At 45.5% G+C, this 58,984-nt stretch overlaps 3 protein-coding genes, 1 non-coding gene and 1 pseudogene across 10 annotated transcripts; 3 read left to right on the forward strand and 2 right to left on the reverse strand.

Annotated features, from left to right (window-relative positions):
* The first annotated feature begins 5,794 nt into the window (after positions 1–5,794).
* On the forward strand, positions 5,795–9,175 carry LOC120652210 (annotated as a pseudogene). The gene is made up of 10 exons (XR_005666480.1): positions 5,795–6,203; positions 6,286–6,614; positions 6,759–6,857; positions 7,028–7,280; positions 7,516–7,626; positions 7,733–7,869; positions 7,981–8,094; positions 8,184–8,383; positions 8,485–8,682; positions 8,820–9,175. The product of XR_005666480.1 is annotated as a probable glucomannan 4-beta-mannosyltransferase 5 (transcript).
* A 1,027-nt stretch (positions 9,176–10,202) lies between these two features.
* LOC120652212 (expansin-A21-like) lies at positions 10,203–11,675 on the reverse strand. The gene is made up of 2 exons (XM_039929973.1): positions 11,289–11,675; positions 10,203–11,162 (listed from the first exon to the last, which is right to left on the reverse strand). The coding sequence occupies exons 1-2, from the start codon at positions 11,428–11,430 to the stop codon at positions 10,525–10,527; spliced, it is 780 nt and encodes a 259-aa protein (XP_039785907.1). The 5' UTR covers positions 11,431–11,675; the 3' UTR covers positions 10,203–10,524.
* Positions 11,676–15,412: 3,737 nt separating this feature from the next.
* LOC120652211 (polypyrimidine tract-binding protein homolog 1-like) lies at positions 15,413–21,195 on the reverse strand. Of its 4 annotated transcripts, none has more exons than XM_039929970.1 (10): positions 20,808–21,195; positions 19,328–19,537; positions 18,504–18,566; positions 18,340–18,413; positions 18,150–18,245; positions 17,010–17,067; positions 16,802–16,906; positions 16,620–16,701; positions 16,248–16,313; positions 15,413–16,055 (listed from the first exon to the last, which is right to left on the reverse strand). In XM_039929970.1, exons 1-10 carry the CDS (start codon positions 20,997–20,999, stop codon positions 16,045–16,047), a joined length of 957 nt encoding a protein of 318 aa, XP_039785904.1. In that variant the 5' UTR covers positions 21,000–21,195; the 3' UTR covers positions 15,413–16,044. The 4 variants fall into 4 exon arrangements, with proteins under 4 accessions (XP_039785904.1, XP_039785903.1, XP_039785905.1 ...); XM_039929969.1 differs by having other exon boundaries at positions 16,201–16,313; XM_039929971.1 differs by lacking the exon at positions 20,808–21,195 and adding an exon at positions 18,901–19,114 and having other exon boundaries at positions 16,201–16,313; positions 19,328–19,476.
* Positions 21,196–36,407: 15,212 nt separating this feature from the next.
* Positions 36,408–42,014, forward strand: LOC120652213 (KH domain-containing protein At4g18375-like). Of its 3 annotated transcripts, none has more exons than XM_039929976.1 (8): positions 36,408–36,571; positions 38,256–38,825; positions 39,062–39,484; positions 39,583–39,840; positions 39,936–40,199; positions 40,302–40,360; positions 40,499–40,572; positions 40,672–42,014. In XM_039929976.1, the coding sequence occupies exons 2-7, from the start codon at positions 38,259–38,261 to the stop codon at positions 40,545–40,547; spliced, it is 1,620 nt and encodes a 539-aa protein (XP_039785910.1). In that variant the 5' UTR covers positions 36,408–36,571; positions 38,256–38,258; the 3' UTR covers positions 40,548–40,572; positions 40,672–42,014. The 3 variants fall into 3 exon arrangements, with proteins under 3 accessions (XP_039785910.1, XP_039785909.1, XP_039785908.1); XM_039929975.1 differs by having other exon boundaries at positions 40,677–42,014; XM_039929974.1 differs by having other exon boundaries at positions 40,742–42,014.
* Positions 42,015–43,828: 1,814 nt separating this feature from the next.
* On the forward strand, positions 43,829–43,902 carry TRNAI-AAU. Its single transcript has one exon. It is a non-coding gene; the product is annotated as a tRNA-Ile (tRNA).
* Positions 43,903–58,984: the final 15,082 nt, after the last annotated feature.

The raw sequence follows: 58,984 nt of genomic DNA on the forward strand, positions 1-58,984 counted from the left end.
TAGCGTAGGTGCGTCGTTATATAATGTAAAGTACTGAATTTAAAGTATAGAGAGTAATGTGCTGGAAGTCAGTTATAAATAAACCATAAGTTAGATAGCCACCTCAAACTCCCATAATATTCCCTAGGGCTTTACGTACTATATACAATCCTTAACGAACCAACGTATTTACCAAACGCGATTTAGTGGCTAAGTTTTAAGTAAAACTTTTAAAATCTAGTCGCACTCTCGGGTGTGCGCTTTGTTCGGCTCTGATACCAGCTGTGGCAGTACCGCCCTAATTAATCCGGCTCAAGTGCGCTAACCATCATCTTAAAGACAATCCCGGCTAACACGCACTTCAAACGGAGTAATTCGGCAGTGCTGTCGGGTAAAGTCCCGAAGAATCCACCTGAGCGTCGATCGAACCCAAAGCTTACATGTAACCCACACGAAGGTGAGTCCAGAGAGTACAACATTTCACAAATATATTACATTACAGAGTCTTAACTTAATTATTACAAACCAAGTTCAAAATCATTGAAAGGTACTTGAAATTCGAAATGAAAGTAGTTCAGAGTTCATTGCAGCGGAAATAAAACGAGTTCTAAACGACGATACATGATGTCATGATGAAGCCCGTACATGACATCACTCGGCATTGCCATCGCTGGCCGGCGTCGTATCCCACTCCACCGACCAACCAGGAGGCAGGGTACACGGCCAAGTCAAACTAGCAATCATGTCCTCAAAAGTATTACCTGAAACAAAATTTTAGCCACAAGCAAGGCTGAGTATACTAATACTCCGCAAGGCTTACCCGACTAGGATATAACTAACCCTCTAACTAGACATGCAAGGCTTTTGGCTTGAGGGGTTTGTCTTTGCCAAATAGCAGTGAGTCCTTATTTTCCGATTTTAGCTTTCAAGTTCTATTATGATTAACCATTCTACATTAGCATCTATCCTAAAGCATACATGGTGGAAAGCAATTATTTTTCATCAATCAACCAAATTTCTCATCATCATCGTTCCACTTCTTACTCTATGTGGCAAAAGGGTTAAGCAGTCTCAATATCCGTGGGAGACGGACGATTCGAATCGAATTTGTTAACCTGGCCAGGCAGACCTAAACACACGCATGGGGAATGCAATCACCCACGCGACTTTTCCCCTTTTTCCCCGGGCATGAAACAGGCCCACCGTCCTAGGGTGCCCTGCACCCGTGCGTGACCATAGACCAGACAGTGGGGAGTATGTTCCACGGCCGGTTCCATCAGGTACTTAAGCTTACCGATTACCATATTCTCGGCATGTGGTTAGTACGTTCAAACGCTTAACCACCACTACCACACACCGCGGCCTTATCCATTTTGACTAAACAGACGGGGTATCTCAAGTACCACAACCCCGTCCGTAAACCTTATATTGCAGTGTGTAGTAAGCATTCAACTCCTATGAGCTCGCGAGTGACAGGAAATCACCCGACTTCTACCGAACCATTAGCATAGCCAACTAGCGACCTACACATGCTAGTGTTCAAGCATAGGTACCTAGGATCATGCAACTAAGGTTCCAAACAATTCCTGTAACTTAAATGCACAATAAACAGGAATACAAATAGTTGCATAATTTAAAATAGGTAGGTCATGCTCCGGGGCTTGCCTTCCTGAGCGTAACTAGCTGTGGGCTCTTCCGAAACTGGGTTCGGGTCTTCGGTAGCTTCAGTCAGATTTACTTGAGCTTCACGCGGCTCACTCTCGGACTCCGGCACCAACTCGTACGTACCGTCAGGGAGAGTAGTCGAATCTATATGAAATGCATAAGCGTGAGTTATCTCAGTGATACGATTTAATCAAATCTTCATTAAAGAGTTGTAACCCAACACCAACTTAAGATGGTTTGCAAAAGATTATGTTACAACATTTTGGACAACCCTTTTTAGAGTAATAATCATTGTACTGACTTCACAAAGTAACTCGGATGGGTTTTCTCTTTTATCCCTATGCAGCAAAAGAAGATTTGTCTTATTTATTACTAGGTTAAGCATGTCCTTATCATAAATAATGTTAAACATAGATTCTGGGGTTGAAATTTTTATGCAAGATACATCTCTGAGTAACTTGCCTACTGTGAAATTTTTAGCCCATTTCATGCAGCCTATTAATCATGAAAAATAAAATAAACAGCTACTGCTAGAAACAAAGATGAATTTTGCAGGTCAAATTATACAAGTACTGGTAATGAACTTTTAACTGAGTGTTGTATACATAAATAGGAGCCTTCCATAAATTTTTCACAATTAAACAAGCATTGTACAGGGCATGAAAAATAGCACAATGTATTGCTGCATGGATCAAACTTCAATTCCATAGACTGTTATAGCAAGTTCCAGAGCCTCATATTTTACCAGCATGGTTATAAACTCAATTTCATCCCCTAGAAAAATTATCAGATTTTTCTATGCAAATAAACTATTTTTCTTGATTTAGTGTAAATATCTATACTATTAATTAGTTGGACAGGTTCCACCCATCTAAAAATTTCTCAAAATTTTTGTACAGCAACAAAACATCAAGTTAAAGGTACTGTAAAAGTTTGAGCTCAGTAGACCAAGTTAAACAGTATGTACAAACAAACTATTTTGAACAAGGCATAAAGCAAGATTCAAATAAACTGATATCTAGGCATGTCAAAAGTCTATGAAACTTTTACACAAGGTTATACATCTAACATGTACCCTACTGACCAAAAATGGCTAACAACTCATGCTTTCAACTTGAGATCTAATATAAAGTACATTTCCTTTGCATTTTAAATGAAATAAAAACTATTGAGCAAATGAAAAAGTGCATGTAACAAAAGTTGTAGATATCTTTTCTAGGATTCCATAACAGTTGAGTTTGCATTTTTCCGATTTTTCTACGATTTTTAAACGAATTTACAAGTTCACTGGAAAATCTAGAAAATACAAAAACACAGATTGCAAAGGGGCCCCTGGATCTTTCACTTAACCCCCTGGAAATCTAAAACAAATTGCGCTGGGGTCCCTGGCCGGAGGTAGGAGACAGGGGATGCGGCGGCGGCGCGTTTCCCGGCGAGGAGGGGCTCGCCGGCGGCGGGGAGGGGGTCCTAGGGCAAGAGCTCGCCGAGATCTACCTAGGGGTGGGTGATGTGGTCGACGGGAACGGCCGGAGCAGGGTCGGCGGCGGTGTCCAGGGAGCGGCGGCGGCGGCTGCAGCGAGCGGCGGCGCTCCGGTGCGGGAGGAGGGGCAAGAGCAGGCCGGGGAGCTTCACTTCGCCCTGAGGAAGCTAGCTCGGGGCTCGACTGGAGGCGGGGAGGGGCGGAGCAGGGAGGTCCGCGGCGGGCGGGCGGCCGGCGGTGTTCACGACGGCGGCGGCGGTGTTCCGCGGCGCTGGGAGGCTCCGGGGAAAATTGGGCGGGCCTGGGAGCTGCCTGGGGGTGAAATAGAGCTCGCTGCGTGCTCGGTGGGGGTGGAGGGGCGCTGAGCTGGGCCCTCCACGGGAGCCGTGGCTCGGCGAGCGGGAATGGGGGCGCGGCGGCGCTTGCGCAGTGGCGCGGCGGCGCTGGCCGTTCTGGGCGAAGGGGTGGGGCTTGGGCGTGGGGAATGGGGCGTGGGCGAGCGGGCACACGCGCGGCGCGAGCTAAAAGGGGGAGTGAGGGCGTGAGGAGGGGCTGGGCGCAGAAGAGGGCAGCGGCGGCGGTGCGCGCGGCCTGGCGGTGGCGTGCTCGCCAGGCGGCCTTCAAGGCGGGTCAGGGCGCAGCAAGCGGGCCGGTGGCGTGGGTAGCGACGCAGCGGGGGCGGAGCGATGATGGCGGGGTGGCGTGCGGGCAGCAGGTGCACGGTCGGCCGGTTTGGGCGCTACGGCGGCGAGGCGGTGCGTCGCCGTGCGCTTGTCGCGGCGTGCTCGTCAACGGCTTGGGCGTCAGCGACGCACGGGGCGTGCGCACTCGAGAGAGGGGAGGGAGTCAGCAGCGCGCGGCCAGGCAGCGGGCAGCGAGCGGGGCAGGCAGCGGCTCAGCGCGGCAGCGGGCGCACGCGCGGCGTGCCTGGACGCCTGCGCGCGCAGCGAGGGGGAGTCAGCGAGGGAGAGAGAGAGGAGAGAGGAAAAGGGAGTGGAGAGAGAGAAAAGAAAGTCCACTGTTTGACTTAGCAAAAACTCAAATTTTTCAATTGAAACTCGAAAAATTTTGAACACGAAAGTTGTTCAAAATTAAATTTCCTACAACTTTCCTTTCAGGCAAAACTTCATTTGAGCGATGGTTTGGAAGTTCAAAATTTGAATTCAAGTTTAATGATCCCGCTTGTTTTTCGGGGTTAATTCAAATTTTCATGTTAGAACTTGAAAAACTTTGAACACGAAAGTTGTTTGTTTTGTCCAACTCTACGACTTTCGTTTTGGGCAAGAGTTCATTTGAGCAAAAGTGTGAGGGTTGACTTTTTGGCGTGTTTAAACTGAATTTCGGCTTTGCAGTAATTGAGAAGTTGGGGGAGGGTTTAACGTGTCATCGCATGTGAATTGCCTGTTTAATATAGTGTTAAACACCGGAGGTGTTACAGGCCGCGTCGATGATGACGTCCCGGGACGCGACGCCGCTCCGTGGGGCCGCCGACGCCGTGGCGCCCTTGTCGAGCACGCCGAGCAGGCGGCGGTTGACGGTGCCATCGGCGCGGCGGGTGGCGTCGGTGACGTACCCCGCGGCCTGCACCGCGAGCCGCGTCCGCCACGTCAGCGGCGGCGCCACGCAGCCCCTGGCGGCCGCAAGCGCCGGGTCCGTGGCCTCCCCCATTGGTGCGTGTACGCGAGCGGCGGAGGAGTCCGTGTGGTGCCGGACTCTTCGAATGGGAGCAGAGGACACGACAAAGCACGCTTTGCCTTCGGAGGAGGAGGCAGAGGCCCACGCGCGGGGTTGGCGGAGCGGCGCGACCGCGGCGGGGCGGCCGGAGCGGTGCAGACCGCGGCATGGCGAGCGGACGCGGGCGGGGAGTTCCAGGGGGTGGTCGCGCGGCAAGGCGTGCAGCGGAGGCCATAGCGGGTGCGGCGGGTGCGGGAGGAGACGGCGATTTGCATTTGAGGAGAGAGGGAGTGCATATTTGCACCTTCTCTCTCTAGCGACGGCAATTTGCCTCACGTGCTACCTCGTCTGTTGGAGAAGGTGCTGGAGATGCATTTTGCTTTTGCCTCATGTGTTGCCTCGGCTGTTGGGGTCAGTCTTAGCACGGAAGCAGCCATCGGTAAGGCCAGCACGGAGTTCAATCAACTGAACCTGCCACGTAGCATTCTGAATGATGAGTCATCCTTTCTGCAGTATTCTTTCTGGCCGTGTTTGGTTAGATGAAAAAATTTTCGCGCACGTTTTTCGAAAAGAGAATCTCGTACGCATGGAGTACTAAATGAAGTCTATTTGCAAAACTTTTTTAGGGACGGGTGTAACTTTTCGAGACGAATCTAATTGTTGTAATTAATTGATGATTTGCTACAGTGATGCTACAGTAACCATCCTCTAATCGCGCGGTCAAAGGCCTCATTAGATTCTTCTCGAGATTTACACGGGGGTTGTGGAGGTGGTTTTGTAATTAGACTTCGTTTGATACTCTAAATTAGTGGTCAAAGCGTGCTACAGTAAAAACACGGAAAAAACCAAACACGGCCTACTGAAAGGGTCTTTGCCTTTGCTTTTTTTTTTGAAAAACTCTTTGCCTTTGCCATGGCCCCAGAGTTTACACAGAAAAAACACTTTCCAGTTATCTATGTGTATCTCTGCACACCTCAGCAACAATCACTGTATAGAACATGCTGAATTGCAGACCAACCTCTGCTGTGCAAGAAGCCAAGAACATGTCCAACTGCCTCTACCTCCGGGTGTGGTTTGTTCAGACTTCAGAGGCAGACGAATAGCTGAGATTGCTCGGCCACGTGCCCCCAGCTCCGAAGAAGTCCAACCTTCCATCCTCCCCCTTCCCTGCAACCACAGGCCTCGATAAATTCCGGCAACAAAAATGGCAGCGCCCGCACCAGTCTACGACCACCGCAAGTCCACGGCTCCACACCGGAGAACGCACGGCCTCCCCATCCGCAGGGCAGGGCCAGGATGGAGGCCGGAGAAGCAGCAGGCGCCCTGCTCTTCGTCGTCGCCGTCGCGGCCGCCGTAGCAGCCGCCGTCGCCACCGGCGCTGTCAACTTCACCTATCCGGCCACAGGTAAACCTCCATCCAACTCGATGACCTTTACTTGCTTGCTTATTGCTCACCGCCGGAGCATGTTTCGCCTCGGTTCAACAAGTCGGCTCCTCCGCCGAGCCGTCACCCTCCTCCTCCGGTGGTGGCGGGCAGTGGGGCGCGTGGCTCGAGGTTTGGGCGTGGGTGCGGTCCGGCGCGGTGGCGCCGGCGCTGCAGGCGGCGGTGTGGGCGTGCATGTTGATGTCGGTGATGCTGGTGGTGGAGGCCACCTACAACTGCGCCGTCAGCATTGGAGTCAAGCTCCTGGGATGGAAGCCCGAGCACCGGTTCTAGTGGGAGCCCCTCGCCGGCGACGGCGACGAGGAGAAGGGGGATGCTGCTGCTGCTTACCCCATGGTCATGGTCCAGATACCCATGTACAATGAGCTCGAGGTGAATTCCGCACATCTGATTTTTACAGAGGAATTTGAGAAGATTCGAATTTTAAGAGGAGGAGGAGGAGGGGGGGTGTTCATTTTTGTTTTTGATTCTTGGAGCTAATTTCTGCTTTTCTGAGCTTTTGAGCTTGGTGTGCAGGTGTACAAGCTGTCGATTGGAGCAGCGTGCGAGCTCAACTGGCCAAAAGAGAGGTTGATTGTTCAAGTGCTAGATGATTCCACGGATCCCTCCATCAAGGTAGCTATCCCTGTCATTCTCAACCCAATTCATCCTTATTTCTTTTATGTTTTTTCCTTCTTGAAATAAACAAAAGAATATTTAGACATTGGTTTGTGAAAAATCCTGGAAGACTGTCTGTGCATTTGTTTCAGAAATTAAAATTGACAATGACTTGTGCGGTGCTCCAGAATTTGGTTGAGAAGGAATGTGAGAGTTGGGCAAGCAAAGGAGTAAACGTCAAGTACGCCACCAGGGTTGGCCACAAAGGGTTCAAAGCAGGAGCCTTGAAGAAGGGAATGGAGTGGGACTATGCCAAGCAATGCGAATATATTGCCTTATTTGATGCTGATTACCAGCCAGAACCAGATTTTCTCCTCAGAACTGTCCCATTCCTCATGCACAATTCGAATGTTGCCCTAGTTCAAGCTCGGTGGGTTTTCGGTAAGACCTCGTCTTCTGTTTCCTTTCTGAAACTGAATACCTCGGCAAGCATCATTTCAGAGTTACAGTTTACTTGTCACAGGTCACAGCTAGTGCCAATAAAATTTCTTATAAAGCCTTAAAGGATCATCCTTTTGTGGAGTAGTTGAAAATACGTGTTGCAGTATTGACTTCTCTGTCATCGCGTGCTTTATTATTCTGATCTGTCCAATTTTTAATTGACAGAATTTTACAGTGAATGACAGAGCAAGCCTTTTGACAAGGATACAGAAGACGTTCATGGATTACCACTTCAAAGTTGAGCAGGAAGCAGGATCAGCAACATTTGCCTTCTTTAGTTTCAATGGTACAACACTTGACACAAAAGAAACTTTCAGGAAAAACAGGAAATAAAATTATGCAATATGACTATAGACATACAAACTTCTAATAAACCTATGATTTCCTCCTAGGAACTGCTGGTGTGTGGCGTAGGCAAGCTATCGATGACGCAGGAGGTTGGAAGGACCGGACTACGGTTGAAGACATGGACTTGGCTGTCCGAGCGACCTTAAAGGGTTGGAAATTTGTATATGTAGGGAATGTTAGAGTAAGAAAGCCAAATCCTACGATGTCTCTGTTTGTCTGAAATTATACAATAGCACCCCTGCTTTCAGTAACCAAAGGTAGTACTACTTGTTTGATGGAAAACATCTCTTAGGTAAAGAGTGAGCTTCCATCCACTTACCAAGCATACTGCCGGCAGCAGTTCTGGTGGGCCTGTGGCAGCGCAAACTTGTTCCGGAAGATGACATGGGAGGTCCTGGTCACCAAGGTATTGTACATCACCTCTGGCTCCATTCCTATTTGGGAAAGCACTATAAGAAGATTCTAGCAAGCTAACCGCCATTGTTGCTCCATCAGCAAGTGTCGCCCTTGAAGAAGTTCTACATGATTTATAGCTTCTTCCTGGTGCGGAGAGTCATCGCCCCCACTGTCGCCTTTCTTCTCTACAACATTATCATCCCTGTGTCTGTCTTGATCCCAGAAGTCTTCCTACCAGTCTGGGGTGTCGCCTACATTCCTACAGCACTCACCGTCGTCACCGCCATAAGAAATCCAGAGTTGGTCCCCCATTACCTGCAATGCAGCTCTGGTATGCTGCTAATTCCTTCTTCCTGGACATTTAAGTTTTAACTGCCATATATTGTATCTTTCTCTGCAGAAATCTGCATATCATGCCTTTGTGGATTTTATTCGAGAGCGTCATGTCCATGCATCGCATAAAAGCTGCAGTAGCCGGCCTGCTCGAACTCCCAGAATTTAACCAATGGATTGTGACACAGAAAGTAGGGAATAATGGTGCTGACCAGAATTGTGAGGTTCCGTTACTTCAGAAAGCCAGAAAAGGGTTAAGAAACAGGTGGGTCCCTGCTCAGAAATGAGAAGCCGTTCTGTTCCTGTTTTTTCAGGGAACATTATGTTTCTGTTGACACATGAACTGGTGTAAATAGTAAATGAATATGTCATTATAAAAGTTAACATGTGTGTTTGTTGCAGAGTCAACGTCCCTGAAATTGGATTCTCACTGTTCCTGTTCACCTGTGCTTCCTACAACCTTGTCTTCCCTGGAGAGACCAGCTACTTCATAAATCTCTATCTGCAAGGATTAGCCTTTTTTCTTTTGGGGCTCAACTTCATTGGCACTTCTTGTTGCTGCTTATAAGCAATCAATTTAATCGCTTCTCTGTTTTTTTCTTTCTGCTCCGTGTGATCTGTTATTCAAATTTATTCAGGGAACACTTGAGGTGTTGTCAGGTTGCCTCAGGAATGGTGCTGATTTGTGCTCTGTACAGTCACAGCAATATATGTACACAATAGCACACTCAAATTAATAAAGACTACACTTGACTACATCTGTACGCGAAATCCTGATCGAGCATCGAAGCATGATTCAAGATATGTACATTAGTGGGATGCACATCCATGTACCAGTAAAATGCCATGTCCTGTGGGTACAATATAGTACTGCTGTCAGATATTTTTACATGTGTGAATCCTGATCAGTCTAAGAAACCAGGACTCTACACCTCACCCGGGTGTTTTTCTCCTCTTCCAAGTTCCATGTCCAAATTTTATGCCTCTACATCTGCACTTCCTCGAGCGATGGTGACCTCCTCCATTTAAGTTGAATGGGCTGGAGTTAAGTGCTAAACTTTAGCATCTATCAGCACTTATACATTTACTTAAAATTTTAAATCTTGCTCAAAGTTCAGTCAATTCCATTAGCAGGGGTGGGTCAGTGGCGAGGAGACAGAGAAAGAAAGGTTAGCAAGGGGGTGGTTGGCACTGACAAGTACAGAGATGAGAGTCACCAGATGCAGAGGGGCAAAGATGGGGATCAGGGGCAGAGCCTGCCGATGGAGTCGCCAGTGTCAGCTCCATTAGGAAGCGTTGTCAGCTCACTTGATGAATAGAATGTAACAGTGATTTGTCACTGATTTTTAAAGAAATCATAGTTGTCAGCTGATCACGACAAACAGGCCTGGCTCCGCCCCTGACGGGGATGGAGGGCCAGATGGAAGCGACGATGCCATGAACATACACGAGATTTTACAATAGATGAATGAGATGAAGAAGACATCTCACCGCCATAGGCCACTGTTAATTAAGAGTCTGAGACGTATGGTCACTGCTGGGGGTAAGAGCCTATAGTAGGGAGAGCAAATGAGCTGTCATATAAAGATTTAGTCGGTGGACATCAAAAATCAATCTCGAGCAGAGAGATTAAATGGACTGTCATTTTGTAGGCCTCAATTGGCCAATTTAGTGGCTCTTTATTTGGGCTGCCAACTGTGGAAGTCCAATTTACTCACTGTGGAAGTCCAATTTACTCAGACTGCTGAAGTGGATGCTCATATTTGGGTGAGTAAAATTTAGAAGTGGACTTCTAAATAGACATTTGCTCATCCAAATTTAACAACTCTATTGGAGTTGCTCTAAGGCTCAGCCACTCTTTCACAAAGAAGTGCTCTAAGGCTCTGCCACTCTTTCACAAGAAGTGCAGGCTCGTTTGGAAATTGGAATACACGAATCGTACAAGAAGTCTCGTACAAATGTAGTAAAAGATGAACCCACTCATCAGCCGTGCTTACGTATACTACTATGTCGGTAGGTATATACACCACTGAAGCTTACGTACATGTAGCATCTGCGCCACAGTACAGTTATTAATAATATTCTGGCCGTGGCCGGCCTGATCCTCCTACGGGAACTGGCCGCCGGTGAATGTCTGGCCGAAGGCCCATCCGGCGGGCGCGACGTTGTAGGAGACGACGGAGCGGCGGTCGCTGGTGGTGACCCTGAAGGAGAGCGCCTGCCCGTCGAGGCGCGCGCCGCTCTGCCAGTTCTGGCCCCAGTTCCGGGTCATGCCCCGCCACCGCGCCCGCCGGGCGCCGCCCCTCACGGCCACGGCCACGGCGCGCACGTCGCCGGCGCCGCCCACGTTGCTGACCAGCACCAGGTTGAAGTAGGGGTGGCCGTTGACGGCGAACCGGATGCCGCCCCGCCGCCTGCACGGCACCCGGCGGTAGGCGACGGGGACGACGCCGGCGCGGTAGCGGGCGATGCGGAGGAACGCCGGCTGCGACAGGTCGAAGTGCCGCAGCGGCGGGTTGCACCACCCGCCGGCGCCGCCGGGGAGCGCGTAGTTGGGCGGGCAGAAGTTGGTGGACGTCACCACGACGGCGGAGCCGCCCGGCGCGCACGACCCGCGGCCGCCGGCGCACCGGAGCTCGAAGCACGCGCCGCAGCTCAGCCCGCCGCTGAACAGCGCCGTGCTCAGCGCCGTCGTCTCCGTGCCGTAGCCCTGGCTGTACAGGTCGCCGTACCCGCACGCGCCGCCTGGTAGAGATTGACACGCATTGTATTAATCGGAGTCACTAACTGATGAATGATGATCAACCACATTGGGTAAAAACTAAGCTCTCGCCCAATCGATCATCCATCACATTGTAGTATTGTACGCACCCATCGTGCCGGAGGCGTCGGCGCCGCCGTAGAAGGTGGCGTGCGCACTGATCCAGCGGCCGACGCCATAGCCTCGAGCTGAAGAGGACAGTGAGAGCAGGGCGAGCAAGAGCAGCAAAAGCTGGACCGGCAGAGATGGCATCTTCTGTCGGCGTGCAATGCAGCAGGTGCAAATGCAAGCGAAGCTACAGCGACGCCTCTGAACTTGGAGACTGCAGAGAAGAGAAAGGTTCCGTGCGGGTTTAAATAGACAGATCCTTGGACCGACACGCTTATATGAACTGTGATACTAGCAACTGATGGCTGAGACCTCTTTCTCTGTACTTCTCTGCCCTGAACAAACACTGACTGAGGCCTGGGAGGAAGAACACTCCACTAGCTAGGCAAACGCGTGGGCGTGTACACCCTCGTGCGTGCCAATAAAGTAGAAAGCTTTTAGGTTCCAATTTATTTGTTTATTTTCTTCTTCGCGTTTACGTTGTACTTTTTTCGATAGTACACAGGAGAGCTATGTATCGTTGCATTAAGAAGAAATAGGGTATCAACGAATTACAATTTACGTTGTACTCAGTGAGTCTGAATAAAAGGTGGGTTGCAATTGTGACAGCACAAAAAAAAATTCTTGTTCATCTGGCAGAGGCCTATAGTTAGGGATGCAAGTCCCATCTTTTTTGGGTTATTGGATCGACCCAAAATTTGATAAAATAAACTAGAATGACATTTACTTAATTAGTTTGGGAGAAAAAATAAACTAAAATGAGAAAATAAACTAAAATGAGAAACCTAAAAATACGAATGGGTATCCACTTGCATCCCTACCTACAGCAGAAGCACACATCCCTTGCCCCCCGCGATCTGTGTGTTAATTTCAAAATCAAGCAAACGCAGGTGCTAACTCAGCTCGTGCAATAGATTAGAAATTGATCAGAGCATTTTTCACCACATTTACAAACTTCATGTGAACTGATGCTATTTTCAATTTGTGCAGGACAGGGGACCCCATTGATGTGTGCAACATTTCTTTCTGACAGCCAGTTAGCAGCAGCTCCCCCGTGTTGGCACGCGTGATAGCAAATTGAAAGCTGCACGGTCACAAGGAGGAGCATCGCATCCCATGACATGGTGCCAAGATCTCCGGATCACTCCTCCAACAAGATCGCAGGAACCTTCGTGGAAAGGAAAAAAAGATGTATTGCGGGTGAGGCTGCATGTGGGGGCACTAAATGTGCAGGCAAGATCTGCAGACAGAGCTCTGAAATTGCAGACCTGCAATGCAATCCCCTCCAGTGTGTGTTCAGTCTGCCAGTTCAGATGAAAGTAGTTGGGCTCGCAGCGATCTTCTCCGGTAGCAATGAGGTGGTTGAGTTCCGTTCCCTTCATCTTCCAAAGAAAGGTTCGTGTGCTCCCACACCTTAGGGTCAAAATATAAATAAGGAGAGCATGCAAGGATTACATTCATACAAAATCTGATATTGAACAAAACTTTGTGCAGGCAGAAACAAAAGGAAAAAAGAAATCAGCATGTGAATAGTTGCGGATTTAAACATGAACAGTTGCACCCACAACTATTCACGCGGTCATCTCTTTTTTGTTTCTCCTTGCACAAATTTGTGTTCGAACTTCAAACTCGGATTTTGCATGAATGTAAAATGATTGCATTGTCTATCTGTCTAGCTCACTTTATATGATTTTTTTAATGCAAATTTAGGGGGTACTACCGTGGGTAGCACCTGAACCTTATTTCATTTCTGCATTCCTTTTTGAAGGAAATGCCATTGCATTTCTGATCTGGTTGTCGGTTGCAAGTTGCAACCAGTAACCAACAACTCGGTAGGTGAAATGAATCCATGATATGTAAGGCATGTTTATGGGAAGCAAACATATATAGTCCATGGGCTGATGGAGGATCCGGATTCAGATTGCGTGCAGCTTGTTGGCAAGCAAACATATAGAGAGACGGGACTGTATCAAGATGTGCACATACTCTAAAACCAAAGAACAGAGCCTCGATGTTCATGTACTGGATCTCCAGTCCTCATTAATGGAGTCGCTGTGGACTGGATCTCAGAAGCACCATGCAGGCTTTTCCTATTGTGTCATGTTAATTGGCACGGTAGCCGCTGTTTCGGAGTTGACAGTTTTGGCGTCTGGTCAGAACAAACAGGATGTACTTAGCTTGTTGGGGCATTATTTTGGAGACAAGTTTCTTGTTGGCAGGACAGTAGCCCAATCATCATCATCAAAAGTAGGGCAAAAGTATTTACCAATGTCAGACAAACAAATTACCAAATGCTAGGATCAGTGGAAAGTTGATGTCAAGGAGACAAATCCTTGCAAAAAAAAAAGGAGGCAAATCTTCAAGTCAGGCTCTAGCGGTAGCCCATTTGCACCCTCTCTTTATGTGCATTTTCGTTCACATCTAAAAATTCAGAAACTTCGACAAATTAGTGGATAAACATTTTCTCCTTTTGTTTTATTTCTTGAGCAACCATGTGCAGGAAAACTTTTATCACTATTGTAGCTTTAGACGCCAATGTCTAACCACCTCAGCTTTCTATCTCTTCCTGCTCATTTATCTTTTCCTCCATCCACTGCTGACTAAAGAAGCCTGCCATTCTTTGTGATCATCATTTCAATGAATAATTGACAGCATAAAGATTGACTGATTTCTCATTTGATATGTTATGGAGAAAAAAAGGATAAGGCCACAACCCAGTTTCCATTGCACAGTTGCATCGCTGCGTTGTCGAAAAGTATCTTCGGGAGCCGTGGGATAAGCCATTTTCAGAAAGTAGCAGAAGAGATCCCGCTTCTAAACTTTACTAGCGCTTACGCTGAGATTTCCTTGACTGTATCATGATGCCTTCCTGAGTGTGGAGAACAGACACTATTCACAGAAGAAAATATATTCGGAAAGGTTTGACTAGATGAGTTTGATGACAGCTAGAGCGTCAACATCAAACTGGTTGATCGATCCGTATGGTTGTCTCAAGTCACAACTCACAAGATTCTGCATCCAGTGTTCGTGCGTAGTGCCCATTAGGCGCTCCATGGCAGGCTGGTTGTTGCTGAATCCAGCCAAAGTGCAGCCTTTTGTGTTCATTAATGAGATTGGAATCGCATCAAAGTTTGTTTCATCTTCCAATGTTTTTATCTGATAATCACCATCATTATTTCAAAGCTGAAGTCTTAGACAGCTATTCGTTGTAGGCCGACTTACAAAACCGAAGACAGGTTAAGCTTAAGCGTTGAAGGGAGTAAGACGGGTTTGGGGTTATAGAGTGGAAGAATGCATGCAGTGTTGGATCCAATAGCCCCGCCCCCAAAAAAAAAATTGAATGAGTTTAAGGAGACAAATCATGTGATGGTTGTGTATAAGTTGCCGTTCAGACCACCGCTACAAGGCTGGATCCTTTTCCGGTGCTTGATGCGCAGCTTTCGCGATAGCGGCCCTGTTTGGTTAGTGTGCTAGGAATTCTAGAACATACTTTGACCGCGATTAGAGGTGTCAAATAAAGTTAGTTCACAAAACTAACTTCAGAATTCTTGCGCTAGAAATCTGAAGAATCTAATGAGACCTTTGACCATGTGATTAGAGAATGGTTACTGTAGCATCACTGTGGCCAATCATCGATTAATTACCGTTATTAGATTCGTCGCGAAAAGTTATACTCATTCCTAAAAAAAATTGCAAAGACTTCATTTAGTCCTTCATACATACGAGATTCTTTTTTTGAAGAACGTGCTTGGTAGTTGCTAGCATGATCCAATTGACCAATGAGCACCAAGCAGGCCTTGCAGTTCCAGCAACCCGAACAAGACAAGACGAGCGAGCAATTCCCATGACACCATAAAAACAAGATGAAGATTGAAGAGCCTCCAATTCTCCAATATTGTTCCCACTCCAGATGTTTGCTTTGGAACAGTTATATGCTCCAGAAAAGAAGCGTCGGCACCACCTTCTGCGGAAATGAATAGGATGAAGGATGTCGGTGGGACAGATGTACTGCATTGTTGGTCAACAGGTCTGCTGCGCTCTGCAGTTCAGAACACTACCACCAGTCCACCACTGGCTAGAAACACAACTGCCTAACCGTTCATTATTCCCAGGGTTGCCACGAAAATATGAAGAGACAGTGGCTGATTTTGACGGTGAATGAAAAATCCAAGCATATTCTTGTATTTGTAGCTCATATCTATCAGCTACCACTGCCATCTAAACATGCTCGGATGGCAGTATGGCAGTGTGCTATATGAGTTAAACTTACTGAAAACAACCAAAAGTACAGTAACATAAAAAGAATTAACTTAATGGTAGTACGATGGAGGTGGTGGTGGTTGACTGGTTGCAGGTGCGCCTGCTGGTCCGGACTGATTTCCATGCTGAGGTGGCATCTGCTGTGAAGTGTGCAACTCGTGCCGCGGAGTAGCAGGATGGGTAGGAAAGCCCCCTGATGCTGCATAATGCGGAGGAGCAGCGGGTGGGGTATTAGGGAAGCCCCCTGATGCTGCGTACGGTGCTGGAGATGAGTACATCTGACCTGGATATGCTCCTGGGGCTGAGGGATACCCTGAGTTGCCGGAATTCCAACTTGGCACTTGTCCATTGGCGTTGTTGTGGCTTTGGGCAGGGACACCGGGTAGGGCATATGCCCCGGCTCCTTGAATATTACCTTGCCACCCAGTGGATGTAGCTGCTGGTGGTTGTGGCACTCCTTGGATTACACCAGGCGGAATTGTGTAATCCCTGCTCTTATCACCATGTGCCTGAAGATGAAAGGAATAAATGACTTCATATGGCGGACAAACCAAAATAGTCAATTGTGAAACAGAGGGTTCTATGAAGCGACACATGTATCATCTAGGTGGTTTTTGTGACCAAATAACACTGAACGAAATACTCCTATTATACCTTTACATTCAGATCAGTATGACGAGAGTATGACAGGTGAAGCTTACAGTAGCCACCATCGTAGATGCAATGACCTTCCAATGCTTCCTTCGCAACTGCAGCTGTAGTTACATCTAAAGTATAGCAAAAGACTTAATCAGACTAATGAACAATTTATATAAAAAAGTGCATGGAAGAATAAATGGAATCAGTTGCATGTTTAGCTGACAGAGTGTGGATCAATTAACTATTTTCTGGTTATGACATTGGAAAATATAAACATTGGATCATGGGAAGAACACCATATGACGTGTCAAAATATTGTTTTCCCAGAGATCAAAGCAGTTGACAAGGCAGTAGGTAAACACTAGCTCAACTGAAAAACTGATCTAATTGATTGGTAATTTAAAGCTTGCAATGATCTATTTCCATGCTCATACCAGGATACTGAATCAAAGCTTGTGTGCCACCATTCTTCTCAAAGATAGCAATTTTTTGGACTGTACCAAATGCTGAGAACACCTGGAATTTGTATAACAATTTAGCATGGTTAGAATGAATAAAGCAGACAACAACAGAATTTTGAAGCATATTCTTGAAGTGTCTCCCCAATTTGACTTACAGTATGAAGAACATCTACTGTAACGGCATATTGCATATTCTCAATTGATGCAAGAAGAACATTGCCTTGAGCCTCCACTTTCCTTCCATCAGCACCAACAGCAGGCTATTCAAGCACATCAAAAGGCAGACACAGCAAGGTCATATAAAATGGCAAAACATGCAGAATTAAAAGATTAGAATGCACGTTGTATTCTGCTTGCAAATACCTGTAATGTACCATCCATGGCAGAATAGTTAATTGGAAGATATGGATTGTTATAATCCCTGCAAGATAACACCATAAGAGGAGCTTCAAACAATGGCTAATTAAAACAAAAGCATGTCTCCAACAAGATACAATCAAAATTGGCATATACTTGCACGAGTAAAAAAACTAATAAGATTGGAAAAGGTGAATCATGTGACATGTAAAGATTTGTGCTACTTCCTAGCATGGCAGGTCTAAACATCTAATTAGTATCTTTGACAAATAATCCCAGAGTGTATAGGAAAATACAGGTCCAAATGGTAATATGGTGTATAAAAGCAATATTGGTTCCCATACAAAGAGAACCTCACTTTTGACCAGCTATAGTAGGAAGCACAGATACTCGAACAAAAACTTTCAGCTTCAATGTGAAGCATTGGTCTTCGACTACTTTCGCTTCAATCCAATAAAAAGAAAATACTTTCACCTCAACCAAATAAAGCTCCAGAAGGCTTACTGAATTATGTATAAGGGTCAATAACCATTACAATCTCTAAGACATGCAATAGAAGAATGGGTGTGCACTTCAGAAGCTGAAGAGGCAAATAGTCTTTTAACACTGGTTGAGAAAATTGCAAGAAATTATTTGGACGTAGTTTGTAGGCTCCTGGAATTTGTTACACAGTTGGGAGATTACTTGGGTATTAATTACTTGTCAAACTGAGGCCATGTCATATGGTTGTGTACATCAACAATAAATAGGAAACAAAGGAACTCCACTGTAGTAGTTTTATAATTTACTCTAAACAAAGCAAGGCACAATACTTTTTGTGCAAAAATACTCAATGAATGTACACTTATTTTAAGAAGGTTCTAAACGTGGAAATGAGGCAATTAGAGCTTCACAAAGCAGCAAAGTTCATCCATATATTCTACAAAGTTTAAATACATGCCAAGGTAGAGCGTCAGCAATTTGATATACATAATCTCATGTGTTGCCAACGAATCATTGTTTGGCATTTACATTAAGATCTGCTAAGACTAAAACAACATAAACCAGTGAATGCTAAAATAACTTGTGAGGACATGGGGCATAAGAATGGACCCTCTATCAGAAATAGGGATAAATAACTCAAAGAGAACAAATTGTAGGCTTTACCTGCTGCGGTTTGACTGAAACTTGATGTTCAAATCCTGATGTGCAGAGAAAGAAATTCGCAAGCAGCAAGATGTTACATGCTGTGGAAGCAAGTAACTGTAATGAAACAAAGCAATTCAGTTTATAAGAAGCATAAGCAAGTACAACGAACACAAGCAATGGACAATACAAAGAAACCCAAGAAGGTCACCTTGGGATGCTCCTTCCGTCTAAGGCTTCTCTAGCAGCTGAAGCAGTTGCTGCATCAGTATACTGGATCAATGCCTGCATGCAAGAATAAGATGAGGCTCCTGCCTTTCATTTCAAAACCCCCAAAAAGCAATTAGGCATCTAAAACATGATACTTTAACTGACCTGAAAACCTGCAGCCTTTTCAAAGGTGGCTATTTTGTGAACATATCCAAATGCTGAGAAAACCTGAAAGTTGGTACAAAAAAGGATCAAACATAAGAGTTCAAGGCACACATGAAAAAAAATCTGCAGCATAGCACACAATGATTACACGTGATATTTTTCATAAAGAAATGATGCATAAACCTCATTTCCAAACAAAGGATATAAACTTTTCAAGCTTATCGCTCACCCAAGCAGAAAAGGGGGAAGCGTGAAAGACAAAAAATCAGATATGAGTAAAATTAAATATACCGTACCATACTTCTAATATAAACTAGGTGCAATACAATATCACCAAACAATGATCTAAAAATAAGCACCATAGAGATACTTATGATCTAAAGGTTTGGAATTTAACCTTTCGTCAGTAACTTGGATAAACAGGGAGGTGCCCTACACCAGGGATAAGCGCGTTGATGGAGGATACTTAGATTGCATCCCCAAGACGAGACATGAGAGTTCATAAGAACTTTGAATGTACTAGTTAGAAGACAGAGGCAGCAAAACAAACATGGTATCTCTCCAATTGCAGGTGTTGATAACGACATTTTCTCCGTGTTAACATGGGCCTGCTGATTCATGCAGAATACGTTACTACGAGAAGAACAGCTATGTAAAATCTTTGATTTACAAGGATCAGGTCAGGTAGACTCCCTTGCATTCCTTCAGTCAATGGCAAATTGGCAATCAAGAAAGTAACAAGCACACTTGAGGGTGTCATTACCATACTAACACAATTATCTAAGTACTTTACAAGACAAAAAAAATGGAATTTTAGAACTCACCATATGGATTACATCAATGGTGACATCACTAGCTTGTACACCCTCTATGGTAACAAGCAACACATTTCCAGCAGTCTCTCCAGGGCTCTTGTTGTTAATTATTTCTTGCCTATTTGAATACTGAATGTAAACAGTTTTGCCTCGAATTTGTGCTGGTTCCGAAGATGATGCAAAGTAAGAAACCATCGAGATTGCCTGATTAACATCAGTCTGCAAAGAAAGTTAATTGCGCATAAGTAGTTCTGGCATGTGAATTCAGAACTAAAGCAGTAGAACAAAACAGGCATTAGTGCACAGTGTTTTGAATCCAAGTAAGAGAGAACTTCCCTGTCATGCCTGATCCACATCCCCCACTACTCTAGACACCCGTCCCTGCCCCACACCCAAAACAACACAGAGACAAAAGGAAATGAAATAAAAAAACTACCAGCCGTATATCCACTAAATACTGGCAGAACATCCTACCGCAAAACAATAGGAGTGAACGTGTTCATTTTTTTAAACTCCAATTGTAACAGCCCAACCCACCAACACAAAATCCATCTGGCAATCATGAGAAAACAAAGTTCAATAATCTCGTGTAAATTCCACATATAAGCAACCCATAATTTAATTAAAATTCTGTAACAACTTTTCAGGCCTTGAACTGATTCAGTCTAATCTGGAGAAAGCGTATTCTGTAAAAGTGCTGGCAGGTTTAGCTTCTAAAGGGAGTGGGATTCAATGTAGTCCGTTAGTCATCTATCGGACGGCGAAAAGAGTTACCATGTACTGTGATGGCGAATGCAAAATTAATTGACCTTGTGTGAGTGTGACATTTACAGGAAGTAGCAGAGGATATAATATCAGTGTGCCGGAAGGGGAAAATAGACTGGAAATTGAATTTGTCTATTGTGTTCTTACTTTTCTTGCCTAGGAGTAGTCTGTTCTTATCGATTACTGCATGTTCCTTTACTTCTCGTCAGTAAATTAGGTGGTTTTAGGCGTAGTTCTTGACGGATCTTTACACAACTCTCTTAACCGATCCAACTGACCAAAAAGCAAGCAGACATGAGAATGTCACATTTACAAATCCCTCATCATGCCTGATCAATGCAACTCTAAGAGACGATAATTGCAAAGCTTAAAAAATTTTATACGCAGTGTAACTGAATAGGTAGGAAGGCTCGCTGACCCCTGCAACATCTAATCCAAATCCCGATAGCTGACGAATTTCCAATATCTCACGGGCCAAACCTAGCTAGATCCTGTGATTCGCCTACAATCAAGCTGCTCATAATATTGCAAACATCGCAAAGGCTAAACCTAGCTAGATCCAACGATTCGCCTACAACTAAACTGCCCATCGTATCAATTTCATGCACATGCAAAACCGTGGAGGAGCGGCGCGCCCGCCCCGAATTCCGGACCGGATCGCGGTGGGGATCGATGGGGTAGGGTCCAGAGGAAGGGATGGTAGAGGGGCGGGGGAAGGACTTACGAACTCGACGAAGGCCTGGTTGCGATTGGCGCCGACGCCGCTCTTGGTGTTGACGATGCGCCCGAAGGGCTTGCAGAGCTCCACGAGCTCCTCCTCTGCGCACTCCCACGGCAGGTTCCGCAGGTGGAGCACCTTCGACGGCGTCTGCGTATAGCGGAACTGCTGCCCCCCGCCGCCGCCCGACGACGACATCTTGGCCGGCAGGACAGGTAGACTGGTCCGCTGAGAGGAGAGGGTGAGGGCGGGGAAGACGAAGCTAGGGTTGGGCTGGGGCGGAGCCGCGGAAGGCAAGGTCGGAGAATTTGGGGAGGAGTAGCTAGTGGTTCCGTGTGACGCCGTGCAATCTGGGAAGCATGGAGGAACCGACGGGCCGATCTGATTTCGTCAGAAGATGAATCTTTATCTTTTCTTTATCTATTTATAAAAAACGAATCGTTTATGTGGTACTTTAATTTTTTGTCCATCGTGGTGGGCCCAAATAAAATAAATCCCTATCCTAAAGTCGGACAAGATCAAGAGGCCCATCCGGACCCGGAAGGCGCGCCCCGCGAGGCCGCCCGCGGGGAGTAGGTGCACCTTGGAGCTGCTAGTTCCGAATCCAATCCACCTCTACGCCCTTTATCTAACTGTTGTCGGTCAAAATCCATCGGTGAGTATCAACAGACAACACGGAGAGCCGGGAGGTCGCTGGGGCGCTGGCAGGCACTGCTCCCTCATCAACGGCCCGCAATTCCAATACACGCAGCGGCTTATAAAGACGCAGGACGTGCCACCTGACCTATACCCGATCAGGAAGGTGCGAACGTGCTTGCAACGATTTGCCTGCATACACAAACACGTGGAAACATAAGTCCGAGCCGTGGTCGGCTCCCCGGGATGACTCTTGCATCGGCTTTAAAGAGCCGATCGAGCCCCGGTGTCAGATTGGATCTGCTTGCATCCGGATATTGATAAATAAAACAAATAACTGTAAAACTGCTTCAAATAAATCTAACTAATCTAACCCACGACGGTAAAAGCTTCACTGCTAGATCGGAACATCCTACACGTGATTAGGCCTAACAAACGTAACAGATAACTAAACCATAACCCAAAACAGATGTCTAAAAACTAGCAAGAGCCGATTTCCGGAACAATCCCTATCAAGACTAAAATAAAGCATCTATTACATCACCGGATCATCCAACAAGTTTGCAAGGCCTAATCTAACAGATATTACGCCAATTCTTAAGTATAAGAACAAACCGTAGCAGATTAGATCTACTGGATAGAAAAGAAGCAGGGTGTTGTTTCCGTGCAACTAACTCTATGCAACAAGAATTAGCATAAAATTGAAACGTGACTGCACAGAAACAACATGATATTCGTAGATGGTAAGCAATAAAAGCACGATGAATCTACTAAAAACCATGTTACGAGCATCAGGATAACTAGCATTACTCGCCATAAAAAACGCTTCAGTACGAGTAATACCAAGGTAAAAGTAAGAACAACGCTGCCATGATCACGAGAAGCGATCAGGGCAGCATGACGCTTATTTGGATGAAATCCTAGAATTATGGGTGGCGATGCGCCGAGAATTGTTGTTTGCGAGACGTGATGACGCTCTCTCTCTTTACGAATATCATAGGGTACATATTTATAGCCCGGAGACTTGGGAAACAATCTAATCCTATCTTGCCCCGATCGGACTCTATCTCTAATCTTGAATTAAATCTAAAGATACATGGCCCATATGGCCCAAATGCTCATGCAGGAGCCGATTCGTAAGCCCCCTTCAATCCCTTCATTAAGCCCAACTCACTCTCGACCCATTAATTAACCCTGTTAATTTATGGAAATAACACATGCCCCCTGGTTTTGGCAATGATAATTCTAAAACCACTCCGTCGCTTCATCTTCCCGTTAATGCTCATTAAAACACACGACAACCACCAAGGAAGACGCAACGTCTCTGCAACTGGCTCCTCGTAGAACGTGAAAACTGCCGATCCGTCTTCCATCTTTTTACTATTTAATCTCACCCCGAATCGGCTCTTCTTCACGGCAAACTCATCTTCCTCCAAAGCCAAGTAGCACAGAAAACCCCAGCTCCAGTAACCATGGCGATTTCTTCCTCCTCCGGCTCCAACTCCTTCGGAGATTCTTCCTCCTCCTCTTCTCCTTCTTCTTCTTCCCTCTCCGCTTCTTCTATCGACTCCATCCCGGAGAGCCGAGAGCCAACTCCTGAGTGGAACCCGACAGCAGCGTACGAAGCGCTGGCTCCTCTGCATTGGGATGTAGAGAAGTTCGACTTCGGGGTCGTCTCCGAGGAGGACGAGCCCAAGACCGAGGGGGAAGACCTCCAACTCATGTTCCAGGAGGAGTTGGAGAGCAGCGATGAAGAAGACTCCTCCCCGGATGGAGCCGATTCCTCCTCGGAAGAGGATATCGGCTCCTCCTCCAGCGACGAACCGATGGGCGGAAAGTCCTTCCGCTTCCTCGGGTCCTCCGAGGAGGACAGCGAGGAAGAGAGCAGCGGCGGCGGCGGTCGGAGCAGCGACTTCGGGTCCGAGGGCGGCAGCAGTGCCTTCGACAGCGACGACGACGACGACAGCGACGACGGCGGAAATGCGCCAGCCCGGAGCCCCAAACGCCGTAGGTACTAGGTACCTACGAGCAGTAGAAGTAGTACTGTAGGAGTAGGATTGTAAAGCCGAAGGATTAATTTCTTTGTAAAAATCGGTTTTTTCCTTGTAAAAACCTTTCCTTTTAATGAAGTTAATTTCCTTCAACTGCTGTGCGTCTGATTTATTTTCCAAAAAGCCGATGGCAACGCATCAGGCTTATATAAATATCTAAGAGCCGACGAAATTCAAACTAGAAGCAACCCGCACAAGAGTAGAGTATCACTTCCACCTTGAACCGAACTCGAAGCAAACTCTCAAATCCGAGCGTAATTCGAAAACCCAGCTCTATAAAATTCGAGCAAGAACTTCTCCAAGCATCCAGAATTCGATTCAGAACCCATAGCAATCAAACCCTAAATCAACATATTTGAATCATGGCAGACTCTGTAGCTCAGACAACAAATTCTGCAATCGATGATGCGGCAATCTGCGGCCTAAAGGTAACATCCAGCCCAATCCTTTTAACTTTCTTCAGCTTATTAAGCCTCTGAACAAATTAAACTCTGAAACATGACACCATATGTAAATTTCTGAATCTCTGAACTTCAGGTGTCAGATATCCTTCTGCCGCATCCTTCCAATCCAAAATCTTTCTGTCTTGGCCCACGAACTTACGAAAATCCCATAGATTTAATCTCTTGTGAAGCAAATAGGATCCCTTTCATAAGTCAAAACATTGATTTGAACCTCTGGGCCGACTGCTTAAGAGCCTGGCCTAACCCCCCTGAGAGTTGGATTACATGGTACAACAGAGTAGCAAAAGCTTATATGACCCTTGTGGCAAGAATTGAACATGGCCGATGCGCTTAGCTTATCATTATCACCTCTTGACAAAGATGAAAATCTTCTGAAAACCATCGGCTATTTTTGGTCTGATGCCCTGAACTGTTTCCTCTTTGGCCACAGCCCCATGACCCATACTCTGCTAGATGTCACCATGATCACTGGCCTAGACATTGGATCTCCTAATCCTGCTGCCCACAAAATGGCAAAAGTCCCCTTTAAACTTTTTTCCAAGGCAAACTGCACAAACTGGGGCACTTACATGAACCAGCACATGAAAACAAAAGGTCCAGTGACTGAAAAGGAACAAATAGCCTTTTTAAATCTTTGGCTAGAGCACTTCATCTTCTGTGGTCCTTCTTGAGCTCCAACTAAGAATTACCTTCCTTTGGCCTACCACCTGGCCCATGGCAACCGCACTGGCTTAGGTAAACTTTTCCTTGGAGAAACCTACAGATATCTCCATTTGATGACATCTAACTTGCTTAACCAACAGAAACTGAGAACTGGAGGCCCTTGGTGGTTTATTCAATTGTGGGCACAACTGTACTTTTAGCACCAGATCCCAAATTTCCAAGGCCTGACCAAGAATTCCTTTCCTGATGAGAGTGGCAAACCAACTAGATGTACTAGTTATGGCCAAACTTTATTTAGTCTTCCTGGCAGCAGACTGAATCCGACAGATGTAGCAAAATGGTTCAAAGTCTTCTACAAAGGTCTAGACAACCCTCTCTTTTTCCCATTCACTGAATCTGAAGCCTTTGAGAACCCAACTGCCTTTAGACTGGACAGCTTTGCCGATGATGACAGCACTCGGCATCTATACTCCTTGATGATTCGACCTGACTTTCTTCCTGTTGGCATGAGTACTTCCAATAGAATTATCAAACCAGGCTATGAAACCTATCAACCAGTCATAGCAGCTCGGCAATTTGGTTTAGGACAAGTTCCTCCCCACTTCCATATTCACCACTTGGTGGAGAGTAGAGCTGATCTGCCTGATGGTCTCACCAGCTCAAGATGCTGCAGCATGTTCGATGATCTCCACATTCCAATACCAGCCGATCTGTCCTTTATTTCCTCACGTTTTCAGAAGAGCTCTAGTTCCTCGACTGCAGCAAATTGACCCTGAATACGTAATCCCCGAAGAAGAGGTACTGAATTTATGTATTCATTCTTTCCAAGTCCTCTATTTTTCTCTTAACTAATCCTGCTCACCCTGTTTGCAGCAACAAGATGGCCCAGAGCCTATGACCAGCAACGGGGAGCCATTCCACTTTCTTCCAACTGCTCCTGAGGTTCTCTTCTGTAAGGGATCACCATCAATGAAGAAAGTGATAATGACTATTCAGCCAGACTTACTTCAGTCGGCTTCCAAACGAAGACAAGCTTCTGCAATTGTTGCCCCTCGAGTTCCAACCAAAAAGAGGAAGATGATTACAAAAAGGATCATTAAGAAAATTGTCCAATCTTCCCCAAGTCCATCAGATACTAACTCCAACCAGGTGATTCATCTTTTCTGAAACTTTTTCCTTATGCACATATATTCTGGTTGACCGTAATTTTATTTTCAGGACATGGCTGAAGACATCCCCAATGCAGAAAGCCCAGTACAACATAAGATGACTGCAAATCCTAATGTACTGATAGAGGCAAGCGAGGGGCAAGCTGACACAGTCAATGTTCTTGATGTCGACACAAGCTCTATTAGGACGATTGCTCTTGAATCGCCCAACGCTTCTTTTTCAGAACATGTAACATTACAAGAACCAATTCTGAACCAGCTGATAGCTTCATAAATGCACCTTGCTCTAACTTCAGATATGTCCATAGGGCTTTGACATTTTATGTTTGCTTTCCTTTGACCCGACATCAATGGGTCTGATTGCCCCTGGAGCAAAAGCATCATCTCTGCAGCAATCGGCTAACTTGGCAAATCAGCTTCAACTCATCAAAGATCTACTATCTGCTCCGATCATTGCTCTGGTTGATGATTCCAGCAAGATAAAAGAAATTCTTGAGCAGATAGAATCCCAGCTTCCAGAATCACTTCGAGTCAAACTTTGGCCAGCCGGCCATCTTCCTTTCTTTCGGGCAGAGGTGAAGGCAGCACAACAGAGACTAGAACTGCGTCATTCTCAAATCTCTCTGAAAGCCGACATCGCTCAGAAGTGCAAACTACTCAACCAAAAGAAGGCAACTCTGGATGCACAAGACAACTCAACCTCTTGGAAAAGGAACTGATGGAACTTAAAGAAAAGGTCCGCACTACCCAAAGACTAATCCAAGAGGAGAAAGCTTCGATCGCAAACTCCAAGCAGGAAGCCCAAGAAATGACTGAACAAATACAAGCAGAGTTTGTAGAGATAATCACCTTGAGTCGACAGATAATATCAGGCGATGACAAGGACGGCGAAGAAATCATTGCAAGAGCTGACGCTGTACGTGCAAAAGCCATCCATGCCATAGAAGGATTCCTGAACTAGTAGAACTATTTAGAAAACATTTGATGTCTCCTGTTAAACCTGAAACTTGTACTCATTTAAAACAACTTAAGTCGATGGTCACACATCGGCTGTCTCGCATGATTATTCTTTTATTTTACTAGCCAACTCAACGTGTTGGCCTCTCATAATTTTTTTACTGGCCAACTCAACGTGTTGGCCTTTTTCTCTTTTTTTTCTACTGGCCAACTCAACGTGTTGACCTATTACACTGCAGCCAGATGGATCTCATCGGCTCTTGTTAGTCGCCCTCCCACATGCTCGGAAAATATTTCTTGAGGTGTTGGCCATTAACCGCCACAGGAAACTTGACACCATCCAACTCCTCAAGCATGTAGGCATTTCCAGGCAAAACCTGATCAACCTTGTACGACCCGTGCCAAGTTGGAGACCATTTGCCATATTTTCTATCTTTGGTTCCCAATGGTAACACTGCTTCCCAAACTAAGTCTCCAACCTGGAATTCTATCGGCCTGACCTTTTTATTATATGCACGAGCAACTTTAGCCTTATTTTCCTTAATCTTCTCCAGCGACCAAAGTCTTAGCTCTGTAAGATCCTCCACATTATCGCTCATCAAGGCTGCATACTGTTCAGCCGATAGATCATTATGAAACTCAACACGTCTTGATCCGGCCGTGATCTCCCATGGTAACATAGCATCTTGACCGTAGACCAGATGCCAGATGGTATGGTGACGTCTTGATAGATCCGTGACACGAAATACGATATGCCCACAAAGCCTCTGACAACACCTCATGCCCGTGCCTAGGATATTCATCGATCTTCCTCTTGATCAGCTTGATCTGGCTCTGGTTGGATGCTTCAGCTTTTCCATTAGCCTGGGCATAATATGGAGATGATCTGATCAGCTTGAACCCCATGTCATCAGCGAACTTACTGAATTCTTCCGATATAAAGACCGATCCTCCATCGGTCGTAATGGTCTGAGGGATCCCAAACCTATGGATGATGTGTTCTTTAACAAAACTGATCACATCTTTCGATGCCACCGACCTCATGGGTACTGCTTCCACCCATTTTGTGAAATAATCCGTGACAGCTAGCACCCATTGGTGACCTTTGCTAGATGGTGGGTTAATCTGACCAATCATATACATGGCCCAACCCCTGAACGGCCATGGCTTAATAATAGGATTCATTACTGAAGCCGGCGCCATCTGCATCTTGCCGAATTTCTGACATGCCTGACATCCCTTGTAATATTTGAAGCAATCTTCAAGTATGGTAGGCCAGTAATATCCCGAACGCCTAATCATCCACTTCATCTTATGAGCCGATTGATGAGTACCGCAGGCTCCTTCATGAACCTCATGCAAGAGCCGATTCGACTCCAAAGGCCCCAAACATTTAAGTAGCAGTCCTTCCAGAGTCCTGTAGAACATGTCGTCCCCTATCAGAACATACTTCATAGCTTTGAGTCTTATCCTTCTGGGTGCCCCCCGAGCCGAATCCTTCAAATAATTAAAGATATCGGCTCTCCAGTCTCCAGGTTCTAGAAACTGAACCTCTACATCGACCCCATCGGCCGTTTCCTTGTACCCGGAAGCCATCTGTGCCAAATCATTGGCTTCATTGTTCAGAGTCATCCATATCCAGTGGAAATTAATGTACCTGAATCGTGACATCAACTCACGGCATTGCATCCATATCGGAAAAAGAGCCTCGCTCTCACATTTATATTTTTCTGTGAGCTGAGAAATCACAAGCTTCGAATCCCCAAATATTTCCACTGCTTCTGCACCAGCTTCCAAGAGTAATTCCATTCCCTTGCGAATGGCCTCATACTCTACTAAATTATTGGTGCATGGAGTAGCCATTCTGATGGAAAAAGAATATGTCGCCCCACGAGGCGATACCAACAGAATTCCCACGCCGCACCCATCATCACAAGCCGATCCGTCAAAGAACATGGCCCAGGCACGCACGAAAAGTGCAGATACGTCAGCGCTGACCCTGTCTGCAATGAGATCCACCAGTGCCTGCCCCTTGATTGCCTTGGCAGGTTGATATCAGATATCGAATTCTGACAATGCAAACATCTATTTTCCCAGTCGGCCTTTCAGGATAGGAGCCGACAACATATGCTTGATGACATCCGATTTACATATGACAATTGTCTCCGCCGAGAGCAAAATATGTCGAAGCTTTGTACATGTGAATAATAAGCAAAGGCAAAGCTTTTCGATCTCGGGATACCTGATCTCGGCGTCCAACATGCGCCTGCTGAGGTAGAAGACAACTCTCTCCTAGTCGTCATGCTTCTGTATTATAACCGAGGCGAAGGAAGTGTCGCCCATGGACAAGTACACGTAGAAAGGCCTGTCCTGCCGTGGAGGAACTAAAACTGGAGGCTTCGACAAATATTCCTTGATTTTGTCAAAAGCTTGCTGCTGCTCTGCCCCCCAGTGAAATTCATCATCGGACTTGATCTTCACCAGACCCATGAACGGCTCGATACGCCCAGACAGATTGGATATAAATCGTCTGACAAAGTTGATTTTGCCGATTTGTTTCTGTAGTTCCTTCTTCATAGTAGGCGGTTTCTTTGTTTTTACCGCTTCCTGACTCTTCAAGCCGATCTCGATTTCCCGCTCATGCACCAGGAATCCTAAGAACTGACCGGCTGACACGCCAAAGGCATATTTCTTTGGGTTTATTTTGAGCCCAAACTTCCGAGTTCGCTCCAAAACCTTACGCAGATCTTCCAGATGCCCTCCAGCTGACATGGATTTGACCACGACATCATCAATGTAGATTTCTACCACCTTGCCGATGAGATCATGAAAAATGTAATTCATGGCTAGTTGATACGTTGCACCGGCATTTTTCAATCCAAAGGTCATAACCAAGTACTCGAACAAGCCAACGGCACCTGGTACTCTGAACGCAGTCTTGCTTATGTCTTCTAGGTCCATGATGATCTGATTGTAGCCAGCATTACCATCCATGAAGTTGAGCATTTTGTGACCAGCAACGGCGTTAATCAATGTTTCTGCCACGGGCATCGGATATTCGTCTTTTGGCGTTGCTCTGTTGAGGTCTCTGAAGTCCACACAGACTCTCCATCGGCCATCCTTCTTCTGTACAGGGACCACACTAGAGATCCATTCTGCGTACCTGCAAGGCCTGATGAATCCTAGGTCCAACATCTTTTGCACCTCTTTCTTGACCTCCTCCAGGACTTCAGCCTTCATCTGCCTTGCTCGTTGTTGAAACGGCCGAAATCCTTTCTTAAGCGGGAGCCGATGTTCAACGATGTTTCTATCCAGACCGGGCATTTCAGTATAATCCCATGCAAAACAATCCCGGTATTCCCTCAAGAGTGCAATCATCGGCTCACGCAGACTCGGGTCTAATTTTTTGCTGATAAATTTTGGTCGCGGCTTATCCCCGGGACCAATATCAACTTCCTCCAAATCGTCAGTTGATGTAAGCCCGTAGCCCAACTTGCCGTCGACTGTTAAATCGACTGTGGACGCAGGCGACTCGTCATCATCTGCCACGTCGATAGCAAACACCGGGAGATTAATCCTTGGTACTGACATGAATGCACATTAACTGCGGTCGGCCGTTTCTAGATTAATCCTTGGTACTGAATGCACATTAACTGGCCAGCTAACGGAACAGGCCATTGTTTGTACATGATGTAACAACTTTAACTCCAAACATATATTACTCATCATTTTTTGGGGCCGGTCGTTGGGATCTGCCTCTCTAATCTTGCTGGATTCCGTAGCTCGCCAGGATATTTTTACTTTGTGAGGCCAGTGGATAAGACCAGCCTCAGCCCATTTTTTGTCGCTTCGATCCGATCACAATCTTCCAGCGCGATCCCTGAGATCGGCTCTTGCCCTTCCGTGTCCCAGGCATTCGTGTCTGCGAGCGAAACCTCGCTGGAGTCATCTGCACGGACCACCTCCACTTCATCGCCATCCCACTGGACCAAACGCTGGTGCATCGTGGAAGGGACACAACAATTGGCGTGAATCCAATCCCTCCCAAGCAGCACTGTGTACGTACTCTTGCTGTTGACGATGAAGAACGAGGTTGGGACGGTCTTGCGGCCAACTGTCAACTCTACGTTGAGGACACCCTGTGCCTCCGATGGCTGACCGTTGAAATCATTGAGCATAACGTTGGTCTTGATGAGATCAGCAGTAGAACGACCCAATCGGCGCAGCACTGAGTACGACATCAGGTTGACTGCGGCGCCAGTGTCGACCAACATCCTGTTCACAGGCTTGCCATCGATGAGGCCCTTGAGATGCAATCCCTTCAGGTGCTTGTAGCTTTTCTCCTTGGGCTTCTCGAAGATGATCGGCTGCGGGCCGAGATCCAGCTGCACGATGGCCAATTCCTCTGGTTGGGGTGCCCGAAACTTCGACGGGAGCACGAACACCATGTTCACATCAGCCGATGGCTTGTCATCGGCTCTTGGCTGCTTGGGGCGCCCCTCCTTCCTTGAAGGGCGCCTTTCCACCCTTCGCAGGTGCCTGGCTTGCTCCGCGAGATCTGGACGCGCTTTCCTCAGCACATCAAGGTACCTTGCTTCCGCTTCCTCGAGATTGCGTAGGCGCTGCACTCTGCGCTTCTGTGATCTGCTAAGCCCGTCAGGACACCATCGTGGACGGTGGTACTTGTCTTCTTCCTCTGGCTCGAGATCATCCCTGAATGGCCGCCTCACACGGTCATCGTGACGTGTTCTGGGCCTTAAGCACTGGAACACCGATGTTTCGTCCTGCTGGCGTCCCCGAGGCCTGCACTCCAAGCAATCATCTATAGTAGGCAATCGGCTCATGCCGGAATTCCAACAGTACCTGAAGAACGGGCAATGCCAGTGGTCGCGTATAGCCTGGCGTCTCCCCAGTGTCCTCCCTATGCGGTGCTCGTACTCATCCTCTTCCGATTCGTATCGGCGGCGCAACTTGTACTGGTACTGGTACTTTTCCAGAAGCCGATTAGAAGCTGGGAGCTGATTGCGGATGTGACGCACTTGCTCCTCAGTCACATGTTGCTGTTCCAGCTCGTGTTCATCCTGGGGCCATTTGCCAGAAGTGGCCTCTTTCCTCTGCTCGTCACGGCGGCGCACGGGTCCCGCCATGTTGATCTGAAACGCCAAATTCTGGCCCTCAGGTCCAAGATCCGACAGCTCTACCATATTAGCTTGTGGGAATGGTTGGCTGTCCACTTTCATTGTGTGTTGGGCCAGAATTAATTGGCCCTGCTCGATAGCCGATTGGATCTGCCGACGCAGCTCCTTGCAGTCGTTCGTGGCGTGGGTGAACGAGTGGTGCCACTTGCAGTACAACCTTCCCTGCAGCTCTTGTGCCGTCGGCAGCTTGTGATTCTCTGGGAGCTTCAACTGCTTTTCCTTGAGCAGTAGATCGAATATCTGCTCTGCCTTGGCCACGTCAAAGTCAAAGCCCTTCACAAGCCCCTGCTGTCTGACTCACTTGCACGGGACGGGGTTTGCCCCCTGGGTCCAGTCTGCCACAGTCACTTCTTGTTCCTCGCCAGAATCATCGGAATCACCTGCTTAGGGCCATGTTTACATGGCACTTGAATTTTTTCTGGTACAGGTCCGGATGATAGTGTTCATACGCCGTGAGCTTCTGCACCATATGTGCCAGCGAGGAAAATTCCAACTGAAAACCCAGATCCTTGATCGGCTTAGTGAGTCCCAGAACAGCCAAATCAACTGCCTCCTTCTCTATGATGCGCGATGAGTAACATCAGTTCTTGACCTCTCTGAAGCGCTGTACATACTCTGAGACAGTTTCCCCTCGCTTCTGCCTGACTTGGGCGAGGTCAGCAATTCCGGCTTCGGCAGCCTCTGAATGATACTGGGTGTGAAACTGTTCTTCCAGCTGCCTCCAAGTCCGGATCGAATCTGGAGGCAGTGATGTGTACCATCCAAAAGCTGAACCTGTGAGAGACTGGGAAAAAAAATGGACCATCAGAGGATCCGATACTGAGATCATCCCAAGTTGCGTCATGTATCGGCTTACATGTTCTATGGAGCTGGCTCCTTCTGATCCGCTGAATATGGTGAACTCCGGAAGCCGATACTTGGGTGGCAACGGGATCAAATCATAGTCACTCGGATACGGCTTGGAATAGCCGATCACCTTTCTCTTGGGCAGGATGCCAAACTGATCCCTCAGTATTGCACTGACCTGCTCCACACTAATAACTCCTGGGGCCGAGGGCTCAGCACTCAGCCCGGTAGCGTACTTTGCCAACCATGTCTGCTTCTCTGCGTCTGCTCCTGAAGCTGCTATACCCACCAGCTGCCCCGTGCGTGTTGGGTTGATATTGTCAGGTATGTACACGCACGTGTAGCCGTGTGGGATCTCTTTGGGCGGCTCGCTCAGGAATTGTCCTTCTCCAGGGTCACCGCCGATCTTGTAGACGACATAGATCGGCGAGCTTTGCTGTCCTGCTGCTGCGAGTGAATATGGCAATGGCGGCCTGGACTGGAGCGAGGCCTCTCCCCTGTGACTCCCCAAGATTGGTCCTGACGAGGAGTACTGGTTCTTGATCACCTCCTGGACAACGCGATGTGCCACGCGCTCAAGCTCGTTCACCAGGCTCTCTGAGTGCCGATGAAGCGCGTGAGCCACCATGTAGTTCATCTCCTAGCGTAAGGCTCTGGTGCGCTCCTCTGACGGCACAGACAGATCAACGTTGTAAAGAGCGCCCTCTGGTGAGAACCCCTTCCACCTGATGCCGTGGTTGCGGGTCCTCTCGAAAGAGCCGATGAGATCGGTTTCGAACTGAGCTTTGACCTCATCGTACTTTTGCTTGTGTTCTGGAGTCAGCTCTTCATACATGACAGGCTTGGTGACCGGCGGAACCGGTGCTTGGTCTTGAGCTCCTGTCATCTCTGCGGCGGGCGTTGTTGTTGATGAAGGTCCCACTGGGCGTGCCAGAATGTGTTGTCGGTCAAAACCCACCGGCGAGTAGCGACAGGCAACACGAAGAGCCGGGAGGTCGCCGGGGCGCTGGCAGGCACTGCTCTCTCGTCAACGGCCCGCAATTCTAGCACACGCCGCGGCTTATGAAGACGCAGGGCGTGCCACCTGACCTATACCCGATCAGGAAGGTGCGAATGTGCTTGCAACGATTTGCCTGCATACACAAACACATGGAAACATAAGTCTGAGCCGTGGTCGGCTCCCCGGGACGACTCTTGCATCGGCTTTAAAGAGCCGATTGAGTCCCGGTGTTAGATTGGATCTGCTTGCATCCGGATATTGATAAATAAAGCAAATAACTGTAAAGCTGCTTCAATTAAATCTAACTAATCTAACCCACAACGGTAAAAGCTTCACTGCTAGATCGGAACATCCTACACGTGATTGGGCCTAACGAACGTAACAGATAACTAAACCATAATCTAAAACAGAGGCCTAAGAACTAGCAAGAGCCGATTCCCGGAACAATCCCTATCAAGGCTAAAATAAAGCATCTACTACATCACCGGATCATCCAACCCGTTTGCAAGGCCTAATCTAACAGATATTACGCCAATTCTTAAGTATAAGAACAAACCGTAACAGATTAGATCTACTAGATAGAAAAGAAGCAGGGTGTTGTTTCCGTGCAACTAACTCTATGCAACAAGAATTAGCATAAGATTGAAATGTGACTTTACAGAAACAACATGATATTCGTAGATGGTAAGCAATAAAAGCACGATGAATCTACTAAAAGCCATGCTACAAGCATCAGGATAACTAGCATTACTCGCCATAAAAAAACGTTTCAGTACGAGTAATACCAAGGTAAAAGCAAGAACAACGCTGCCCTGATCACGAGAAGCGATCAGGGCAGCATGACGCTTACTTGGATGAAACCCTAGAATTAGGGGTGGCGGTGCGCCGAGAATTGTTGTTTGCGAGACGTGATGACGCTATCTCTCTTTACGAATATCATAGGGTACATATTTATAGTCCGGAGACTTGGGAAACAATCTAATCCTATCTTACCCCGATCGGACTCTATCTCTAATCTTGAACTAAATTTAAAGATACATGGCCCATGTGGCCCAAATGCTCATGCAAGAGCCGATTCGTAAGCCTCCTTCAATCCCTTCATTAAGCACAACTCACTCTCGGCTCATTAATTAACCCTGTTAATTTATGGCGATAACACTAACACAGCGGTGGAGGCCCACCCCCTGCAACCTTAGTCCTTTCATCTGCTGCACGACATTGCCTAGCAGCGGCAGCGGCTCGTGAAAAAAAGAAGAATTGGCTGTGTCATAGGAAAGTGTCTTCCTGCTTGCTGATGAGCATCGAGGAGATGTTATTGCCTCCTATAGTTCTATATTGCTCGGTGAAAACAGGAAGGAGATGCTGCCGAGGAGAGGTGTTTTTGCGTTGTGCAGCGGACTGGCGGTCATGTAGAGACGTAGAGTGCATAAGCAATTGGGAATAGATTTGGGATGCGCGTTGGTAAGGCTAAGTTACATGAGTTGAAATAAGCCTAAATTTGAGCCAAGCAAATAAATTAGATTACTTTTTCAATAAAAATAAGATAATGTTTGTGTCGTCCGTCCATAAACACATGACATGGAGCATACCACATCAGTCATGTAGAGACATAGAGTCCATAAGAAATTGGGGATGATGGATTTGGGATTATACGCGTTAGGACTAAGTTACATGAGTTGAAATAAGCCTAAATTATGAGCCAAACAAAATAATTAGACTACTTTTCGATCAAATAATGCTTGTGTCGTCCGTCCATCGACACACATTAACAGACATGGAGCACATCACGTGTGTACATCCCATATATGGTCAGGTCCGGCTCGTGCCATATCAAACTAAAGTTTATACAATACTCCAATCCTTATCAAATTAACACTAGAGAGAGCGACAAGGTGCGACAGAACAGTGGAGATTAAAGATGCGGTGGCTATTGTTCGGATCACAATTTTGCTTATTAATCACATTCACCATGTTTAAATAATTTTGACCGTAGCAACGCACGGGCATATATGGCTAGTTTGAAGCAGATATACGGTATTCACTGAAGATTTAAGAAAAGGAAAATGCATTTTCTAACCTTGACAATATTTTGATAATGTAAGTTTCTTATTAACCTTTGTATGTATCCATAAACTCTCTACTTATCTAATCTAGAGATCTCATTTTTTCTCTTCCAACCAATGTCATCTCTCACTAGTCACTGCTTCCTTTTTCTCTGCATGTTTATGTCCTAGGAAATTTCGATCGCAACACACAAAAATATTTATTTGATTAGCACACTTGATAATTAATTTAAATAACTTTAGAAAACAAACCAATTTCTCAATAATTTCTTCAAACTTACAAAACTCTGAACGTCCATTAAAAATTTAAAGTGGATCGCAAAATCATAGCGCACTCGATAATTAATCTAAATTTTTTTCGAAAATAAGTCAATTTCTTGCAAACTAAAAAAAAATCTTGACGTCCGCTAAAAGGACTTAAAATGGATCACAAAGTCTTCAAGGGCGTGGGCTTTTGGGCCCCTTGACTTGACTCGGGTCGCGTCGGCGCGGCTCGGCTCGGCCCACTCAGCGTGCACAGCGTATCCGCCCCAAGATCCAGCTCCAATAAATGCCGTCGTATATTATTCCTCCATGTCCATCGGCTTCCTTCCTCCCCTGTTCTCCTCGATCCCTCGCCGCCGCTGGTCCGGCTCCATCCATCGTCCCAACCGCTTCGTCTTTCTCGCGCAGCTGTCGCAGGTCCCCCTAGCGCCTAGAGTTTGCTGAGTCCGTCGGCCCAAGGTCAGTGCCCCTCGCCCCGCCACTCCCACCTCGCGGGCATGCCCCTGCGAATCCCCGCCCGCCCGGGCCCTAGTGCGGCGTCCGCGCCGCCCAGATCCGTGTGCTAGAGCCTTTCGTTTCTTGTCTTGCCAAGCCGTCGTCTTCAAGTTGGTTAGGGCTCTTGGGTCAGAAGCGTAGATGTGTCCGAAAGAGGTTAACTTTAGGTTAAATTATTTGGGGATTTCTTGTCCGAGGGATGTGCCCCCGCTGGGGCCAGGTTTAGTTTCTGCAGGGAGGACTCGGTCTAGAGTTTGATTATGCAGATGCATGCCAGCATTTGTTTGACCCCGTTGAATTTGCGTCTTTGGCCGCTTTGGTTAGGTTTTGGATTAAAAAAGAGAGAGAAAATATGCTACCTACTCCTGGGATTGGATATGACAATGTCCAATATCCAATTGGATTTTAACAATGGATTTTATTGGATTTGGATCTAGTTGGATATGGACATCCATTTAATTTAGATCCAAATATTGTTGGATATAAAAAATAGGATAATCCAATTCATGTTGGATTTCTAACCTATCCTATCCAGAGGACGGGGCATGGCAGCAGGAACATTGCGACCTCCCCGCGCGGCTGCGGCGGCGGGGTGCCCCGAGCTTTGCTCGCGGCAGCGGCGTCTGACCAGCACCGGACGCTCGTTGACCCACGTAGCTGCATGCCGCCGCACGCAGCATGCAGGGATTGAGGGCTGCGGCTTGCAGCTCCTACAGGATGCGCCGCCACCCTGTGGGCCCAGATCCTGCCACGGGTCAGCAAGCGCCGGCCGCCGGCGCCGTCATGCTGCTGGCTCAGTCTGGTCGGAGTTGCTCCCAATCCCCCACGTCCTCCGCCACAGATCAATTTTGCGAATAGGAGCACGAGCACGCAGGGATGGAGGGCTGCGGCATACGTGCAGCTCCAACGGGATGCACCGCCACCTTGTGGGTTCAGCCCCTGCCGCGCGCCAGCACCTGTTGCCGTCGTGCTGCTGGCTCAGCCTGTCGGAAACTGCCTCCAACCCCCACGTGCACAGCCCCAGCGACAAGCTAACAGACAGAGGTAGAAGACGCGCGGCTGCTCTTCTTGAGCGTGGAAATAGAGCTGCTGCGATTTGGTTTGGATCATCCATATGGACTTGGACATTTCACCGGTGGATTGGATTGGATTGGATTTTTTTTTCAATTTAAATTGGACTAAACTGGATATGGATTATTAATGTTTGGATCTTCCTTGGATTCTCTTTATTTGGATATGGACTTTGATCCATTCCCAGGAGTAATGCTACCTTGTCATAAAAATATCTGTTCTCTGGCACTAAAATATGCAAAATTTTAAACCTAGCGATAACGGAATTTATGAACATTCTTAACTCCAGAGGACTAGAGCTAGCCTGGGTACTATACACTTGAAAGGAGCAATTAATGTATGCCTAACTTAAGAAAGGTCACATCTTTTCCCTGTTGGATGGGAATAACGGAATTTGCAGTTCAGATGTTTCATGAGGAATTTGATGTGCAAAAAGATTACCCAGTATATGCAAAAGATGGTTATATTGGTACCGCATCACATGCACTGCTATTAGTGGTGTTCTTGTTTGGTATTCAAGTTTGCATCTACTTGAGGCAATAGTCTGTGTTGCTGACTCTTTTATCTCTGCTCCCAGATAATGGCTGGACACCGAAACAGTCATGGAAAACGGCACTCTGATTATGCTGAAAATGGAGGTGGTAAGAGAAGAAATCCTGGTGATGATTCCTATGCTCCTGGTCCCGATGATACTGTGTATCGCTACCTCTGCTCCTCTAGAAAAATTGGGAGTATCATTGGCCGTGGTGGAGAGATTGCAAAGCAGTTGAGGACCGAGACTCAAGCTAAGATTAGGATTGGCGAGAGTGTTCCTGGGTGTGAAGAGCGAGTTATCACAATATTTAGCTCAAGCAGGGAAACTAATACTATTGATGATGCTGAAGATAAGGTTTGCTCTGCTCAGGATGCTCTCTTTAGAGTTCATGAGAGGCTTGCTTCTGATGAGGGTCCTGGGAATGAAGACAGTGAAGAAGTTGTACCTCAAGTTACTGTTCGTTTGCTTGTGCCATCAGACCAGATTGGATGCATTATTGGAAAAGGTGGGCATATCATCCAAGGAATCCGCAGTGAGACTGGTGCGCAAATACGTGTGCTTAGTAATGATCATATCCCATCATGTGCCATTAATGGTGATGAACTCCTCCAGGTTGGTGGCCCATGTCAATTCCTGCATTACCCAAACAAGTTGTACTATATAGGCTTGTCTGTGTCTACTGTCTAACTTTAGTTTTTGCGTAATATTGGTGGTTTATGTAGCTTTGTTAAATGCCTACAGCATTTAATTGTCATCAAAACTTGAAAGATGTAATGGAATTCTAAGCTCTGCTGTCTGTGCAATTAGTTAATATTTACTGACAATGCTTCCAATATTTTGGACACCAGATATCCGGGGATGCTGTAGTTGTCAGAAGGGCTCTTCGTCAAGTGTCATCTCGCCTCCATGACAACCCATCTAAGTCACAGCATCTTCTTGCATCCAGCTTGACCCAACCTTATGCAGGGAGCTCCCACCTTGGTAGTTCCTCCACTGCACCTGTTGTTGGGATTACTCCTGTAATTCCTGCTTTTGGAGGATACAAAGGTGATGTGGCAGGAGATTGGCCCTCTATACCTCGGAGGGATGAGAGCGCTGCAAAGGAGTTTAGCTTGCGTTTACTTTGTGCTGCTGTGAATGTGGGAGGTGTTATTGGGAAGGGTGGTGGAATTATCAAACAGATTAGGCAGGAATCTGGGGCTTTTATTAAAGTGGATAGCTCCAATTCAGGTGCTGAAGATGATTGCATAATTACAGTTTCTGCAAAAGAGGTGATCTCTTCCTCGTTCCTCCTATTGTTGTGCTTTTATTGCGCCTCCTTACTTATTCTTTGTTGTGTTTCCTGACCAGATGTTTTTTTTTCATGCAGTTCTTTGAAGATCCTGTCTCTCCAACAATTGATGCTGCAGTTCGTTTGCAGCCTAGGTGCAGTGAGAAAAGTGATGCAGAATCAGCAGAGCCATCATACACAACACGCTTGTTGGTGTCTACATCACGTATTGGGTGCCTAATTGGCAAAGGTGGTTCAATCATTACTGAGATACGGAGAACAACAAGAGCAACGATACGCATTCTTTCAAAGGAAAATGTTCCAAAGGTAGCAGCAGAAGATGAAGAGATGGTTCAGGTATCAGTTTGGACTTTCTGATGTTCTTCATTTGTTTGAGTCTCTTGTGCAGTTGTGCTATAGAAACTTTTCATCATATTTTTCCTGTGCACCAGATCAGTGGAGGGCTTGATGTTGCAAGACATGCTCTTGTGCAAATAGCTACAAGGCTGAAAGCCAATTTCTTTGAAAGAGAGGGTGCTTTATCTGCATTTCCACCTGTGATCCCTTATCATCCTTTGCCTGCTGGTGTTTCTGATGAACCAAAGTATCTAAGCAGAGACACTAAGCCTGTTGGGCATTTTCTATATTCAAGTAGTTTCCGTGCATCAGATGATATGATTCCTTCTGACAGCTATGGAAGTTATAGCAGCTCCCAGGTATAACATATTAACATATGACATGCTGTATTCTTTGCTATGCCTGTTGGCAGCTTACTAATCAAGTTTTTTCATTCCCACTATCAACTAAACCTTCTCTAGGCACCTGGAGGTGGATATGTGGCTTACAGTGGGTACAGTGGCCGCTCAACCAGCAGTGGGTAAGGATAGCCATTTTTTAATCCATCAGTAATAAAAATTAAATTTGATACATAATTGAGTACAGCAACTTTTCATTTATCTTTTATTGAACATTGTGCTCACTCAGCTCCTTGTAATTGACAAATAACGTACCTCAGGTTGTCTGGTCATAGTTCTCTTCCCTATGGAAAGCGTCATGGTTATTAGGATCTAGATTTGTTGAATAAAACAGGTATGGTTCTTCAATTTTGTCTTGACTTGTAAGAATGATTATGTGATCGTGCCTTGCTTGCCTTAATGCTTTGCTGCCTTTTTAACACATTTAACCCAGCTCAGCTATCTTCTGATGGACCTGTTCTTTTCACCTTTGCCCGCCTGCTCCCCTCCCGCACTAAAAACAGCCAAGACAATGAAGTTCGGAGCCTGCTTATTGGAGCCCCTTCCCAAACCAGATGACCAAGAGTATTGCCCATCCTGGAAGCTTTGCTTAAGAGGACCTGTCTGGATGCCATAGACCATTGATTTTCCTCACACTACATTACTTATATCTTCCACCGGGCCTGTGTTTGTAGCCCTACCATAAATTTCCAAACCTATGTATTGATGAAGGTCGCATTTGAGATTGCGTGTATTTACTTGTTTGAGACCTGCTTCAGTTTAGCGGCTTTTGTTGAAATTGAAATACTTGTTTACCATGTGCCACCCTAAAGCCAGGAAGATGCTGCTTGAAAAAAAAAAACTAGGGAGGTGTTACTTGCCATTCTTTGAGATGCAGGTTACTTCTCAGTGGTATGTGTGACTGCCATCCTTAAAAGTAACACTAGAACCACATGCCATTCTTGAAAGTAGTACCTGAGACCACATATACCAATCCTGTTACCTGTTGGCCAATATTTCACAAGACAATTGCACCACTGCAACTTGCAACATCTTTATGATACTCAAATGAGTTTGAAATATACTATAGCATAGAAAGACATTTATGTATTTCAACTGATGCTTTGAAGTACAAAATTTTTAATTGGTTATATATTTTATGTACTTTGTGTGAATAGCTAAGAGCTTAACTGTAGATAGCTTGGAACGTAGATTGGATTGATTTATATCACAATGATCTTGAAATGCACTAGGAAATCTCCTGATCGTATTGAACCTTTTGACCTCTCAGTCTCATGCATGTGTTGTTCTGATGCTTAAATAAGTGTTGCTGATTTAATGGTGGTTATGCACTTGTCATGTTGGCTGAACTGTATGCTAAAGTCTACCTAACTGAAGGTATCAGTTTTAGTCACAGGAAGCAGTTCACGGGGTGAAGACACCCCCAACGTTTTGCAGGTTGACAATGTATTTTATCTAGATGCTAGAAGTTTACAGGACTTGGTAACCTTATCAAGCATGAGCTCCTTGACATCTGCAGTAGGAATCTTGTTAACTCATGATGGTGCAGGAAATACAAAAGGTAAGCAACTATTTCAGGCTTTGTATACAGCTGAAAGGAACCAACCCTTGGAGTTGCACATAATTGCTATCATACCATGCCCTCGTACCTAGCTCAAGTTGTATCATAATGTCATTAGCGGGGATAACTGTTGTATGCCTGTGTGCCAGTACTTTATATTGATTGGCAAAGTTTGTTTTAGAATGAATTCAGTTTGGTGTTGTACCATTCAGTTACCTGGCCTGTGTTAAGCTGGTCCACCTCTTATTTTGCGCATTACCTGGATCAATTCGGATTGGAGCAATGTGCTTAATTTTGGCTATGTTCTAGATAATTTACTGAATTTGGATCTCCCGTTGAGAGGACAACGTATTCAGGTTTTGGATAATCTGTGCCATGGTACCATGACAACTGTGGTACATCTTGGCGTTGTCGTTTATAGACAACGTGTTTCAGGCAATCAGGCTTCATGGTTTTTAGGCCTAGTGGCGTCTGGTTTTTGGGCATAGTGGCGTCTGGCTATGTACCTTGACGAGGTGTGTTGGTGGTGCCGGCGTATGGTGCATTTTTACTTGTTCTTTTTTTAATTTCTTTTTGTTTGCCTGGACTAGTGGATATGCTTTAATTTTCCTTTCATCAAGTAATGATGCTATTTATTTTTCTTCCAAAGATAAAACGTCTTTCTTTATCTTCAATAAAATAATAATGTTAATTATTATCCTTTCAAAATAAATAATGATGTGAATTATGAGTGAATGCATGTGCAAAGGAAAGTAAACTGTGTGCAAAGAAAAGCAATATGTGGGTACAAGAGGTGGGTAGATGAAAGTGCTTGGTGTAAAAAGTATTAGAATTTTGGTGGAAATATTTTTTTTTCTATCAATTTTATGGGTCTACATCCTCTTTCGTTAAACCTTTAGCCTGATAAGTCGGACCTTCGTGAGGGGTATGATGGGTCTAATCATGATGAGAAACGGTAAAGATTGATATAGCCTCCGATTGTCGTAGTCTTGGGTCTTGTTTAGTTGGCAAAAAGTTGTGAATTTTGGTACTGTAGCACATTTCGTTGTTACTTGACAAATGATGTCCAATTATAGACTAATTAGACTTAAAAGATTCATCTCGTGCTAATTAGTTAGACCATATAATTAGTTATTTTTTCAATTGCATTTAATGCTCCATGCATATGTCTGAACATTCGATGTGACGGGTACTGTAGAATTTTTTTTGGAATTAAACAGGGCCTTATTTTCTTTATGTTACATTAATATATAAAAAGAAAAGGCAGGGTGATAAGTTAAGAACCCAAGTAGACTCATCCGCTCAGCCACAAGCGGGTGGGCGTGGTGCACATCCTGAGGATAAGCGCACATGCTCGAAATCTAGATTTTGGGATTGGACGGCCAAGCAACATAGCATATCGTGACAGGTCCTTAGAAGTTAGAACGCTCTAGGACGAGCATCTCACTTTGGACATTGATGATGGGAACGAAGATGTTGACATGGTGTAATGGGGTGATGGTTGCTACGAGGTGGACGCATTGTGGTGCGAAAATTTCGGAAAATAGGTCTTTGATGCGAGATGTCACAATCATATATCATTCAGGGGAACATCTGGTTCACTGGACGCCTGTCCCAGCGATTCCGAGTTCATCATTTGGTTAAGCATAGATCAAAATTAGTTGATTTTTGGAGGCAAGTTTTCGGGCGAACTATTTGGTCGTTCGAGAAGCAATCTAGACAGCGAGAAAATAACGTCAGTTGACAAGCGATTATATATCGCGCTCCTCTTCTAGGCTGACGCGATATTGCCGCGCCAAAAGAGAGCGCAATACGACTGTTTCTCAAACTACAGATTTTCTACCCATTCAAATTGTATTTCCTGAAACTAGCGCCAAAAGCCCGCAATGGTTTTTGCTAAGGACATGAACACAATCTCGGTTTATATATGCTACAGAAAAATGGCAAGTGTGGAACCTGGTAATCAAATAATTATCCAATAAAGTTTAGAGAGACGATAACTTATCTTCAAAACGTCACGTCCAACAAAGGCCTATTAGCTCAGTTGGTTAGAGCGTCGTGCTAATAACGCGAAGGTCGCAGGTTCGAGACCTGCATGGGCCAGATTTTTGTTTTGTCGCATTCTGGTCATGTTTGTTCTTGCTACCCCGTCGTTTTTTTTACTAAATACAAGAGTTGTATTAATTAGAGTTAAATGCATTTGGCGGGCCATTCACAAACAAAAACTAGAAAATATTAAAAAATGTTGTAGTGATGAATCACACAGGCGCTATATATGCAAACAAACATAGATGATTGAGATGCCATGTGTGGCGTCGGATGTGAACGAGTGAGGCACGAGCTTATTCGAAACATATGAACTCATAGACGCCACGTTACTCCTTTTAGGCCTTTCGAGTTTCACAGATATGGAACGGTGGACCTTTGTCCCCATATTTATGCCGGCTTCACTCGTTCATACAACTACATGAGCTAGACAGCTACTTGTTTACTACATCTGTTGCACGAGGCAAATGTGTGTGGCTTCTAACACCCACATAACCTTAGTACTACAGCCGCATTTGTGTGAGGCTAAGATCGTTGGACTTGCCAATTCAATCAAAATCCGGGTACTTGTATCTCAAGCAGGCCATGCAACTTTAGAAAAAAGGATTAAAAGGTTTTCCCCTTTTTCTTCCAGTGCCATCCTGTCTTACTGTAATTATACAACTTTTCAGGATTGGGTTTGATCATTGTAAAAAGCACTAATAGTGTAGCTTCCCCCACTCTTTGGACATGTATATTAAAGCCGCGAAAGTGGAAGAAAACCCCCCAAAGATACGGTTCACAGCCGACCCGCTTTGAGGCTTCGACAACGCATATCGATAGCGACGTCTGCAGAGTGGACGGAGACCACGTACCTTTCTGTCAGCAAAAGCGACACAGCAAGAAGCTGGCCTAGCGGCTAGCGAGGCAGCGAGCCACAGCCTGACATGTACAAGGTCATAAATACTTGAACAGCAACAGAGAAGAAGACAAATGAAATTATGTTAAAAAAAAGACAAATGAAACAGACCTAGCATTTAAAAAGATCAAATTAATTATAATCCAACATATATTCACAGAAAAATGATTCGGTTTTCCCAAGCGAAAAACACAATTATTCCCGCTTGAGGATAAATTGGTCTTATTTTAATGTGTGGCACTGTGCTATATTGATACCTCGCAGTCGCACACACCATGACAAGAGAATTCCCGTGTCTATCGATGAACACGACTTGCCAAAACGGTCACATGCTAGTGCTGTGTGGTATGTCGTTTTGTGATTATGGTGTTATTCTCATTCTCTTAGAAAACACAATAGGGATATAAACACTCAAGAGCACACACTCACACCTATATGGATTGCCCATGGGCCATGAGAGACTAGACGGTGGTTAATCTTGATGAAATTATTACACACACGAATTCGTTGTCGACAAGTATGTAGCCCACTGTTCAAAGAACAATTAGTTTTTTTTTAAAAAATAATAATTAGCTGAAAATATGAGAAAAAAAACTAAACAAGAAGCCGGGCAATGCAACCTGGTTTTTAAAAAAATCCTCATGGTTATAAGAGGAAATAACTATTGATCTGTTTGCTATAGTTTATCTTAGAGCATAGCAGCTCATGCATACTTTATATGAACTTCCACGAACGGTATTAATTTTCTATCTTTATATTTCTCTTCTTGCCATCCATTAGAAATTTGATGAAATGATCATCGGCGGGCACACGCACCATCAGATGTGCGCCTTCATGAACCTGCAGGTGGTCCCGGCTGGCTCAAATGGATAATACACTCACGCACGTGCAGAAATTACTAACGCTAGAATTATGATTAAATTTGCATTGATGTATGACCAGGACAGGGCTGGCTGCATTGCTCTGGCAACGTGCTAGGGTGGACCGGATCGAGCTGCTGTCTGCGTCAGCCTCCAAATCTTGATTGCCATGACAAATAAAAAAGCTCCACAATTTACTCATACCATAAAGAATAAAGGTACAACATCTTCAACATATTACTCATAACATATTTACTTATTGATGCATTATATGCTAATACTCCTTTTTATAAATTTGATCAAATTTAGACTACTTTGACTTAGAACAGAGCAAAATACCTTACATTTCAGAATGGAAGAAGTACTCTATATATTTTCTCTCTTCATCACCAATAATATTTTTTATATTTTTAGTAATTATTATTATAGCATATTACTCAAAAGAGAGGGTAAATGAAGGAGTTCACCTACATTTGAGTAGGAGGGAGGTACATTTTGGTAATTAATCACCAAAAATACTTTAGTATTGGGGATAGATGTAATTGGTAATCTGCTGAAGCATCTTCCATTACTAATGGGATAGTTTTTAATATTAGGGGAGGGAATAAGTAATCTATTGGTGATACTGCCTCCTTCTCAAAATTTAAAAACCGAGATAAAATCAAACTAGCTCCAGCCAGTCCCTTCACCCCTCCCCAAGACCATTATTGTCGTACGTCTTGTGTGAGCGCTCCGGCCGCGCAGATCCACCACCGACCTTCTAAGGCTGTCTTGTGTGAGCATACGCGTTTAGCGTTTTTTTTTTGCTGCAGCGGGAATCGCTATCCCGAGCACTATCATTGCGGACAGAGCTCCACACGCCAAATCTAGGGCGGTAGCGGCCGTCCGCTACGCGGCGACGTTGCGTGGGGCTCGCCGCCGGCTATTGCTCTCCCGTCTCCTCCCGCACCCGCCTCCGCCGCCGCGCGCGTGCCGCCACCACTGCCCCATTGCATTCTGGCTGTCGCGCTCCGCTCTGGCCGCCCGCCCGCCTGCCGCGTAGGGAATGGGGGCGGAGGGAGCAGGGTAGCCCGACCCTGCCAGCGAGATGGCCCGCCGCCGCCTGCTCCTCTGTCGCTGTCCTCGCCCTCGTGGCCACCGCCGCCGTAGCCGAGCCCGGCTTCGCGAGTCCAACCCGATCCACCCCATCACTGACCGTCGCGGCCTCTGCGCAGGTGTCAAAATTCCGCTCCCCCGCTGCCTGGTCATGGCTCGCTGGCACCGGATCTGACTGGCGCAGCTCCATCTCCGTCCCTTCCACTACCGGGGATAGACAGATGGAGGGAGGGGGAGAGAGAATGGGGAGGGACCGAGGGAGAGGAGGAGCGCAGGGCAGCATAGTGTCACGCGCAGCCCTCGCCCACACCGCCCACTGCTGCCCCGCACGCGCGCCGACCTCCACGTGCCGCGAGGCTTGGTCCTCGCGCAAGAGCCCCACCGCCGCCCGCTACTCGCCGCCGTCCGTCCTCGGCTCCATCGTCGGGAGGGCCTAGGGGAGTGAGGGCACCGGGAGGGAGCAGGAGGAGGCGTGGGGTAGAGAGAGAGAGAAAATGGGAGGGAGGGAGGGAGGGAGGAAGGGAGGGGGCGTCGGTGGGAGGAGGGGTGAAAAAGGACAAAAAAAAACTGACACATGGGGTCCATTGCCGATAGTTGGTATAGAGGTTGAGAAATAGAGTATGACGAGTGCGGGAAAACTTCATATAGAGTAAAGAATCTCAATGATCAGAATGAAATATTTTTTTAGAGAATAAAAATAGAGTATGACGAACGCAGAGAGCCCGACCTCGCCTCTACATTTGACATCAAGCAGCGGGGGTACCTGGTCTCAAGCTCCATGGCAGCGTCCTTCCTCTCCGCACTTACAAGTAACCGCCCTCGACGGATTTGACGGCCCCCCCGCATGAACTTTCCTTGTCCTCTTCCTTGCCTACATTCGAGAGGCATAGCCGAGCGCGCCAGAGCTTGTGGGCCGGCTCATCTGTTCGGTGCCTGGATCATCAAGATGATTAGAAATAGTTTCAAGAATATGCCTTACGTACTATTATCAATGTGGTTGTAGCCCTGCCGCATAGTATCTCTGGAAATGGACCCTTTTAGTCACTGTATGAGAGCAACACCAAGCGTCCTTAACATTTCCAAAAGCAAGAGCCGAGCACAGTCTTGGTATAGCCGGCCACTTGGAGCAGGCAAGCGCCACGTTATTAGAGATTTCCCGTTATAAATGCAATGGGGCCGCAAGATGGAGAGAGGGTCTAGTATTGTCTCTTTCAACTTGTCCCTTGCAAATGTCACAAGTCGTGACAGCCGTCTCCCTCCCGTAGGTTCCTATATTATTCCCTCCATTTTGCAATATACTACCTCTGCCCAGAATATAGCTATTTTTACACTATTATTCCCTCCATTTTGCAATGTACTACCTCTGACCTAAAATATAGCTATTTTTAGGTTCTCTCCAAGTCAAATATTTTAACTTTGACCGTAGATGATAAAAAATTATAAAAAATGACAACATAAAAGTGTATCGATTTATTCATAATGAAACTAACTATCACAACATTTAACATTTTCTATTTAAAAGTAATTATTTTGAAGATATTACTGCTCAAAGATGAAAATGTTTGACTTTAATCATATATTTTGGGACAGAGGTAGTATGTTCTTTCCACAATTCCTCTCATGGACCAATGAATATATCCCAATCTATCAATACAAAAGGAGCAATAAACCAGTCTGTAATTATATGTGTATCTTTGAAACACGCAAATCCAGCTTAGGTGCTCTATATAGATTGATATTTTCTTCTAAAATTAAAGTTACACTTAACATTATTTGAAGTATACTCCTAATGAACATATACAGCAATCATCATATGGACTTGGATATGGATACTCCCAAGGCCACACAGGCATACATTACGAAGTCAACGGAGTATTAGGAGTTTTGTTCTTGGCAATCATCATAATTTGTTCTTGGCAAGCTAGTTTTATCCATCTTGCCTTGTTTTACCTATTAGGAGTTTAGATTTGATTATAGTGTATGAAAAATAGAACTGTATACGATATCGATGTTTTTCTATTTTTATTATAGGAATAATCGATGTTTTCAGTAGGTGATGTGTCCGTCAATAGCGATGTATGTGGTGGCTTTGTCAATCTGGAAGTCTACCACCATATTGTTTTGGAGGTGCTAATAAGGGTAGGATGTGTGTGTATCACTACTGGAAAAACGCACATTCGTCCGCGGCCGTTAGTACCGGTCACGGCTTCGGCCGGTACTAACGTGCAAATTTAGTACCGGGCCAAAGGAACAGTGGCCCTGGGAACCTATTAGTACCGGCTGGTGGCTCCAGCTGGTACTAAAGTCCGCCACCGACAGGCTCTGACATTCGCCACCGACAGCTAGTGACAGTTTAGTACCAGCTGGAACCACCAGCCGGTACTAAACTGCCGCGAGGAAATTTAGTACCGGCTGGTGGCTCCAGCCGGTACTAAATGTGGTGCGTTAGTACCGGTTGGAGCCTCCCCGAGCCCGAGCCAGTGCCATTTCACCAGAGAAGCTCGAGCTCGGGGTTGTTCTTCCCTTAGAGAGTTGCCACCATTTGTTCTAGTTTTAGTGAGTGTTCTAGTTATCCAAGTACGCCAAAGGTTTGCAACTTCATCCTCTCTTCATTGATGGTCTTTATTCTTCGTTTTATGCTCTATAGTTAGAGAAATTTGTGACTTTTAGAAATAGTGAGGATGAGTATGATTTCTTTGATTTATGCAATGATTTGAGATATATAGAACCGATGACTTGAATGTGGGAGTAGGTTTATTGGCTAGGTTGAATATGAAAAATTTATAGACATATTTTTCAATCATTTTCTATATATTACAAATGACCGTAGCATATTTTTTATTTTTAGATTCAGATGAGCATGTGGATAGTAGAAATTTTTAGAATGAGTGTAGACAAAACATGTGATTGTAGTAGATATAACCATAATGTGGATAGTTAATTTTTTATAATGAACTAATGAAAGAATTATAATAGATTTTTTTATTATGAATTGATTATTTTGACACTCTAGTAATGTATTTACACAGGCTCACATTGAAACTACCTATAAGCTAAAAAAATCTTTATTTCGAAACAAGTATACGTCGTTAATCTCCATCCAATAGTGATGACACTACCTTTCGGGGAAACACTATGCGCTATATGAACGTCGCGAATCGGTTGGTCGCATCACCAGCACTTCCGATTGATACGAAGACAGCATTTGACGCAGTCAGCGTGGCTGTTGGTGCACTGAGAGCATATCAACGAGCACGCTGCCTGTGCCAAGTGCTGTGTTCTTATTAACCGAAAATGTTGGTGCTGCGACTGGCCGATTGGTGACATCCTTATACCGCACCGTGTCCCTCCGAAAGGCATTGTCATCACCGCAGGGTCGAGGTTACCGACATATACATTTTCCGAAATAAAGTTTTTTTCTTCTAGATGGTTTCTGGATATTGAAAAGAGTGTTCTACCGGAACTGAAGGGTGTCAAAATAATTAGGAGTTATAGAGATTTATTTCAATTAATTAGAGATTTCTCTCAATTAACTTATTCATGTTTTTTTGATTGAGAATTAATGTGATTTTGCATTGTAGTTCAAAGACACTTACCAGCAAGTGTGAAATGTAAACGAAGTAGTGTTGCTATTGGGGCATTAGTCACATTGTGCCTGCTCTGTCACAGCTCTTTTTAGACCCTTCATTATGTAGATAGGGTGAGGTCAAGACCGACGAAGAATAAGGGCTTAGAGAGAGCTGTGACATAGCACGGCACACAATGATGATTAATACCTCAATAGCAACTCTAATTTCATTACATTTCAGACTTCATTGTAAGTGCCTGTGCAATTCGAATATGAGGATATAATGATGTACATATTTACATTGTAATTGTAAGAGTTTTTTCAATCAATTTGCAAATTAATGTGATTTATTTTAATTAATTTATTCAGATTTTATTGTAATTGTAAGAATTTATAATGTTGTAAAAAATAATAGTGTTTTCCAGTAAAATATGGCTTCAGCAGCTGGAGGGAGTGGCACCGGTGGTGTGGTCGTTGTGGAATGTATGTGTTGTGGAATAAAATGTGTATGTGTTGTGGAATCTATGTATGTGTTGTGGAATGCATCGTTTGGTATTTGTTATGCATTTAGTTGCATTATTTTGGCACTCTAATGATGTATTTATTGGGGCTCATATGGAAACCATTGAGAAGTTTAAAAAATGTATGTTTCGGATCATGAATATGTCGTTAACCTTGATCCTTCGGTGAAAACTCTGATATTTGGGGTTAGAATCGATATCCACAATGCGGTGCGGTATATATGAGGACGCGATGAAGGAGTACGGTCTTGGTCCCAATAATGAAATCCTTGATGGTTTTAGAGGAAGTGACCCTGAAACAAAGCCTTTGAAACATGTATTTATTAATTTGGATTTTTATTAATTTTGTATTTCAATGTTAAATTCGCAAAAATGGCTTTTGTATTTCATTATGTTATGTGCCAATTTAAATGATATGAATACAAGTAAAATAATGTTGTTACTTAATTCAAAATTGTAGATCGATGGACCGACAATGGATGTACGGCGACCGGCGCACCATGGCGTGGATTAATGGTCTAAAGTCTTTTCTCGATGCGGCGGAGGCCCACAAGTCATCGAAAGGTTTTATGTGTTGTCCGTGCCGCGTTTGCCAAAATAAAAAGGAATACTCTAAGAGGAGCACTCTACATGCCCACATTTATGAAAAGGGTTTCATGGATAACTATACTCTTTGGACCAAGCACGGTGAACCTGGAGTTGTGATGCAAGATGGTGAAGAAGATGATGATCATAATATTGCAGACTGGGCTCATCTATATGAAGCGGGAGCCTTTGAAGATGAACCCATGGACGATGCTGAAGAAATGGACGAGACTGGAGAAAATGCAGCAGAAGACCAACCACCCGATGAATTAGATCAGGTTCTAGTGGATTCACAAAGAGACTGTGAAACTTTAAAGGAGTCAAAGAAGTTTGAGAAGATGTTGGAGGATCACAAAAAAATATTGTATCCAGATTGCAAGCAGGGGCTTAAAAAGTTGGGTACCACACTTGAAATGGTGCAGTGGAAGGCAGCTAATGGTATCACCGATAAGGGATTTGAGGAGCTACTTGGAATCGTAAAGAACATGCTTCCAGAGGGAAATAAACTGCCCTCTACAACATACGAAGCAAAGAAGGTTGTTTGCCCTCTTGGATTGGAGGTACAGAAAATTCACACATGTCCTAATGATTGTATTCTCTATCGAGGCGAAGAATATGAGAAACTGGATGCTTGTCCTGTCTGTGATGCAAAATGGTACAAGATCAGGCAAAATGATCCTGGTGAGGTCGACGGGGAGCCCGTCAAGAAAAAAGTTCCCGCTAAGGTGATGTGGTATTTTCCAGTAATACCACGTTTGAAGCGCTTTTTCAGAAATAAATCCAATGCTAAATTGATGCGGTGGCACAAAGAAGAGCGTAAGCAATATCAGATGCTGAGACACCCTGCAGATGGGTCCCAGTGGAGAAACGTGGATAGAGATTTCCCAGATTTTGATAACGACCTAAGGAACATAAGGTTCGGTTTAAGTACGAACGGAATGAATCCATTCGGCGAGTGGGGCAGCAGTCACAGTACATGGCATGTGACCCTCTGTATGTTCAATCTTCCTTCTTGGCTATGCATGAAGCGGAAGTACATGATGATGCCGGTGCTTATCCAAGGCCCAAAACAACCAGGCAATGATATTGACGTGTACCTAAGATCGTTGGTTGATGAACTTTTGCTGCTGTGGAAGGAGGAAGGTGTACGTGTTTGAGACGAGTACAAACAGGAGAATTTTGACCTACGAGCATTGCTTTTTGTTACCATCAACGATTGGCCTGCACTTAGCAATCTGTCCGGATAGTCAAATAAGGGATACCAGGCATGCACTCATTGTCTAGAAGAAACCGACAGCTTGTATCTAAAAAATTGTAGGAAGGTCGTGTACATGGGTCATCGTCGATTCCTTCCCCTCAACCACCCCTTAAGAAGAAAAGGAAAATATTTCAAAGGGGAACCAGAAACTCGTGCTAAGCCTATATTCCGAAACGGGAAGCGTGTTTTCTCGATGGTGAAGGATGTCCATGTCGTGTTTGAAAAGGGCCGTGGAAGCAAACAAGTTCCGAATGATGAAAACGGCCATGCCCCAATGTGGAAGAAGAAGTCCATACTATGGGAGCTCCCATATTGGGATGTCCTGGAGGTCCGCAACGCAATCAATGTGATGTACTTGATGAAGAATCTTTACGTGAACCTGCTAGGATTCCTTGGTACGTATGGGCAGTCAAAAGATACACTAGAAGCAAGACATGATTTGAAAGAAACAAAACAACAAGAAGACCTACGTCTTGAGAAGAGAGAAAATGGACAGCACTACTTATGTCCTGCTAGCTACACTCTCAGCAAAGAGAAGGAAAGCATGTTTGATTGCTTGAATAGTATGGAATGACAATAGTGGACTTCAAAAAGATTGGATATAAAGACGAACCATTTGTCCTCGTCAAGGATGTGATGCAGGTTTTCTATGTGAAGGACATGTCAAGCAAACTTAAGAAAAATCAAGGCAAGTCCGACGACGAGCCAAAACGCCACATAGTTCTTCCAGGAAAAAGAAAAATTGTTGGAGTTGAAGACATTTCGGACAAGTCAGAAGACTTTGATCAATTTTACAACCGTCCTCCATTCTCTGTCGATGTTGACCCTAGCATCCTGTTGTCCAAAGAGGACGCTCCTTACTTACGCCTCGATCATGATCAAGGGACATTCGTAAAAAGAAAAGTTGTCAACGTTCCATTAAACAATGATGTGTAATCATTATGTTATACTTTCATGTTCATGTAACCAAGTGATTGATGTAATATATGGTGTATGAAATAACTTATATTTTAATTTTTATGCATTTATATAATAGTTTGCACAGAAAACACAATTGAAACAATATAAAACTATTAATTTTTATAGTTACAATAGTATTTTTTTCTTACAAATTAAGTGCTTAAATCATTATTTTTCATTTTTTATAGTTACAATAGTTATAAATTTTGAACTCAATACGATAAATTAAGTGCTTAAATATTAAATATATGCATATATATACATTTGTATAATACTATACACACTAAAACACATTTGACACACTAATATAACAAATTTTGAACTCAATATGATAAATTAAGTGCTTAAATAGCAAATTTATCTATTTTATAGGCTTTTATAGCGTACGCTTGTTAAGTACCTATTTTGACTTAACATATATGATATAGTTGCTTTCACATAAATATATATGACAGTGCAGGGCCTCTGCAGGGCTATGCAGGGCCTCTGCAGGGCTATCCCATGGCTGTGCAGGGCCTCTGCAGGGCTATGCCACTGCATTCTCTCGAGTGGGGGGCTGCGTGCTGTACATAGTTGCGCCTAGGGGTGGTAAAGGGTCCAAAATTTTGAACTAGAAAATCTAAGGGCCGGGTCCTAAAAGGGCCGGCCTCTAATCTTATCCAATTTTGAACTAAATAATTTAAGAGCCTTGTTGGGCTGTGAAGAGGCCAATAGGGCCATGGCCCATTACCACCCCTACCGCCTCCATATCTGCCGGCTTGTGGGGCTGCAGGCCGTGCGGGGACGCACTTCCGCATCCGCCGCCATGCGGATCTGTGAGCCGTGGGGGCCGCGCCACCCCATCCACCGGCTAGCTACATCAAATTTCAGTGGATCTTCTTCAAGTCTCAAAGGTTAATAACTCAATCCTCCTCTGTTTAGACCCAGGAGTAGTGTTGGGGATCGCCCCCTGGCGAAGGTGGTGAGACCCGAAGGTCCGCCGAAGGTCGTGCACTCACTAACCATCAAGGGTCATTTCTCCCCATTTGGTTTGTGAAAAGCAGGGAGGACGACCAATCCCAGATGTCGGAGGCCCATGGAACTCGTCAATGTCCGATGCCCGAAGGTGACGTCCAGAACCTTCAGGGCGGGGAGGCAACGTGGAGCTGATGAACGACGGAGGCGAAGCTCCGCGAAGCCTGGCAAAAGCCGTCACCGAAGGCCTAGATGGTGATGTCCAGAACCTTCGGGACGTGGTGGGCGACGCGAAGGTGAAGAACGACGGAGGCGAAGCTCCGCGAGGCCCAGCAAAGGTCATCACCGAAGGTCACCGAGCGGCATGAAGCATGTGATCCGGGTAGGAGTGTCCAATTCGGACTGTCCTACTTTGTAAAATTACTGAATACCCCCGTTGTAATCTAGTGACCTCCGGAGGAATTGGAGGGGCATTCTTGGAATGTAGTAATAAGGTTGGGGGTATAAATACCCCCTCCCAGCCAACATTGTACGGGGGCTGAACACTTGGCGAATTATAGTGCAATTACGATTGTGCAAGTTATTCCTCAGTGATTCCCTTATCATCCAAAGTTTACTTTTTCCTTTCCTGTCTGGCGATCGAGCCAGAGATCCCAACAGACGCGTCCACCCGTGTTCTTAGCTCGAAAATTACCTTACGATGGCTCCACAAAGAAAGAAAACCACCAACTCAGGCGCTTCAGATGCCGAAGGTCCTAACCTTCACGAAGTCCCCATCGGACAATCCTCACCTAATGAACTAACATCCACTCAATTGATCGAGAAGGAGAAACACATCCAAGCAGAACGTGCTATCGAGGCAAAGAAGGCAGCCGCAGCAGGCAAAAAAGCAGCAGCAGCTTCAGCAGTAAGCAAAAAGGCAGCAGCAGCCTCAGCAACAACAAAGGAAGCAGTAGCAGCAGCAATAACAGCCGAAGCTGAAATTCAAAACAGCCCCTCCCAGCTCGAAGATGACCAACTTGAACAAAGCCTGCACAATGAACTCAACCTTGAGCTTCACACTCTAGAAATGAAGAAAGCTCACCTAGCTAATCAACTGGCAACCAGAAAGAGGGCAGCTGAGCAAGCCCAGAAACTAGCTGAAGCCAAGCGCAAAGTCGCAGAAATGCAAGCAGAAATCCAGAAAATGCAAGAAGAAGTCGGGCAACTGCAAGAGCTACCGAACACACACACAGCAGCCGGAACATGCAGGTCCCACGAAGGTCAAGACCTTCGCCAAGCAAACCATATACACCAAGATCAACAATTCCAACCAAATCCTCCATTCGACCCAACATCACCGCTGTCAATTGCCTTGCAGCGAACATCCTGGCCATACGGCTACAAGCCAGTCCAACTCCTAAAATATGATGGATCAATCGATCCCGCACAATTTATAATGACTTACAAAGCTACAATTGCCTCAACTGGCAGAGATGATCCCATCATGGCAAAGTCCTTCGTCATGGCATGCGAAGGCCCAGTTGCAAACCGGTACTCCTACATTCAACCCCTCTCAATTCAAAGTTGGGTGCAACTAAAGGAAAAACTCAAACAAGACTTTCAAGTCTTCAAAAGGCTATCCATCAACACCTTACAACAATTCAGCTGCATACAGATGGACAGAGAACCACTACCCGAGTACCTTCAGAGATTTGTGCAAAAAAAAGCACAAACTCCAAACTTCTCTGAGAAAGATGCAATAGCAAAATTCATCGAAGGCCTCCTCCCAAGCCAACTGGAATCCCACCTCGACAGAGAGCCACAAAGAAGTCTGTCAAAATTATATGCGGAGGTGGAGAAATATGCAAAGTCCGAAGCAGATCACAAGCGAAGGGTCGAACAAAGAAAGTTAATGAGGCAACAGCTGAGCCGGCAACAAAACAATCAAACAAACACCAATCAGCAAAACCAGTACATACTCCCTGTCGAACCTTCGCAAGATACGGATCAACCGGAAGAATTTGATCCTTACATAATCCCACCACCCACACAACCTCCGAAGGAGCAAGACAACAATAGCTCCAAAGAACACCACCAAAGGGGCAGGTCCAACAGGGGCCGCGGAAAAGGGAGAGGCCGAGGCCGCAGACCTCCGCAGGGCCCGAAGAAACTATACTGTCACTTTCATGGGGAAGATGATGGCCACAGAACTTACCAGTGCCCTGAAAAGAAAAGGACACTTGAAAGAATGGAAGCTGAAAAGAATGCCAAACTCGTAGCGCATACCAGCTGGCCTGCCCAGCAAACACAACAATTCCAACCTCCGCAACCAACTTTTAACCCTCCTTTCCAAACAATGCCAACCTTCGGCTACAATCCATATCCGATCAACTGGCAACCTCTGCAGCAAAACCAACCAAGGCTGCCTCCCCCGCCCACAGCTCAAGCAACTGAAGAAGAGCTGCCCCCACCTCTGCGAGGCCCCCACTCAAGCAGGAAAACCAAACTAACCAAAGTGCCCAGCCTGCAGCACTACCAACCTTCGGCATGATAATGCCAATATCCGGAGGGTCATCCCTAGAATTCGAGAACAACAAACAAAGAAGAAACTACTTTCGACAGGTTCATTCCATCATGGTGGATGGACCTGTCCAGAAAATGCAATGGTCTCACATGCCCATAGTGTTTTCTGAAGAAGATGTAAACCTGCTCAGCTTTCTCCATACAGATGCATTAGTCATCGAAGCCAATATACAAGGCTGGACCATCGGAAAAATTTTGGTCGACACGGGAAGCTCCGCAGATATCATCTTTTCAAGCACCTTCGACCGCATGAACATCGATCGCAACCTTCTGCAGCCAGCGGATGTCCCGCTCATTGGCTTCGGGGGCAAACGAGTGAACGCCCTTGGAAAGATAACCCTTCCAGTATCCTTCGGGGATCTCTCAAACCCAAGAACTGAACCCGTCACCTTCGATGTTGTAGAAATGAACTACCCATATAATGCAATCTTCGTTCGTGGCCTCATCAACAAGTTTGAGGCAATCGTCCATCAACTCTACTTGTGCATGAAAATGCCTGCGATTAAAGGAGTGATTACAGCCCGAGGCAATCAGTAATTAGCCAGAGACATCGAATGGGGTGTCGCTCCCGGACAAAGAAATGTTCATTTGGTCGAAGCTGACAAAAAACCCCGCCACTCCAAGAGCCAAAAAGGGACAAAGAAGAAACCTTCCAGCAAGAGTGCAAAGTAAAAAAAAGTGCGGCCCTCGAATCAGAAGAAGAATGTGAACTCTTGGAGTTCCTAAACAAAAACAAAGATGTCTTCGCTTGGTCAGCCAGCGACCTTCACGGCGTCAGCCGAGAAATCATAGAACACAAACTGGACATTGATCCAAAGATAAAGCCCAAAAAGCAGAAGCTCCGCAAGATGTCTGATGACAAAGTCGAGGCTGTGAAAAGAGAAGTGCAAAGGCTTCTCGATGCGAAGGTCATAAGAGAAGTAAAGTATCCCACTTGGCTGGCCAACACTGTGCCAGTAAAGAAGAAAAATGGTAAATGGAGAATGTGCATAGATTTCACTGATCTGAACAAAGCCTGTCCGAAGGACGATTTCCCCTTACCAAGAATTGACAAAGTTGTTGATGATGCATCAAACAGCCAACTAATGTCACTCTTAGACTGCTTCTCCGGGTACCATCAAATCTGGACGAAGAGAGAAGACGAAGAAAAAACTAGTTTCACAACCCCTTTCGGAACATACTGTTTCGTCAGGATGCCCGAAGGTTTGAAAAACGCCGGACAGTCATTCTCACGAATGTCCTCAAAAGTTCTGGGCCCTCAACTCAGAAGAAATATGCTGGCCTATGTCGACGACATAGTGGTCACTAGTGCAGAAAGGAAGAAACATGTGACAGACCTGGCCGAAACCTTCGCGAACCTTCTGAAGGCAAACCTCAGTTTAAACCCTAAAAAATGCGTCTTTGGAGTAGACAAAGGCAAAGTCCTCGGTTGCCTTGTTTCAACAAAAGGCATAGAGGCAAACCCAGACAAAGTTAGAGCACTCCAAAACATAGAAGAGCCACAATCCGTAAAAGACGTGCAGAAACTGACAGGCAGAATCGCAGCATTGAACAGATTTATCCCTCGTTCAACAGATCGAAGCTTTTCATTCTTCAAAACTCTCCGAAGCTCCAACAAGTTTGAGTGGGGAGAAGAACAGAAGAAAGCATTCAGAGAATTAAAAAATTACTTGGAAAACCTGACCAAGATGACCTCACCCAACCCCGAAGAAACTCTTCTGCTCTATACATCCGCTTCACAAACAGCTGTTAGCGCAGCCCTGGTGGTGGAAAGAACAATCGAAGGTCGGCGAAAACAACTGCCTATTTACTTCGCCTCAAAGGCACTCTCCGATTCCAAGTTATTCTATTCTGAGCTAGAGAAAATTGACTATG

Source organism: Panicum virgatum, chromosome 9K (genome assembly GCF_016808335.1).
Source record: "Panicum virgatum strain AP13 chromosome 9K, P.virgatum_v5, whole genome shotgun sequence".
Taxonomy (NCBI): Eukaryota; Viridiplantae; Streptophyta; class Magnoliopsida; order Poales; family Poaceae; genus Panicum; species Panicum virgatum.

Excerpts from the sequence above, each read along its gene's own strand:
- LOC120652212 (XM_039929973.1), bottom strand. The coding sequence starts at position 11,430 with ATGCCATCTCTGCCGGTCCAGCTTTTGCTGCTCTTGCTCGCCCTGCTC. Across the intron at positions 11,163-11,288 it reads CGACGCCTCCGGCACGATGG|GCGGCGCGTGCGGGTACGGC; the intron begins GTGCGTACAATA and ends AATCTCTACCAG.
- LOC120652213 (XM_039929976.1), top strand. The coding sequence starts at position 38,259 with ATGGCTGGACACCGAAACAGTCATGGAAAACGGCACTCTGATTATGCT. Across the intron at positions 38,826-39,061 it reads ATGGTGATGAACTCCTCCAG|ATATCCGGGGATGCTGTAGT; the intron begins GTTGGTGGCCCA and ends TTTGGACACCAG. Across the intron at positions 40,361-40,498 it reads GGCCGCTCAACCAGCAGTGG|GTTGTCTGGTCATAGTTCTC; the intron begins GTAAGGATAGCC and ends AACGTACCTCAG.
- LOC120652211 (XM_039929969.1), bottom strand. The coding sequence starts at position 20,999 with ATGTCGTCGTCGGGCGGCGGCGGGGGGCAGCAGTTCCGCTATACGCAG. Across the intron at positions 17,068-18,149 it reads TTTCAGTCAAACCGCAGCAG|GGATTATAACAATCCATATC; the intron begins GTAAAGCCTACA and ends GTTATCTTGCAG. Across the intron at positions 16,056-16,200 it reads ATACTGATCTGAATGTAAAG|GCACATGGTGATAAGAGCAG; the intron begins GTATAATAGGAG and ends TTTCATCTTCAG.